The sequence below is a fragment of the Amborella trichopoda genome, chromosome 3 (assembly GCF_054954075.1).
Source record: "Amborella trichopoda isolate Santa Cruz 75 chromosome 3, AtrichopodaSantaCruz75HAP2 v2.0, whole genome shotgun sequence".
NCBI classification, from domain to species: Eukaryota; Viridiplantae; Streptophyta; class Magnoliopsida; order Amborellales; family Amborellaceae; genus Amborella; species Amborella trichopoda.
Window position 1 is genome coordinate 49,764,837 of NC_142338.1, and position 63,081 is coordinate 49,827,917.

At 35.3% G+C, this 63,081-nt stretch overlaps 4 protein-coding genes across 12 annotated transcripts; 2 read left to right on the forward strand and 2 right to left on the reverse strand.

The window, feature by feature from the left end:
- Window positions 1-11,276: 11,276 nt before the first annotated feature.
- Window positions 11,277-16,217, reverse strand: LOC18429108 (uncharacterized). Of its 6 annotated transcripts, none has more exons than XM_088861106.1 (11): window positions 16,032-16,217; window positions 15,876-15,954; window positions 15,699-15,778; window positions 15,548-15,614; window positions 14,056-14,127; window positions 13,612-13,812; window positions 13,120-13,300; window positions 12,878-12,970; window positions 12,689-12,770; window positions 11,880-12,353; window positions 11,277-11,557 (listed from the first exon to the last, which is right to left on the reverse strand). In XM_088861106.1, the coding sequence occupies exons 1-8, from the start codon at window positions 16,105-16,107 to the stop codon at window positions 12,962-12,964; spliced, it is 765 nt and encodes a 254-aa protein (XP_088717232.1). In that variant the 5' UTR covers window positions 16,108-16,217; the 3' UTR covers window positions 11,277-11,557; window positions 11,880-12,353; window positions 12,689-12,770; window positions 12,878-12,961. The 6 variants fall into 6 exon arrangements, with proteins under 6 accessions (XP_088717232.1, XP_020520103.1, XP_020520102.1 ...); XM_020664444.2 differs by having other exon boundaries at window positions 11,880-12,441; XM_020664443.2 differs by having other exon boundaries at window positions 12,860-12,970.
- Window positions 16,218-18,501: 2,284 nt separating this feature from the next.
- On the forward strand, window positions 18,502-35,311 carry NAD-ME1 (NAD-dependent malic enzyme 1). Its single transcript, XM_006838401.4, has 19 exons — window positions 18,502-18,760; window positions 19,632-19,728; window positions 20,782-20,900; window positions 21,318-21,485; window positions 22,168-22,296; window positions 23,182-23,242; window positions 23,425-23,528; window positions 23,744-23,827; window positions 25,969-26,075; window positions 27,583-27,694; window positions 28,730-28,843; window positions 32,263-32,328; window positions 33,251-33,323; window positions 33,413-33,499; window positions 33,791-33,845; window positions 33,927-33,998; window positions 34,095-34,157; window positions 34,615-34,729; window positions 34,863-35,311. Exons 1-19 carry the CDS (start codon window positions 18,602-18,604, stop codon window positions 34,935-34,937), a joined length of 1,860 nt encoding a protein of 619 aa, XP_006838464.1. The 5' UTR covers window positions 18,502-18,601; the 3' UTR covers window positions 34,938-35,311.
- Window positions 35,312-37,888: 2,577 nt separating this feature from the next.
- On the forward strand, window positions 37,889-50,208 carry PDE318 (P-loop containing nucleoside triphosphate hydrolases superfamily protein). Of its 4 annotated transcripts, none has more exons than XR_002280144.2 (16): window positions 37,889-38,105; window positions 38,869-39,002; window positions 39,887-40,007; window positions 40,132-40,196; window positions 40,345-40,458; window positions 42,409-42,483; window positions 43,117-43,155; window positions 43,252-43,323; window positions 43,497-43,610; window positions 43,741-43,812; window positions 44,137-44,173; window positions 45,110-45,222; window positions 45,938-46,135; window positions 46,310-46,379; window positions 48,831-49,049; window positions 49,876-50,208. XR_002280144.2 is itself a non-coding variant. In XM_006838402.3 (15 exons), the coding sequence occupies exons 1-15, from the start codon at window positions 38,024-38,026 to the stop codon at window positions 48,848-48,850; spliced, it is 1,326 nt and encodes a 441-aa protein (XP_006838465.2). In that variant the 5' UTR covers window positions 37,889-38,023; the 3' UTR covers window positions 48,851-49,204. The 4 variants fall into 4 exon arrangements, 2 of the variants coding, with proteins under 2 accessions (XP_006838465.2, XP_088717233.1); XR_002280145.2 differs by having other exon boundaries at window positions 50,006-50,208; XM_006838402.3 differs by lacking the exon at window positions 49,876-50,208 and having other exon boundaries at window positions 48,831-49,204.
- A 1,686-nt stretch (window positions 50,209-51,894) lies between these two features.
- On the reverse strand, window positions 51,895-55,254 carry LOC18429111 (expansin-like B1). The gene is made up of 5 exons (XM_011623182.3): window positions 54,863-55,254; window positions 54,676-54,782; window positions 53,768-53,949; window positions 53,540-53,672; window positions 51,895-52,317 (listed from the first exon to the last, which is right to left on the reverse strand). The coding sequence occupies exons 1-5, from the start codon at window positions 55,167-55,169 to the stop codon at window positions 52,111-52,113; spliced, it is 936 nt and encodes a 311-aa protein (XP_011621484.2). The 5' UTR covers window positions 55,170-55,254; the 3' UTR covers window positions 51,895-52,110.
- Between the last annotated feature and the right edge of the window lie 7,827 nt (window positions 55,255-63,081).

Consider the following 63,081-nt stretch of genomic DNA (forward strand, 5'->3'; position numbering starts at 1 on the left):
CCTAACTAAAATTTCTCATGTTGCAAGGTTGAACCCTAAACATACAGAAAAGAATATAACGAAGTTTTTAATGTTGGATTTGGTGCTATTCAAAATCACCAACATAAAAAAATCCTATATTATTTGGGATTGTGATATTCTCATATTATGTGGGATTAAAATATTTTTTTATCACGTGATATTGATATTGATATTTGATAAGTTTCTTAAAGAAAATAGAAATCTAAAAGGATTAAGAATCTTGGATATATATCTTGGTCTTTTAAGATGTATGTAACATGAATAAGAAGTTTTTTATTTAGCATAGGCTCCTAACCTTATATATATGGGATGAAAGTACAGAAAATTTGTGTGTCATATTTAGATCACCATATACGAATAATGGTTCCTCTAGAGAGAGGAGGGCAGAGCCTCTCTTTTATAAGATGCAAGGTTTCTTCTTAGATAGAAGAGAGAGAAATATTATGATGGTGCCTCTTGTAGACTTCCGAAGATTGAGAGGCATATTTCTTATAGAGAAGTAGTTCCCATAGAGATTTTGGGCTGTTTTCTTTTTTAATAAAAAAAAGTCAACTCTTGCGTCTCTATCTAGTGTTGTCAGTAATGGTTGCCGTAAGTAAAGAGCAAGAATAGAGAGCGGTTTAAAAGGGCTCGCTCGACTTTGTTTTGGTCGAGGTTTGTTCTAAAATCTTTGATTTAACTTTTAGTAGATTTCAGTTTGTCATGCTCGTGGATGAAGCATTTCTGGGGTGAACCACATAAATATTTGTATTCTTGAGATATGTGTTAAATGGTTTATTTTTATATTTTATTTGTCAAAAAATCAACCGGGTTTAAAGATTCCACGCACAGCATTTAAGAGCCATTCAATTGAACCTGTACTTAACAAGGGTCAAGTCTAATTCCTTATGAGCTTAATTGTGCGCGCAATGCAAAAGAAGATTCTCAGCTTTTTATATGAATAAAAAATTCATAAAATTACTCCTTTTCCTAAAAAAACTTGTGCTTTTTAAATGATAAGGACAAGTGAAATAACGTGAGCTGTTGAAATAATTCAAAATAATAATCGAGGTAGTCTTATTGAAGCTCTTTAACGCCTTGATCATTGAATAACAAATTAACACAAATTATTCATTTGTTATAAAATATATTCCTATTGCTCTCTAATACAATGTCCCTTTAAACATAAAATAAATAAATAAATAACAGTAAAAATAACTAAGATGTAGACAAAGTGAAAAGGATGGAATGAAAAAGTGAGATGGAGACGAAGGAAAAAATATGGCAAAAGGTTCAACATTAAGGCGATTACACCAACAATATCACTTTCACAAGAGATATATATTCTATTTTAATAAGATCGTTTAAGGGAATTAGTCATATATAATCCTAATATATAATCCTAATGGCAAAGGAATATATACCATATCACATTCACATGCACTGTACTATTTTTTATCGTAGATTCAAAGGACAGAGTTAGTCATACACAACCCATATGGCAAGAGAATATGTGCCATATCACATTCACATGCGTTACATCTGTTGTATAAGAAAAGAGGCATAATGTTGATTTTGGGGCTTTTGGTCATTACTTTTACAGCTGGATATCTTTTTCATCAACATAAAAAATTTTGTTCTTTTTTTTTTTTTTTCTGATTATTTAGGATCGGCTACACAAATCTTGATTTATCATTCTGCTATATCAAGTGTCGTACCCTCAGTGAGACCATAAATCCCTATATATTTCCTCACTACTTCCAACTATATCCGTCAGGGCCTACTCCTTTATCTTTTTTTAGCCTTCTAGTTAGACTAACTCGCACCTCCTAATAGGCACTATATTGGATCTGTACTGTATATGGTCAGCACATCTAAGTCTACTTTCTCACATCTTATCGCCTATTGCAATCGTACCTATGTTCTCTCAATTGTATTTTTTTTTTTTTTTTGAATAAGTGCGATATTCATTAAGATAACGAAAGGTTACAAAAAATAAACGAGAGAAAAAGAAAGAAAATAACAAAACGAGAGAGAAAGAAAGGAAGAAGAGAGACCCGCTAAGCAAAACTAGGATGCTGAAACATTATGAGCCCTAGCTAGCTTAGCTAGGGACTCCACATCAAAGTTAGAGCCACGATGAACATGAAGAAAGGAAAGTTCACAACTCCTAAGGGCCAAAAGAATTTCATCCATGACAACACTAAGCCTTAAAGAAATGAGATTTGGTTGCGAACACCACGAAATAACATTGGTTGAGTCACCTTTAATGATAACCTTCTGGTGCATCTGGTCTAGTTGGGACACACCCATCTTTCGAGCTCAAAGCTCAGCTTCATTGATCACGTAAGGATGTAGACTACCGGAATACGACCAAATCGTACAGCTAGTACAGTCCAGAAGGAGGCCATCAAACTAGACCGTAGCCCCCTAAAATTGCCATCAAAGTTAAGTTTGAACCAGCCCTCATTGCCTTTGTCCAAACCTAACAAAACATGGAGCGACTCTTCATTAGTGACAAAAGGTCTTTGAAATGATAAAAGAAGAGCAGGCTAGGTACCGTAGTCAGCATGAGAGATGCATAGGCCCAATATATAATGGGTCTCTTAATACGGTGCGAAAGGTGGGGAGGTCTCTAGCTCGTTTTTCAAAGGTTCTCAGATTTCTCTCTTTCCAAAGAATCCAAAGAGAGGCCACAATAGTAATTCTCCAGATACCCAAGGATGCAAAAATATGGCTCCCCATTTGCTTTAATAAAACATGGATATCTTGAGGCCAAGGTCCATGCCAATTGGACAGACTAGATAGCCAATCCCACAAGTTTGCTACAAAAGAACACTTGAAGAAGATATGATCCACCGTCTCTACATCCTCTTTACATAAAAGGCAAACATTAGTGATAATCATGCCCCTCGCCTGAAGTTGGTCCACAATAAGCAGCCTTCTGATAGCGAGGAGCCAAAGGAAAGCCTTAACTCGGAGAGATACCTTACAATTCCAAAATTTGGCCAGATGATGTTTGTCCTCAATGTACTTGTCCCTCCTTACCACATCATATAACAAGTAGGTGGAGAACGAATCATTCGGTTCAAGGCTCCAAATAAGTCTATATATAGTTCTCCCAACTGTATTCAATTTAAATTTTATCCTTTCTTGTCTTGCTATTCACTGCTGGATATAAATGATATTTAAAATACATCGTGTTGTAGCAATTGAATATAAATTATATTTTAAATACATCTTGGAGAATAAGGCTAATTAAAAAAGAATACATATATAGAGACCATTTACTTATGGCTATTGATCATTAAATGTGAAATTGGGCAGTCAGGGATGCATCATTAATTAGACAAATAGTTGAAAATATAGTTTCTCAAAATTTGTCACAAACTCTAAGCTATTGGATAACATATTTGATGGCTAAATATGATTTTGACCTCTTTATATCAAAAGTAAATAGTCTTAAAGTACACAATCCCATTAAAAAAATTGGTACGTTTACGATTTATAATCCCATTAAAAAAAAGGAACATGATCCTATTGCAACAATATAAGCTAAGGCTTATTGCAACGATATAATCTAAGCTCCAAACGGCATAGCTTAGAACTTGTCTCGGCAAGTATGTTTTCAACTCTTTAATTCGAAAACCAAACTACTAGCAATCACTTTATATGAAAAATACCAAAAGATATTATGCTCCCCCGCCACCAAATTGAATATGTGGAACCATAAGCAAACATGAGATTTTATCACCCCCCAAAGCTCTCAAACAATCTCTATTAGCCCTAATATGGCTCCAAATCAATGTTAACTCTAAACCTCTATGCAATGTTCGACCAGAAAAAGGTTCTAAGAGCTAAAAATGCCTTTTTATATTATTATTTACAACATCAGTCAAAGATAATTTGTGAATTTTTTTGATGGAATGCTCTCATATGAATGTTCAAAAGAAAAATTTTCGAACTTTACGTATTCAAACTATCAAATTTCACATCGGATGATTATAAGTAATAGTGACCTCTTTGTACAATAAGCAAATGGTCTCGTTGTATACAATCCCTTAGTTGCAGTTTAAAAGTATTTCATTAAGTTAGCTTCACACCCAGATATGTTACAAACTAGAATATTATTCCACACAGTATTACAATGGCTTAAGCTAGACTTCCTCCATCATGAGTCCACTCATCGCTTCTTCAATGGGGTCTAGACCACAAACTGTACCTCAAAGGCCAGGCTAGGGCTAGAGTTGACCCGAACATCTTTTTTGTTTTTTTTTTCTTTTACTTTTGCTTCATTTGTTTTTGGCCTGACAATAACAGGGCCAGGGCGAGCTTAGACCACCGGCCAGGCCAGGGCCAACACAAGCCTAGCATGTTGTCACCTTTCTCTACAATATTATTTTGTTAATTGATCAGTAGTTACCTTTTTATAAGATTATTTAAATATTTAAATTTTCATTGATTTCCATTCATCTTTAGCTATTTTTTATAAGATTATTTAAATATTTAATTTTTCAATAATTTCCAATCATTTTTAGCTATTTTTTGCTAAGAACATGTAATGCAAAACAAATTACTTTAATAAAATGAAAAAAAAAAAACTTATCTGTAAAATTGCCTATAAGTTTATCTCAAACAACTATGATGGACACAACCAAATAATAGATAACTCACACCCCTCCTAATTCCCTAGCCATCGGATGTGGAAGGTCACAACTAAAGAGTAGAATAAGGGTCGTCCGCTCATGGCGATGATCCCATAAATAGTAGTATGGGTTCTAATACTTTTTTTTTTCTTTTGAAAGAAAGTTCAAATATTTTATTAATCTAGAACGAAATTACAAAATCCGAGTTAATAGCTTAAGAGAGGGAAGTACCTCCTTTGGCAAGAGAATCAGCTAGCTCATTAACCTCTCTATACACATGAACATAAGAGACAGAGTAGGAAGATGAGAGATCCAGAATTTGAAGTAACAAAGATTTGAACTCCCAAGGTAGCTTCTAATCCCCTGTGCACCACTGAACAACATTTAGGGAATCCCCTTCAAAGATGAAAGAAGACCCCAAATTCCTCTCCACAAGGGTACGAAGACCAAAAAGAAGGGCAAAGAGCTCTACATAATTCACAGTCTGAACCCCAAGTGGCCCTGCATAGGAGAAAACCACATTCCCCATCCAATCCCGAAGTACCTCTCTAAAACCAGCTGGTCTCGGGTTACCCAATGAGTTGCCATCAAAGTTGAATTTATAAATCCTCGAAGGTGGGACCATCCATCTGCTTTTAGGCCTACATTTTGGGAAACCTAAATGGCAAAGGTTATCTAAATTTCTTCTTACATTCACTTCAGTAATATCCTGCCCACAACTCGTAACTGAGTGGTACAACCAAATATAATGCAAGATATTGTCCAAAACTTTTCCAACCGGCAAAGAAATACTTTAAAAAATTATCCTATTTCTTTCTCTCCATATTTCCTAAAGAATGATACCTCGAGAGATTTGCCAGACAACATTCCCAGTCCCTGCTAAAGAAGCCCAAAGACTGTGTAGAACCCCAATCACCGACAGTGGCATAACAAGTGCCACCCCAGCTTGTCAAAGAACCACCTCCAAATGCAACTGGCAAAAAGACAATGAAGAAAGAGATGCTCACCAGACTCCCCATCCTCCTTGCACATGAACCACCAGCCATAGAAAACCTTGTACTTTGAGAGGTAGGGGTCATTCCATAAGATGGTTATTTCAGGCATAGACCATCGCACCCTATCATGGAAGAGCAAGTGATACATAGATTTAACAGAATAAGTCTCATTTTTGTCAATTTCCCAAACCACCTCATTAATAGCATTATGAGGGATATAAACATCCTTCAAAAGCCTAAGAAGATCAGAAAACTGAGAGCAAACCGAATCAGAAACCCTATTATAAGGTATGAGTTACGATACTTCTAATCCGCTTGGGCTCAATTTCACTGTTTATTTTCATGGAAATATTTCTCCTCGAAATAAGTATTACCTTTATTTTAATGAAAAGTGTTTTATGGGGTGGGGACTGCATTTCTACATTTGCGGTCCCTGAAGTATAAAGTATCCATCTTAAAAATGGATGCAAATAGGTAGTCCATCTAAAAATAATTGAAACTAATGGTCCAAATATTTTCTTAATAAAATTATTATTTTTTTTTTCAATTTTTTTTTTTTTTTCATATTCATGATCTCCATGTTAAAAATTATATGTTTTTAAAAATTAGGTCTAAAAATCTCAAATATATTTTTAAGAGATGACTCATTTCTACATGGACTCATAGAAACCGTATCATTGTTTTAAAGTACAACCAAATGCACATGCAATGTCTGGAGTTTGAATCGCTAGTTTAATACCAAAAATAAATAAGCACAACCAATATGTAAGTTTCTTTCTTTTAATAAGAGGTCGTATACTGGGAAAGGGGCTGGGTCGTGGTGATAGCACCCCCATACCTAGTTACCACGTTGTGGATCCCAATCTCATTGAACCGCCCACTAACACCTTTCCAACCCCACTAAAACCACCCATTAACACCTTCATAATCCCTTCGAAAAAAAAGGTAGGGCCTGTTTTCCGCACCAAATTATCCAGATAAAAAGTTAAAAAATAAGGTTGTTGTATCAGACCAAATTCATGAAAAAAATGACCAAAATAGCACTGAATTTTGTGAACAATTTTATCTTTCTCTTATTTTTAAGACGAGCTATTTCATTATGTCTGAAAAATTTAGAGGACAATGTATTGTCCACTAATACATTGGCATTTACAACTAGAAATGATTTTGGGGTGTCAGCACATGCATCTATTCACATAAGGCCTCCTTCAAAAATGTATATTAGAGATAGATCTTGGATCTAAAATTTCACAAGCTAGAGTTAAAGATGGTTTTCGTTTAAAGTTTCATAAGTTGATAACCTTAATCACCATGACTATAAATCCAAAAAAGAAAAAAATTGATTTTGAGCTTTAAAAATAGCCTATTTAAAACATTATTTTAGACCATTCCTTGTAACTCTTCTTACATCATTACATGTGCATTGTTTGGTGAGCATCAAAACCATGGATATATTAGAAAAAAAGGGAAAATTTTATATATGGTTGCAGGCTTAAACTTAGAAGTAAGTTGCACCTCAAAAATCATGTAGAAACGAGTGTTCTGAAGATCGAAAAGGTTCCAACTAATAATCTTGACTTCGATATATATGGACATAAACAAGAAAAAATTTCAAGTCTCAAAAGCAATCCATCTTATAACAAGCTGTTTGGACCATCTAATTTCAAGATTTTTTAGGTTGTATAAATAAATCTGCTTGATCAACACAGTTTTTTGTAATTTTAAATTTTTTAACTAGAGTTGAACATGGATTTTCAAGCCATCAAGGCTTTTGACACCATAACTATATCTTGTGGCAAAATTTAGACACGATACTTATACAATATAAAGTAGGCACCTTATACAAACCTCACCCTAAAAAAATTGCATATCAAGTGATTTAATCTATAGAGCTATAAATGAATTCTTAGAAAAAGGAAGGCATTTGAACGGGAATGGACTTAAAACTTTCCCCACTTCGAAAACCCTGCTTCAATTGATAATTTGGTTTTAGTTTAGTCACACACTGCCCTATTTTCTTGCTTTAAAACCCCCTCTAAACCCCCCATGTCTCACCTTCTCCCCCCTGCTAAACTTTTCTTTTCCCTCTCTCTCTCTAGTATCTCATCATGTCAACATTCTCCATGTCTACAATTTCCCCCTTCTTACACAACCTGCATTTCCTCTCGCATGCTCCCTCAGGTGCAAAACCAGTGGTTGAAGAAGTGCAGAGGTGGGAAATGAAGAGATTTTGCTCTGCCTTTTTTCTTGTCCCCATTTGATGAATATTCATTTTGTTTAGTCCTAAGTTTTTTTCATGGAGAGTTTTTTTTTTTTTGTGATTTTCCACCCTTTTGTGCCTGCATTTTCGCTAGGAATGGCATCAATTACTCAACTCAGTAAAGTTTTTTTTTTTTGTGATTTTCCACCCTTTTGTGCCTGCATTTTCACTAGGAATGGCATCAATTACTCAACTCAGTAAACCATATTGTGTTCATTTGCTTTTGCATTTTTGTTGGAATACTTCTCTTAAAATTTCAAAGATCAGATACACTGTTTTCCCTTTGTTATTTCCCTAGCATTAGATATTTCAATCTTCTTCATATTAAGCCGCGTTTTGAAGTGCTTTTTCATTTTATATGCAACCACTATAATGAACATTTTCCATTCATATACAATTCTCTCTCTCTCTCCTAAACTAAGGGTTCGAACACTTTATATGTAACCTTTTCTTTTACTTGCAGACTCTCTTAACAAAGGGTGGGTGGGTTTGAAGAGAGAGAGCAGATTGTTGGCCAGGGTATTTGAGGAGAGAGAGCAGACTGTTGGCCAGCTTTCGCACAAAAAGTGATGCAATTCCTTTGGCCTGGGATGTTTCAGTTAACAAGATGCCCCTCATTCAACAAGATGGCCCACACTCAAGGAATGAACGCCATGTGTTTGCCCTCTGCGGAATACCAGGCCGCCATGGCTACTATTGCCCTCTGCAGACTAAACGCCATGTGTTTGTCGCATACCAAGGCACCATGGCTACTCGGTATGCCTCATATACATGGGTGCTCATCCCTTGGGTGAGAGTAACCAAACCATCCGAGCCCAAAGACTTGCATCACTATTTGTGCCAAAACTGACCAACAATCTACCATCTCTCTCCTAAAATACGGGAGAGGCGAAATAAAATAGAGCTTCCTAAATAATATTGTTATGACATCAATTGAAGAAACTCGGTGAGTCCTCTGTTTTTTCGGGGGATGTTAACTCCTCTTATAAGTCTCATTAGGGAACCACTAGAAGATAGTCGGCGAGTTGTCTCCCTAGATATTTGATGTTCAACATTTCTCCTTTTCCAACAGTGGCGCAGATAACGCTAATAAATCCCAAATGATTAATCCCGATTATGGAGATTTCAGGCATCAAAAAATTTACAACACTAGTCCTAGAATCTCACCATGTGCATAGAACATTAGGGAGAGAGATAGAGAGAGAAAAGAGGGAGAGAGAGAGGCTGCAAAGGAACTCTGGTTATACAAAAGGTCATTCTCTGGTGTTTTCAGATATGCCCCCAACAAAACACTGTTTTTATCAGAACTCCGGAATTGCCCTCGGATTTGTTATAACCCCAAGTCTTTACACTATATTATGCCATTGATCTGCAGATTCTGGGCAATATTCCTAGAGGTGTTTTGGCACACTTTGGTGGTGATTTAGACTCTTTCTAGTTCAATATGTCACATTTTGAATGGGGTGCAGTTTATATAGAGCCTAGGCTCTAAACAATCAAATTGGAGCCTACCTTCAAACAGTATCGAGAAATGTGGTTTCAATATTGTAAATCTTTATGATAGACTTCAAATAAATTTTCATTTTTATTTATAAAGTTTAAAGCTTAAAAAATAGTAGAGATCGATAGATCTATGAAAACTTGAAAATCTTGAAAATTGACAGCCCAAAAATGCATTACAAAATACACTATTTCCAAAACTTGAAATCCATTTTTTTTTGGGTATCAAAACCACCTCTTCTAATGAAATTTTTGTGGTAGGCTCAAATTTGATTGTTTAGAGCCTCAGCTCTATATAAACTTTTCCCTTTTGAATGACCAACATAAGTCGCAGCCAGTTATGCAACAGTCCAAAGTATTAACAGCATTGCAAGTCTATCCATCCGCGAAGCAATTCCACATAGAGGCTTCACATGCTCCAAGAACAATCAAGACATGATAAAACTTTATTATGCTTTTATGGCCATAAGATTCTACATTTTCACCTTGTTTCCTTTGAAATTCATCATGTCTCTCGGACTCGGTGCCTAAAATTATGTAAACATACCAAAGAATTTCCTCACTAGACCATTGCACTCTTCACCCAAAATTATCAATCTTGCACAATATTCAAATACATTCCTTCCCCTTGACATTTCATGCATCCAAAACAGTCTCAAGCTTCCACCTCCTCCCATTAATTACTCTGCATCTACATTTTTTTTGTGCCTCCCACATTCCATAACGACTTGATTACTCAACCTCAACATCTTTAGATCACAAACCAATAGCTCCACCTCAAAAAAAGGAATACATGGGCTTCCCCTTTGGTACGCTTCTGTATGTATACGCGTGCATGGGTGTGTGTATGTATCCTCTAAAGATGCTTAAATAATCATACCTTCAGGGAAGACAGGTTATAAGGTTGTTTCCAATATGGTACGCATGTATCACGCCTAGTCAAGTCCTAAGTCCCAAGTTTTAGAACTTCGATCTAACCTCTCACCTTCCATCATTCTCCCTCTATAACCTCCTCATGTTCTCCCTCCGAGATCTATAACCAAACCAAAGAGCCGCCCCTTGACATATGTATAGTTACTAAAGAGTCGACAGGCCGTTGGCCGTTGATCCATGAGTATTAAGAAAATGTCACTTCACAAAAATGCATAATACAAGCACATAACCATCATGTCTTCCAAAGTTTAAGTCTCCACAAAAGGTCTTCTTTCAGAATCCCTTTTAACCATTTAAACCTCCCCTCCGTCAAACATTCCAATTTACTAAATTTAACTAAATGCAGTCATTCACATAATGAGATATGATTATGATGTATTCCGTGAAATATGATAGATTCTCAATCCTCTATCCTCTACACTCTCGAGAACAGCTTACCAGATTAAAGCCCACCACTCTTTTCACAGTGAAACTCGAAAGCCAAGTGAGGGCTGGTAAGTAATCTCCTATAGGTTATTTGCAAATATAAAGAAACTACAAGTAAACTCGATTGACACAATTAATGAATTCCATAAATCTTGAACATCGAATGGATGTTCTAAAAGAACCTCAAACCAACAACCAAATTTATGTCGTTTGTTTTTTCGGAACACAGTATTCCACAGAACTGTCCGAAGGAACAAAAAAGTAAACAGATTTAGAGAATGGTATTCTCAATAACACACTAAAATTGGCTTAAAATAGAAAAACAAGTTAGGCCACCAAGCATATGTCACCAAACAAAATCGAGGAACTACAAGGACCAGGCAATCTTATTTTTTGACAGCTCATGTGCATGTGATTTGTTGGTATGAGTATTAAGTTCTCCAAATTACTACAAAAGACATGTTACAGCAACAAATAAAAACAACTGAAGAATTAACTTCTAAGAAGCAAACAAGATAAAACAAACTAGCAAGAAGAACCTTACTACAAAACAAAATTTAATACAACATAGCATAGCAAAAAAATTCATATGGAGATGACATTGTATATTTTCATAACATTCTGAAATCTGAAGTCCAGAATCCCAAGATGGTAAGATGGTTCAGCTTATATGGACAAAGTAACTAACAACACAGGACAGCATCAGCCAACAAACCACACTCTGGAGCTCTCAGCTACAGCCGACCATCACGTCCCAGTTTATAAATTGTTATCTAGGAAGATCCTAACAGCTACCCCTGTGGAAAACAATTGTATAGAAGACATTGCTTGCTAATGAAATTCACATCCTACACTGCAAGAAAAGTACACTAAAATCCAATGGACAATGGAATATGTAGCATATTGGGATCTTCAATGTACAATGAAAGAAGATAACAGAGAAAGCGGGACTCAGTAGAACAATACATGACCACAGTGGTGGGTCCCACCCTCTCTTTATCACTGTCCAATTCATTACACAGTGATGAGCCCAATGGACCATGGTTTCCAATAGTCCAGGAGATTTCAGTACACTTCACTACGTAGTAAATCAAAGCAGTTTTTTCACTTTGGGCCAACCTCAGGTTGCTAACGCAATGTCAATTTTCCGGGCAGTCAACGTCAAAGATACCACCAGCAAATTCGGTCCAATGACAGCATCATCTACGGGCCAAACAAATACCTTAACAAGCACACTCGGGCCCAATGACAGCATCATCTATGGGTCAAATACACGATCCCACCATCTCTCCGCCACCCCAACCAAAAACTAAGTCAATGATGAGCTTTGGTGCTGTTGAAGGCCCAAAAAGAGTACTATGCAATATGCAAATGGTTGAGATAATACAAGATCAAATGAAAACATTTACGCTTACCCATCAGAGAAGAACATCAGATTATTTCATAGCATCATCATCAAACCTGTATATGATCTTTGTATCTACATGTCCTTTTTGTATCTACATGGTGCCGAGCTATATATGATCAGCAAGGTCAGAAAATACTTTGGATGCTTATCTGACTCCTCCCGCAAGGAAGTCGACACAGCATCATCTACGACATCACGAGACCCATGAGAATATTGTCATTTGAAATCATCTCGCTCATCACAGCCACAATCATTCTTTTCACGACCATGGAACTAAAAAAGTGCACAACATACATCATGATCCAGATTCCTAATAACTAAATTAAAACAAGTAGCATTTCTTATACCAATCTAGGCAAATTTGAAGCTAACGAAGCAAACATCCCTAAATGGAAAAAGATAACCATCTGTCTCTCTCTCACACATGATCCACTTAAAGAAAAGGAAATAAAAAAAAAAAAAAGGAAAATGTACCAGACTTAATAGGCATAAGTATTTCATAATAGAGATGCAAACTTACTGCTAGACCATGTGTCCCACCCACAACTAATTTCTCACACTTGATCAGCAAAATGTTCACTATCACCACCATCACCAACAGACTGCAATAGCACTACGAGTATGACACTGATACATTTTGACAATAAGATTATGGTCCAGAGAATAAAGAGCCAGGACATTGATACTTGACTTTAAGATTATGCTCTACCAAGCTCAGGTAGATACGGTCCGCCTTGATAATCGCAAAGGCAAAATGATCACAAAGTATCTGGACACAAGATAATGCATCTTCTCAATAACCCTAGAAAACAATGTAACATGGCATCAGTCATAGTAAACCACTTCTTATTAAAAAAAAAAGGCATCAGTCCACAAAATGTCAAATGTAATATTTGCCGTGATAACTCATAAAAAGCCATGCAGAACTAATGGTCACTAATTGTCACTTACGTCAGTTGAATCATTTGGAGAAGGGCTTCGAGAATCTGCAGGCCTTCTCCGAGGGGATAAACTCGCCAACGAAGGAGACCACTCAGGGCTTCGCTTGCGTGGACTCTCATTCCGATCAGAAGGACTCCTGCTAAGAGAGCGACTCTTTCGAGGGCTCAAACTACGACGAGCAGGAGAAGCACTGAATAATAAACAGTATCACGTAAATGTATGTACATATACACATAGAGATGCATGTATGTATGGATGGATGGATACATGCATCTATGTATGTATGTGTGTAAACATACGTCCTTATGCATGCATGTGTATGTATGAACGTATGCATGCAAGTATGTCTGTATTTATGTGTCTGGGTGCGTAGGTGTGCGTGAAGTGAATGTTGATTCATAGACAATGTAATGGAATATTCTCTTAGAGGATATTTGAAATATTGAAACCAAGAACCCCCTAAGAGATAGAGAAAGAAGGAATTGATCGTTGATAGTTTACCTGTCATATGAGCGGCTTCTACTCCTTGGGTTATCATACTCCCTACCTCTACCACGCCCATGATTGTAATCAGGGCTCAAACTGCGGCTTCTGCTGCGGTAGCGATAGTCTCTCTCCTTTCCACGATACCTGTCACGATCATAATACCTTTCACGGCTACGGCTTCTCCTCCTGTAATCTCTATCATAGTCATCACGATACCTGAACATGGACAATTATCAATGCGAAGGCGTCTAGCATAAATAACTGCCCAACAAAGAACCAGCAGCCAAACTTGGGACCCATCAGAATGTCATAAAGAACATATAGAAAAGTTATCACAAAGCATGGAGAACTTATTTTGATTAAAAAATAAATAAGAATTCCATGTGAACATAACTTAGAAACTTAAAAAATGATAGTGGGATGCCAACTTTGATGGTAAAATTCATGGAAACTACTTACCTGCGCCTCGGGCTGTAGCTTCTCGATCGGCCCCTAGACTTTGGAAATACCTCTACAATTCTTCCCTTATGACTGTAAGGCCCAGGGGGTGAATGGGAGAGAGTCAAAGAGATAGATTACACAATGGCCAACAAAACTACATATACAGAGAGATATTAAGGCTTCAAAGAATGCCGATAAAGGATGACTAAACCACTTAACATCTCCAATTTCACTATAACCAGTGACTGTACCATAAGAAAATCCAAAAATCATTTCACAGTACTACTTTACAAGAGAGAAAAATCCAAAACAGTGTTGCACAATAAGTGATATCAGCACACTAACTGCTTGCGTTCAATCATAATCCATTGCACAAGGGATGGAGGATTAAAAACACTTCAATATATTTTCTTGTGAAGAAAACATCCCATAACACTTCCCCAACAGTATGCTTGAGGATAAATAAGGGAAAAAAAATTTATAAGCTCGAATACTATAGTCCACGAGTTAGGTTTTACAACTCTAGATATTAGAATGCCCTAGACAGCCAATAGGTTTGCAAAAAATACTTTGGATCTAAAATGGTGTTGGTTATGGTGTCTAAATTACAATTTTGTGTTCCATAAAGGGCTTATTCAGCAAGACACTTTGTAAAACACAATGATCTTTTTTTCCTCAGTTGTAGAGTGCATGAATTATGTCTAAACAATCAATTTAGAAGTACATGCTTGCAAAATCGATTTTCTACTAACGACAACATTTTGCAAATGAAAACCATCATAACTGAAACTTCAAGCCAAAAAAAAAAAGTATATCATGTTAGGATACTTGTGTTTTTTCTAAGTACACCATTACCTCATTGCCATTCATGATTAATGCATTAACATGTTGTGGAATTACAATCCAATTAAACGTCCTGCCCTCATGCAAAGTTTGATACCCTCCCTGAATTCATGATTAATGCATTAACATGTCGTGGATTTACAATCCAATTAGCACAAGGCCCCTTTTCACTACAAACCTCATGCAAAGTTCAGTCCCCTACCCATATCCTACTCTACCCCTACGCTATTCTACCCTACCCAACCGCTCCCTCATCTAGCTTCAAATTGAAAGCATCCCTCACTCCTGTAGCTTCAAATTGAAAGCAAAGCATGAAACTAACTGTGTCACTATATTTAACCACTACCTCAGAATCCCCAAACACACATAAAAAGCATGAAAAGGAGATGTATCATACTAGGAACATAAAAAGCGAGTATCATATCTTCACAAATTACTGTACACATTACCCACGCCTCTAACCATACCCCACTTCTAGTGGATTTCATGAAAACTGTAGTCTGGAATAAGGTACTAAATGTGCAAGTCCACCTATTTTGAACCCTATTATCAATCAGAAATGGAGTCTCTTGAACCCTAATATCAATCAGAAACGGAGGTTTTATCTCGTAGAATTAAATCCCGTCCTGCTAATGGAAAATAGAGAGGGAAACAAAAGAAGACTTACATGCGTTCAGCATTGGGTCCATACTTTGCAAATTGCACCATGATATCCCTTCCATCCACATTTCTCCCTATAAAACCAGAGAAGACGGATAAGATGAAAGCAAGTAATTAAATATATGAAGAAAGAGATTGAGGACAGAGAATAAATGTACCATCGAGCCTCTCAACTGCCATTTGAGCCTCGTCCGCATACTTGTAACGAACAAACGCAAACCCTCGAGACTCTCCAGTCCTGCAAAAGCAAACCCAACACAACTATATTGCAAAAGATGGAAAGAGAGAGAAAGAAGGGTAGAGAGAGAGCAAGAGAAATAGAGAGAGAGGCTTGCCTCTTGTCCCTAGGAATGAAAATATCTACAACCTTCCCACAACGATCAAAGAGAGGGAAAAGATCATCAGCAGCGGTACCTGAAAGAGAAAGAGGTAAGAGAAACAGCGATAAAAGATGGAGAGGGAAAGAGAGAGATGAGTTAAAGAGAGATTACGGAATGTGATGTTGAGGACGAGGAGAGAGAAAGTGTCTCTGATATCAGGAGGACCCGATCTTCCAAAGTGCGACATGGCGATGAGATTGAAACGAGAACCCTGAAAATCCCAAACCCTACAACGCCCAAACTTTACTTTTCTCTCTCTACAAATCTCCCTCTTCCCACTTTTCTCACTTAGGTCTCGTGGAGTTCAGAAGAGAAAAGTACTTATATCCAAGCGGCGCGCAGAAATATTGTGCAAACAAAAAAAATTTATAATAATAACGTAAATAACTTTGGGTAAAGGTCACGTTTTTACCATGGAAAACAATCGAAGTTCACTTCAATAATTCATCATAGAATATTATTTTGATGTTGAAAAATCTTCTAATTTTTCAGTATTGAAATGTATAAAAATAAAAATAAAAAGAGATTTTGACGCTCAAAAATAATGTATCTTGCAATACATTATTTGAATAGTCTATTTTCAAGACTTCCTTATATTTATAGATCTATTTGAATTGAATAGTTTTTGGAGTTTAAAATTTTATGGCTGGAGATTAAAATACATTTCCAAACCATCATAAAAAAAAATTATACTAAAGTTGCATTTATGATAAATATTGGAGGTGACCTAATTTGATTGTTTAAAACTGCAACCTTATGTAAACCACATCTTTTTAATGAGTAAGCTAGATCTTGAAAAACCCTCAAGTTCCATGTGTGGGTTATAATAACCCAAAGCTAGGAAAGCCTAATCCAAATAACCTCCTTGATAATAAAAGATAGGTAAAGATGGGATTAGCTCATTAGCTCATATGAACATATGAGTCAAACGGTTCAGATTAAATCTGAGCCGATCTGACGATCACAGATATCCAATAGTGTTTAAATTTTAAATTTTTTTTTCTACAAATCCAAATCAATTGAAATTTTAGACATGCGTTTATAAAAAACAAGTGAATCTTCGAAAAATATCAAAAAAGTATTTTACATAAAACAAATTGACCAAAATACCTTGAAAAGTTTTGGGGAGTATTTTGGTCATTTTATTTTTTACGAATAATTTTTTTTTATATTTTTTATTAGGTGCGTCTTGATGAGAAGAACACACACGTAAAATTTCAAGTGGTTTGGATTTATAAAAAAATAAATAAAATTCAAATATTATCGGACATCTGTGATCGTCAAATCGACTCAGATTCAATCTGGATCACTGGGTTCATATGTTTATATGAGCTAGTGGGCTAATCCCATATTTTCTCATAAAAGAAAGGGTGCAGTTTGTATAAAGCCAAGGATCTAGAGAATCAAATCAGAACATACCTTCAAATAGTATCGAGGAATGCTGAAAATATTTGTGATAGCCTTAAAATATATTTATATTTTTAATTATAACATTTGAAGCTTAAAAAATAATGTAGATCGAACAGATCTAAAAAAACTTGAAAATCGTGAAAATTGACAGTAAAAAAATGTAATACAAGATGCACTATTTAAAAAACTTGTAATCCATTTTTTCTCATGTCGATACTTTTTGATGTTGGATGATCAATTTGAGGACATTTGGGCATCAAAGTAACCTCTTATGGTGAAATTTTTGATGTCGGCTCTAATTTGATTATATAGAGCATAGGCTCAATATAACAAAAAGGTCTTGAATCCCACTCACAAAATCAATAAAATTACTGCCCTAATTGGATGGTGCATCAGTGATTATAAATCAGAGTTTGAAATGGCCTTATCTGAGATCGAGGGCCCAAATTCAAGATCGGTTAAGTTTGGATTAGTAAATATTTTTTTATTTACTGAGCTTGTAGTCACATGAAAAAAGCTTATATAAGCTGTCAACCTTACTGAAGTAAGCTGCAACTCTAAAATACTTTAGAAGAATGTTATGATGTTAGGAAATCTTCGAGTTGATTATGTTGATCTCGTGATGAATATAAGAATATGGGGAAAATTAGAATTTGTAGTCTTAAAAATAATGTACCTTGTAGTAAGCTATATGTACTGTCCATTTCTTTGATTTTTAAGTGTTCAAAGAAGGGACGAGCTATACCATTTTAAAATATTAATAACTAGGGAGAAAAATAGTACGGATGTTACTAACATTTATTTTTAAAATAAAATAGAGATAATTTGTTACAATAAAGATATTATTTTTACTTTTTTTAAGAGTTTAAAATCCTAATTTTTTTGGCAACCATAAAGTTCACTCACGCAGGGATAATCGATGTAAAGGTCTTTGAATGCTTGAAGTGTAATTTTCGATGAGTCATGAGATATGAGGTGAGGTTATACTTCAAACCATTTTCCTTTTTAAATATGGGGAAAATTAAGCCACGTTTATTTTAAGCGTAAATTTTCTTTAGTTTAAACTTTGATATTTTTAAACTTTGATATTTTTTCTTACGATCGTTTTGCCATGGTTTATTTTCAATGGTGAGTCAACAGTACATTATGCAGAACGACGACCTAGAAGATATTTGAAGCTTTTCATGGAATGCAGAAACATGGAATCAAACTCCATCAATTAAAAAACCAGTCTCTCTCTCTCTCTCTTCTCCGCCACTTTTTTCTCAGCGATGTTCTCTCAGATGAGACTTTCATCTTCCCTCTGCAAACATGTCAAGAAATGGACTTCGTTTATGGGGATGAGCAGAGCTTACACCACAGAGGGCTCTCGTCCCACCTTAGTCCACAAGCGCAGTCTCGATATCCTTCACGATCCATGGTTCAACAAGGTGTTAATGCTACTCTCTCTCTCTAAAACTAACTGCTAATCACTCCATCCCTTTCCACTTTTTGTTGAATCTCTTGTTAATTGTCCGCCTTGATCACTAGTTCAACGAGATATTAGCGCTTCTGCTGTTTTTCTCTCTTTATACAGTATTACTCTCTCTCTCTCTTCCACTTTTTTTTTGTTTAAAATTTCTGATAATGATAGCCATTTTGACTAGGGCCTAGAATTATGCATCTCATGATGATGTAAGCACTTGTTGTGATTTAGGGTATCTTCTTTTGAATTATAGCATATTCTTCATGGTCTCTCTGTATACTTCTGGTTATGTGACCGTTATTCTAGTAGTACTTTGCTTAGTGTATTCTTTTACTTAATTTTAATAATGTAGTTTTTCTTGTAGATGCATTGGAACGTTGGCGGTAAGTTTTGGCTCTGTGTTTAAATTTTGCACTTGATTTTTATTACTAATGAGGCTTTTGTTGATGGGATCTTATCCAATTTCTGAGAGTCAGGAAATGGAGTTTGGTTCACTATGTGTTTTTAGTAATGAGAAAGTTCCTTGTGAAAATGTTTGGAGAACTCCTCATCCTAGATTCATTTTTTCATATTCAACATGATCAATTATTTGATTGTTTCATAAGTGCTGTTTTCTGTAAAACACAATTACAAATTTTCTTTTTCTGAATCATTGTTTCTGGTATTTGTGTATTTAGAAAATGAATTTATATCTTAATTAGCGTGTTGTTCATACTGGTCACATTCACACAGTAGAAAGTTGGATGTGTAATAATTGGCATCTGTGGATAATGCAAACTATACCCTAAATGAGAGATGTAATGGTAATTGTCATCATAATATATTTTTTGACACAGGGAACAGCATTCTCCATGACTGAGCGTGATCGCCTTGATCTTCGTGGCCTTCTCCCACCAAATGTTATGAGCAGCCAACAACAAATTGAACGATTCAGTATGTTTGGAATTCTTGTCATTGAACTCCACATTTCAGTCATTTTGTAAATTATAAGATGCTTGTGAATGATGTTTATGTCAATCTTTGTTTTTGCTTAGGCTTGTTTGGGTTGATTCGAGTATGCAAAGGCTCGAGAGAGTCTGATTTGGTTTATTCATTTTTATTCTTTGACAATGTCCAAGTTTGCTTCATGACTGGAAGTATCATCCTCTGTCCCCCCCCCCCCCCCCCCCCCCCCCCTCCCTTCATTTGTGTTACTACTTCTATGGTACGCTATGGTTTCTACTTTCTACCATTGTGATTTCAACACCATCCCCTGTGTGTTTTATACCCAACCTCACACATCATGAGTGAACTGGAATCTCTCTCTCTCTCTCTAAACAATGACTATTGTGATTTCTGAATTATTCCTAGGTTAAGCTCTTCTGCCCATTGAATCCACTCTCTTTCTTTACTAAGGGCCTTGCATAACATCCTTTTAACTGTTCTCCTCTAAGCCTTCCAAGGTATGAAATGCTTTTGTAATCACTCTTCCCAATTCATCTTTCAGCCATTGCGAATGATCGATCTTATCGAGATGCTTTTGATTTATATCCTGAATCACCATCCTCCCTAGTTGCATTGGACAAATATGATTAAACACAAATAAGAAGGAAGCCAGTCAACATATGGAGCTGTCAAGAATGGGATAAGCGTTCAAGAATGGATGACCAATGATGATGATGGCTTAAAATATAATTGATCAGACTTCGAATTTCAAGAAAAGGAGTACTTAATGCTTGAGGAAAGGGGGCCCTAAGGATTACAAAATCTGCTTACTACATTAAATTCAACTGAGGCAGAACTTATCCAAAAGAATGACAAAGGAAAACATAATGCCGATATCAAAGGACTGCTAGTCAAGGGGAACTATACTGAGTTATAGTCTGACTCAAAAAGTTTATATTTGCTCCGAAATGTGATTGCCATCAAATCATTTGGTTGAGTTTTCTAATATATACTTCTTCGAAGGGTCTCAACTGATTAACATTCCAACATCTATCTTGGCAGTGGTTGACTTGAAAAGGCTGGAAGTGAATGCACGAGATGGACCTTCTGACACAATTTCTCTGGCTAAGTGGCGTATTCTCAATAGGTTGCATGACAGGAATGAAACAATGTATTACAAGGTGAGCTCTTGCGTTAGGAGCCTTGGATATCTATTATTTTTATTATTGCATGTTAGTATAGTTTTTCAAGTACCCTTCTCTCTCTCTCTCTCTCATTCCCTCTCTCTGTGGTTGTCTTTCCAAGTTTGTGTACTGAATTTTATTGAATGAATAGACTAGAAGAACATCAAAATGGCTGGCATAGGTGTAAATATTTTGGAGTGAGCTCCCACAGATGTAATATCGTCAATATGCAGTCCACAATGGTTGTGTTGAGGATTTCTACAGTAGTGTTGGGGATTTCCATGGGGTAAATTATATTGGGTCTGTCTTTATCTTGCAGGGATATGTATTTTATCTTTTATATTCTGATTGATGCATAAGAATCTCTTAAATTATTGGCTAATTCTAAGGCAAATCTTAATTGACCTTCTACAGGTTTTGATTGAAAATATTGAGGAGTATGCCCCAATAGTATACACTCCAACTGTTGGGCTTGTATGTCAAAATTATAGTGGCTTATTTAGAAGACCAAGGGGGATGTATTTTAGTGCTGCTGATCGTGGGGAAATGATGTCAATGGTTTATAACTGGCCAGCTGAGCAGGTTTTTGAAACTTCTATTCAATATTATGTTATTGGTGGCTTGGTGTTGCTATAATTATGTGTCAAATACGCCATGATCTTCTCTATTTCTCAAAATGTGGCATATTTCCAGGAAATCTTGTTAGATATTCTCTTTGTATGTGAATTCCTTGCCTGCTTCTCAGCACTGTTCTTCTCTGGTTTTTCCAATATAGACTCCTAGCATTATTTTGTATTAAAGTATTCCAAGGTACTCTTTGTTTCTTTATTCTTGTTTTTTTTCTTCCTGTTCAGTATCTTAATTCGCAAACTGAGTAATTTCGTATCAAGAATTAAAATTCCATAATTAAGTATAGAAAGTTTCCTATGAACATATTAGTGAAGGGGTTAATGCTTAATGAATGTGCTTACATTTATAGTTAGTAATGGATTTTTCATTGCATATTATCTGTACTAGTTATCTTCATGGTTTTTATGCCATTTGTTTTCTCTAAATCGTTCTGCTCTTAAGAGAGACTGCTTTTTTAATTATGAAAAAGAAGAACTGTTTTAATTTGAAATTGATTTGCAGAAAAGTTCCCTGACACAGAATAAACTTTTTTTTCTTTGTTTTTTTATTCTAATGTTGTTTTGTTGAGTTGACCAGGAAGGAAATGCTTTGATAGTAATGCAAGTGTTACTCACTTTTGTTAAGCCTATTGTAGGTTGATATGATCGTGGTAACAGATGGGAGTAGAATTTTGGGTCTTGGAGATCTTGGGGTGCAAGGAATTGGTATCGCAATTGGGAAGTTGGATTTATATGTTGCTGCTGCTGGCATAAATCCCCAAAGGGTATACCATTTTGTGGAAGCTCTTGTGAAGTGGAACAATACCATTCAGTTTTTCTCATTTGCTTCATTACTTGTTATCTTAGGGGAGTTTATTTGTTGCTTAGGAAATGTCTTTTTCAACTTGCATTTCGCATAGGCGTTTAATGTCTTTGAATAAGGGATCCTTTTAAGGGAAATTTATCAAATTACTCATGAGAGATAAACAATTTAACACCTTACCCATATCTTTTGATTTAATTTCAAAATACCCATAAAGAAAACACGTGATCTTGAGTTGGAATAGTTGCACATAGGTAGAATGTTATATAGTTTATATTTTATGGTATTTTGATAAATTTCCCTCTTTTTAATGTGATGTCCCACTTGGTGTCTTGCCTAGTTTTCTCCATTTCATGTATTAGGTGCTACATGGTGTCAGAAGGAAGTGCAAATTTTACACAATCTGATTCAGGAGTGAATTTTTTGATAATGCAAATTTCTCTTTATGCATGAATGCCTCATCAATTGTCAAACTGAAGAAATTTTTCAAATCTATATTTCAAAATGCAGTAGTTGTTTGAAATTACTAGTATACAAAACTAGGGCTTCATTAACATTTACTTCTAGCGGCTCCAAACAACCAAATACAAAAATTTGTTGCAATTGTGTAGTTCATTGAAACTAACCTATCGTTTACATCATTCATTGTATATGATTGAATTTTTATGGTAGGGTTACGTCGTCAATTGAAACATTTAGTGATCGTGTGAAGAATAATAAGTCGTACCAAATGCAATGTATGTAGTGTTCACTATTGAGCCCCTAACTACTGGTGTGCTGTCTACCGTATTGAAATTTCAGTGTTGTCTTCTTTGTATTGAACTCTATTACATCTAATATGTGGTAGGTTCTTCCCGTGATGATTGATGTTGGAACAAACAATGAGAAACTTCTCCACGATCCACTCTGTAAGAAATTGACATCTTCTTTTTCCTGTTTCATGTAATGTGGTTAAATTTCCATGTGAGTGGTATGTTAATGCTTTGCTTAGTTTCTATGTGCACGAAATTTTTAGTTTTAAATTAAATATTCAATTGTTTCATGTCTTGAAATATGAAATTTAATCAAGTTAGTTGTTGCTTGTCTATAGACCTAGGACTGCAAGAACACCGTCTTGATGGTGACGAGTACTTATCTGTTATTGATGAATTTATGGAAGCTGTTTTTACACGGTGGCCACATGCCATTGTACAGGTAAAAATATAACTTTCATACATACACACATATGGATGCATGTGTATAGGTCCACATATACATACATGCTTATCCATGTGTGTCCATCTGCAGATTATGTATGTAAAAATTGTTAAAGGGTATGTGCATACTATATAATTTGCAGTGGCTAGTATAATATTGCACTGCCCATTTTTCAAACTTGAGGTACTAACAAAATTTTGGATTTTTCTCAGTTTGAAGATTTTCAAAGCAAATGGGCATTCAAATTATTGCAACGCTACAGGAATTCTTATCGGATGTTCAATGATGATGTTCAGGTGAGCTGGTATCTTTCAGGAGCATCACCCAAATGCATTTTGACGATGTTATGATACAATGTGTACTTTCATTTCAACCGGATCAAATGTTGTATGTGATTTAATATGCTTCCAATATCTCTAAGGGATAATTCTTCTCAAGAATCTAAAAATTTCTGAAATGTATATAAGAGTAACCAAGTGTCCTAATGATGGAGTAACCAGCTAATTTCTGTTGAAGAAGGAAAAAAACATCACTCTTGGAGGTCAAAATGACTAGCATATGTTCTAAACAATTGGGATAATGGCCATGTCCTGTTACATCTATAAGCCCACTATATGGACATGCTTCTTTGAACAACTCCTCCCATGCTGGAGCATCAATACTTTTAAGCGACAGTTTTTCTCCCACTGATATTCTCTTTTGTCACCACTTAGTTTGTTTAAGGTCTTGTACCCTAGGGAGTTTGTTTTTGGTTTGTTCAATTATGTCCTTTATTGAATTTATAAATATTCAATTAACACTGCATCATTTGCTTTGGTGTAAGTTCGCTGCCTGATTGAAAATTGCGCTTAAATGGGGCAAAATATATATACACAGCAGCCTAAGTGTTGGCTATTATTTTGCCTTGTTTAGGTGATACGTAGATTGGGGCAGGGAGGATTTGTGTTTTTGGTATTTTATTCTTTCTTTTAAGGATTTCTATGTTCCATTGTATACTTGTTATCGTATGTGCATTAAAAATAGGGAAAATATCTTCATATCTCCTATTTTTAGGTTTTATTTCTTGATAGACCCAAGCTTTCAAAAGTTATCTTCTAACCCCCTGGCCACTTTAAACCTATTTTAACCTAAACATATGTGAGAAAGACATGCTCTTTCTAAACCCAAATCCTTTATCTCTCTTCACTTATATACCCCAAACTTCTCTCTTTCTCTCTCTTCTTGCTTCTCTCACTCTCTCTCTCCAAGATTTCTCCAAACACCTCTCTCTCCTCCCGATAACCTCTCACCTCTGTGAAATCCAACCCAATCATTTCTCTCTCTTAACTTATATAACCTAAACTTATCTCTTTCTCTCTCTTCCTATGTCTCTCACACTCTTTAGAAACGTGAAGAGAGAGTGGGAGGACAGAGTGAGTGGAGAGAGATGGGAAAGATGGAGAGAGAGAAGGGGTGTGGGAAGAGAGAGAGAGAAATTTGGGAGGATGGTTTTTAAAAAAGGCATGTCTTTTGATTTGTTTGGCCTAAAAAAAATAGGTTTAAATTAGCTTGGGGTTAGAAGAAATAAAATCTACAATATTTATGCCCCAAGATATCTTTTAAAATCTTGGGTCTATTGCGATATGAAACCTAAAAATAGGTGGTATGGAGATATTTTCCCTTAAAATTAACTTGAAATTGGAATTGTCAGAAACATCTGTTCAATCAAATCCTGTTTTAAAAGTTGTGCCTTCGCCTTGGTGTAAGTTTGTCTCAAGTTTTAAAGTTGGTAAGAAGAGTACAGCATCGCCACCTAAATCTCTTAATGTACCCTGCTTCTACTACAGATGTCAGAATTTGTTTTTTTACATCTTCTCCAAAGGGGGTGCCACATACCCAGCTTTTGACAAAAGGGTATTTACCATCCAGTCTCCAGACTTAATCATAGCAAAGGGAACATGGTACACAATCCTCTCACGAGTTACCTGCCCATAAACTTCTTCATATTGCCTTCTTGGTAATTATTTATACAAGAACCTTCTTAATGCCTTCTGCTGGCCCCCAGCAAATGCTAGCATTTTTTTTGTGAATAGTTTACTTAGACCTTCCTAGTCCAGCCCTCATTTAGTAGTCTGATTTGCTAAAGTACTGATGATTTTGTGTAATTTTTGTTTCTCATGTTCAACTATAACATCAGTGCTATTTTACTTGAAAATTGCTTACTTCAATTTTTCTTGGAGTTTCTTTGTGCCATCAAATTTCAATATTGTATTTATTCAAATTTATTTTGTTTGATGATGTAGTTATCTAGTTTGTGTTCTTGCTTGTAGTTGTTGGGATGATTCCACCTGAAAAGCATATTGACCTCCCTATTTCACAGAGAAAGCATTGTTTGTTTCAAATATACTGGACTGTTCCATACAGCTTTAGTTTTTATATCTTATTAGTGATGTTTCAGGGGACAGCCGGAGTTGCAATTGCAGGTCTTTTAGGAGCTGTAAGAGCACAAGGAAGACCAATGATTGACTTCCCAAAGCAAAAAATTGTTGTTGCTGGTGCTGGGAGGTATTTTAATATCGTTCCTTATTTTGAACTTGGATTTTGAAAGAATTTTGTTGTCAAACACATTAATCTGTTGTTAATTTGGTAATGGAATATTTGCTAATCACAGTCTATCTGATTAAATGCTTTTTGCAAACTTTATACGGAGAAAGACTTTAAGAATGAATTATTCCTGTTCGGGAATTATTACTGCCTCATTAATTCTTTTGGGATCATTTCTAAGAACTGCTATTATCTTAAGTTCAGAATGTCTTTCACTTGCCTCTTGAATTCATGACCGTGTTACTCCTCCTCTGGGAGAGATAAAAAGCTATGTAAATGCACTCCATATGGGGAACAAGACATTTTGTACATTTTCTATATGTGGATGAATGGTCTACCTTCATTTTACAAAGATCAAGTCACATATTGGTAATCACAACCTCAATATAGTGTCGACTACGTAACCCCACTCATAATATTTGTATTCGGTCAAATGGGAACCATGACATGAAGCATGTATTGCATGGCCATACATTTTCGGGCGAATGGGAATAAATTGCAGCAGAAAGTATGAAGAAATAGAATGCTTTCAAAATGTTTGGCCAGTTCTCTATGCATTTGAAACTGGAAAAATGTGATGGTCAGTTGGGTTGTAAATAAGAAGACTGTAGGGTTTGACAGAAAATGTTATTGCACAATTTTTTGGGCTAATGGGAATAAACTGCAGCAACTGGGAGTTAAGAACATACTACAAATAAATAATAAATTTTAGGTTTTCTACAGAAAGTATGAAGAAATATATTGCTTTCAAAATGTTTGGCCAGTTCTCTATGCGTTTGAAACTGGAAAAATGTGATGGTCAGTTGGGTTGTAAATAAGAAGACTGTAGGGTTTGACAGAAAATGTTATTGCACAATTTTTTGGACATCATTCATGAAACCCACATGCATGTGATACATGTGAAAAGATATGAAAATAAATGGTGGCTAGGTTTTTGGAAAATGCCAATATATATGTACAAATAACGATAGATTTTTACTCTAGGAGTGTCTTGAAGGTGATAAAACCTGTTGATGTATCTGTATCCACACATGTGAAACTAGGAATTAACATCTAATGACTATCTATATAGATTTTTTGAGTGGATGGAAGGCCTAAAAAGTATAAAATATAAGCATACAAAAACTATCCTTAACTATTGAGATAAGAATCATATGTACAATTGATGACATCCATGTTGTGCATGATGCCGTGAATATTTCTTGGCCCTTTAATGGGGCTGATTACGGGCTGCTTCCTTGATCATATATAAAGGTCTGAAGAAAGTTGACGAAAATGCATGAGGGGCATAAGTATAAGATCTAGATATTTTTCAACACATTGAAGGAATTTTAAGACTATTCTATCTCAACCATTGATGAATAATGGTTCTGAATGAGTAGCTTGAGGTTGCAAGTAGTTTCTTCTTTACATGCAATAATTTATTCTATCATGGGCTAACAGTATTGTTTTTCACATGTTTTAACAGTGCAGGAATAGGCGTCCTCAATGCTGCTAGGAAGACGATGGCTAGGATGTTAGATGATACAGATATTGCCTTTGAAAGTGCTAGGAGTCAGTTCTGGGTGGTTGATGCAAAGGTGGGTAGAATATGAATCTGTGGCTTTACTTGTGTGGTTGACACAATCTGAATGAATAGATTTGATACTTTGTACTGCTTTGAACATTCTCAGGTTATATAGGAATAAGAGAAAGCAAAATTACTGAAGTTAATCATATTCGATTTTATTGACCTCTAGTTGCTGACTGTTACGCAAAAGAGACAATCCATGACTGATTATCTGACCTCAGAACTATTGCAACAAGTTCTTGCTATTGCAGAACATTTCAATAAGACTGACTTCCACAGTTCTTGCTATTGCAGAACATGTCCACCTTTAAATGTTGCTTCAAAATTTCATGAATAATCACCTAGCCCCATTAGTGATTCATATGATGACACATAAAAGTTTTATGTTGTTGCAGTCCTTGGCTGAATACATTTGCATACTTCGTATGCTGTTTCAATGCATTTTTGATATTGTAGTATTACCTGCTTATTTCACAATTGTTTAGAAGACTGTTATACATAACTCCTGAACATCTCAGTCAGAATACTCCACACCTGTTATAAGGAGATGGACACACATGTCTCTCTGATACAAATGCCAACTCCATAATTGGTCTTTTAGATATTACACGTTATATGTCATTGAGAGGGCAAGGAGGCACATCTTTACTAGCATTGAGTACTTTTCCATGACATTCAAAGGGAAAACAAATTATGCAAAAGTGACTGAGTTTCAGACAAGTGCCGTGTCCTTGGTGTACTTGGTGCGTTGATATACACCAAGAACCACAGATATGCATGTCCAAGTTACCTGGGTCCACACTCATATGACCAATCTCTTTTACTTTTTTGTATTATTGCGTATACCTGGAGTAAATACTTTGTGACTTTGTGCTTAAGTATTATTTCAAAACTTTTTTAAACACTTTGTGATTTGGTATTAATTCAACACTGTTTTGGGTTTCATACTCACCATGACTGTTCTTTCACTTTGAGCATATCAACTGTGGTGTTTCTTTTTACAAGTGGATTCATGCTCGATGTGATTTGTGTGACAACTAATCAGGGACTCATTACTGAGGAGAGAGAAAATATAGATCCTGATGCACTGCCATTTGCTAGAAAGCTCAAGGAAGTGAGCCACCAAGGTTTGAGAGAGGGTGCAAGTATCGCAGAAGTGGTATGTGTTCTCTTTTCCTTCAAATTATCCTTTCTTATATTACATGGTGCAACAATGGCAAATAATGAGAATTCTTGAAGCATCGATGGAAGCATTGGGATCATTGGTAGATATGGTAGAAGTGGAAGAAGTGACATCCCTACCTTTATTCAGTAGGAGAATTTTTTGGAAAAAGAAACCGGAGGAGGGGAGTTCTCTAGCTTTAGGAACCTACTATTGTATTATCATTATGAATTTTGAAAATTTTGTGTCCATTTTGTAGAATAATTACAAAAATATGCCAATTTATTCAAAATTGCTAATATACTTCCAGGATCAGCCAAAGCTTCTGTGTGTTTTATTGTATGAATGTGTGACTTATGAGATTCATTGTTGTGTTTAGGTGCAAAAATGTCACTTGGAAATAATGATGCACTTTGGGAAACATCCTATACTCTAAAAATATGCTTTAGTGAGGGTATCTATACATTTGTTACAAAAATTGTTGATTCCACATGTATTAGGTTTATTTTTCACCTATTAGCTAGATTATAGGACACTTATAAGAGGAGAGCAAGTCAAATTCATCGACCATACATGTTTTCCATGTGGTGTAGCTTCTTCAGTCTGTTTGTTGCAAAGTTATGGCTTTTTTGCTGCATGGAAAATGGCAAAGGTCTAGCTTTTATCGTCCATATGGTTGTTGATTGATCTTTTCTCTTTTGTTGGTGGAATAATACAGAGAGGATTAATTTGTATGATCCAGTTTACAACCTTAAGTCTTGAAACTCAACTTCCAGTTTTCTGTAGCACTTCCTTTTTTGGTTACAAGAAATGCTAGTAAATTAGGGGTCTCAGAAGTTTGGGGTCCTCAATCACCATCCCTCCCATGGAGATGCGAACTTCATTGAGTTTGCATCTCTCATTTTGCTACAGTAAAGCATGATATTCCCTCCCTCTCATCTTTTGCTTCTCATCCAAACCTGCTGCTCTCTCACCTCAACTCACCGAGCCTCCCCCTCTCTAGAGAGCTTAACACCTCAGAGAGAGGGGGAGAGAGGTCCATGTCAGGTTGAAGAGAGAGAAAGGGCTCCATAGATGCTTGAAATTGAGAGAGAGCATAAACGTTTAGAAAGTGAAGGTGAGCTTTCACAACACTTACTGAGACAGAAAGGGCTCCATCACTTCTTGAAGTCGAAGAGTGAGAGAGAGCATAAATTCTTCTCTTTCACACTTGCAAGCACTCACTCAGAGAGTGAGAGAGAGAAAGAGGCGAAAATGGTGTCCACTGTACCAGACACGGTGCTCAAGCTCTTCACAACAGAGACCCTAAAATTAGCAGCAGAGCAATCTCAGTCTGTAGCGTTAATGCTCTGCAACTCTTGAAAACTCTCTCTTTCTTATCTTCTTCAACCACTCCACTATATCAGCCTTAAGGTAAGTGTCTATATCATGGCGTATTTTTATATCTTATTTTTTAAAAAAATTCATTTCAGATAGGGCTTCTGCTTGCTGCTGGCCCATCGATTGTCATCAGACAGCCTTCTCTCTCATAAAAAAACCCAGATTTTTTGTTGTGTTTGGCAATATGAAGAGGAACTTTATTGTTTGGGTGATTATTGGGCCTCTTTGAGCATAAGAGGCTTTCAAAGATATGTTTTGGTTGTGTTTTGAATTGGGCTTTTCTGACGAGAGTGAACAATGGCTGAGAACTATGATGGGATCACATTGGGTTTCTGGGGAAGAATTTTGGTAGAAAAGTTTAATGGTGCGAGGGGGCTTAGACTGTTTTTATCTAATATCAATGTTTGGTTTGGTGTTATTTTTATTTGTCTGGACCTGTGATGGCCCTGAGATCCCCTAGGGAGAAGGATAGTTCATGGAGCAGCAATCAAGCATGTTCTGTCCTTTTCTTATCTCTTTTCTCTGTCTTCTCTTTTTTATCTCTGTTATTTTCATTGGTCTTAAGTGGATTGCTTGCTACTGTGTATTTGCTCTAATAATGTGTTTCCAAAATTGGAATTCTTTCTTCAATGTTTTGTGATAGAAAGAAACAATTCAATTCCATGAATCTTATTTGCTGTTCTTAATCAAAAGTAGGATTCTATGCCGATGGGCAAATGATCATCTAAATTTACCGTGGTAATTTGCAGTAGAGCTATTTATTAATTTTGGAAACCATGAAGTACACTTTGAGAGGCAATGAGGAAGAAAATCTCATCATGCCTCATTCATACACTATATGTGTGCTTCTTGTTTTTTGTGGATTCACACATTACTTCATGTGACATATTTGTTCTGTGCCTCCTAAGAAATCTTTCTATTACTGGTCTATGTAATGTTTTCACTTTTTTAGTTCTTAGTCTTCAACTTCATTGGAGAACTTAACTACTTCCCTTGGGAAATATTACCCATTTTAATACTGGTCCATGGTAAGGTTCCTACATTTTAAAGTACCCTAATGCCCTTTAAGTTGCTGGATGCAATTTATCATGGAGTAGTTGATGGTTCCAGGTTGAAATTGAGCTGTTTTGTGCTGCTAAATATAAGCCTTACTTTCTGGAATGTGTAGGAGAAATGAAATTTCTATTATATGTAGGTACAGTTTGTGTTAACCATGTCTTGATGTTCAGAAAGAGAGTTCACAAATTAAATATAGCAAAACTAGAAGTAATTCTACTCCAAATAACTACTACAAATTTCTTGTTCAGAAGAGAGGTCACTGTTATGGATGGGCTATAAAAAAATTAAATATAGCAAAACTAGAAGTAATTCTACTCCAAATAACTACTACAAATTTATTGTTATCAAAACTGTCCATTTTATTTGACATACCATGGATAACCTATGACTCAAAAATTACATCGAACAAATACTACCCCCTCATCAATGAAAACTTCAATGACTGATTAAAACTGGCCACTTTCCAGATCTCCTCATTTCCAAAGACTCACGAGTTCATCAAACAAAGGCTTCCAAGCTTCCTAGAAATTTCAGATAGGTTATCAAACAAGGGGACCAGTACTTCCAGATATCAACAGATCCTCCTTCCAGGGAACTAGAGCTTTGAGGTTCCAGGGAACCTCCAGTTTCTAGTTACCAAATGTACCCCAAGAGATTTAGGAAGTTCAGATCTCCAGATTTCTAACTATTGCAAGTTATATGCAGTACAACTTATGAAACTCATATTAAATAGATGCATGTGACATAGCAGGAAAAAAAGATGCATCCAGATGGATAACCTTTTATCCATATTTGTTTCATCAGTATCTACTGTGGATGATATAAAAAGGCAGCTTTCTATTATTTAATATGATTAGAATTAATCTGTTGAAATGACTATGAAATATTTTTTCTTTTCTGCAACAAATTCTAATGTGCGACAACATGTTGTTGTTCTTAAGTTTTCTAATTAAATAATTTTCCCCTTTATGGATCAGGTTAGAATAGTTAAACCAGATGTCCTTCTCGGATTATCAGCAGTGGGAGGTCTTTTCTCTGAAGAGGTAAAGGGTGTACTTTGCAAACTTTATTTTCCATGTGAACATTTCTTAGCCTTGTAAGTGTTGTACATCTATCATCTTATTTCTGTACAACTTAGGATACTTGATTTTTTATGCATGGCATGAGATCCAATCCATAAGGGTTATGACCTTTATTCACATAATATCGGTACTCTGCTTTTGATATTGCAATTAAAAATAACAGTGAAAGTGGTCCTCAATTTAAGTAAAACTTGACTCTAGAAAGAAGAATACCATCACACAAAATTTTGAAAACTTCACTATGTAAGCTACATCAAGGTAAAGTATTCAAACTCCTTAAAAAGCATAATGCAGAGCTCATACTTGAATTATCCTCTCTGAAGAGGTAAAGAGTGTACTTTGTAAACCTTAGTTTCTATGTGAACATTTCTTAGCCTTGTATGTCTTGTACATCTATCATCTTATTTCTGTACAACTTAGGACACTTGATGGCATGAGGGCCAATTCTTAAGGGTTCTGACCTTTATTCGCATAATATTGGTATTCTGCTTTTGATATTACAGTTAAAAATAACAGTGAAAGTCGTCCTCAATTTCAGTAAAACTTGACTCTAGAAAGAAGACTACCATCACACAATATTTTGACACGTTCACTATGTAAGCCACATCAAAGTAAAGTATTCAAACTCCTTAAAAGCATAATGCAGAGCTCGTACTTGAATTATCCTCTTCAAAACTCCCACATGAATTCTGCATTCCTTATGACACCTATGGGATATCATTTTTAGTTAATCATTTTAATCAGCTGTATGCTCAACATGTTGTTCTACACAATCTTACTAATACAGTATGTCTTCCTTTAATCATCTAATTGTTTGAATGGTCTAGGCATGTATCGTCTTTCTTTTCATTTTTCAATGAGTAAATTATGTCATATTTTGTAGGTGTTGGAATCCCTTAAGGGTTCAACTTCCACCAGACCGGCTATTTTTGCGATGTCAAATCCCACAAAAAATGGTGAGCAAGTTTAAACTTTTGTTAGTTGAAATTCTAGACACAATCTTTGACTTAATCATTCTTGTTTCCTTGTCATATTTGTGTAATAGCTGAATGCACCCCGGAACAAGCTTTCTCTATCGTGGGTGACCATATTATATTTGCAAGTGGAAGCCCATTCCATGACGTGAATCTTGGTATGTATTGTTTGCAAGGAATTTATGGGATTATTGATGTTGATTGGATGCACATCATGTTATATGCTTGACTTGTAACTTATGTGTCTCTGATGGAAATTTTCTTGGTCTTAGCCTAACTCAAGGACATAGAGAAAATTTATGGTTGACATGATGACATATTTTCTTTACTTACCAATTTGTTGCCACAGTAGGATACATATCTATTACTCAGGCAGATTAAGGAGGCTATTATTTCTTTGTTTTCTTGCTTGAGGCATAAAATTTGAAACTATTAAATATGTGACGCAGGAAACGGTGAGATTGGACACTGTAACCAAGGCAATAACATGTATCTCTTTCCGGGGTGGGTCTGTTTGCTTCTTGTTGTTGCAGAATCATGGCCAGCCTCTCTCTCTTTACTGATTATTTCCTTTGTTTAATACAGGATTGGCCTTGGAACTCTTCTCTCTGGTGCTCGGGTGATTTCAGATGGCATGCTACAAGCTGCAGCAGAATGGTAGTTATTCTCTTTCTGTCTTTGTCTGGTTCAGCTCTAAATTTTCCTGCGCTGACCTTTAAAGGTGGTTTTTACTCTCCCTTAAATCTTTTTCAGCCTAGCTGCATATATGAAGGATGAGGAAGTGCTGAAAGGGATCATATATCCTTCTATATCCAGGTATAAAAACCTCAGCTAGAGAGAGAAATGCTCCACACACACAAACACACATTGAAAAATAATTCATACATCTAGGCGATCAAAATTAAAAAAATAATATGAATTTGCACAAAATTTGGGGGGAAAATTAGGCTGCCATTTTCAGTGAACACAAACCGTCCATTTGATAGATGATGGATCTAGACCATCAAGAACTCAAAATCTTTTTTTTTTTTTTTTCTGAACCTTTTTTTTTTTTTTATTCGTTTTTTGAAGAGAAGACATGCAAAATTCAAGCCTAATAAAATTCCTCTAGGTACGTGTTTTTGGTCAATGGCCTTGTACTGTAGCCTAAACCCATTGGCTTATAGAATCTGATTCTGAATAGGAAAAAGATCCTATAAGCCAACGGGCTTGTGTGTGTTGTGTGTGTGTGTTTGATTTTCAAATGTTTTTATTTGTTCTTTTATGAAAACAGCATACGTGACATAACCAAGGAAGTAGCTGCAGCTGTGTTGAGAGAAGCTGTAGAAGAGGATCTTGCTGAGGGTTACCGTGACACGGATGCTCGGGAGTTGCAACGAATGTCAAAGGTACGTCTCTCTCTCTCTCTCAGGTGCTGTGATGGTTTTATGCTCTCTCACTCATTGAGGTGACATGAAAGTTTTATGCCCTCTCTCACTTTCCCTTGGGGCGACATGAAAGTTCCTTGCTATTAAATTTCAGGATGAAACTGTAAGATATGTGCAAAGCATGATGTGGAATCCGGTCTACCCTACCATGGTATTCAAGAAATCATGAAAAGAAGAGGAATGGCATGCCATTATTCAAATTCTGCTCGTTGTTGGTGGCATCATCCTGCAGATTTTTACGTGTAATCGTGTGTAATCTTGTAATGGTTGACTTTTACATTATTGTAAGGAATGAAATTCTTGATTTTTGTATTATTATCATAAGTGATATAATCATTTCATTAGAATTAGTGCTCTGTTGCTTACCTTTTGTTTGGTATCCTATGGGCCTTAGGATTAATAGAGACATAAATGGTGGTGGTGCCTTAATACGCTTGACATATGCAAAAAGGGCAGTTTGCAAAAATGTAAGTTACATGATGTAACCCATCTTTTGAATCTGAACCTATTATGTTTATTTTATGTTTATTGTGTTTGCGTTGAGTATTTGTTCAACCAGATTGTGTGTGTGTATGAGGTAGTTAGAAAGTTTGTTTGGAGTAAAATCCACTTTCAAAAATCTTTATTTTGATTAGGGCTGGCCATGGGATAGGTGTGGCACAAATTGGCGATAAGATAAGAGAAAGTAGACCTAGGTGGGCTGTCTATATTTATATTATACAAATTATTAGGAGGTGCGAGTTAGTTCAATTGGAAGGTTAAAAAATAGCAAGAGGTAGGCTTAAAACAACATGATTGGAAGTAAAAAAAAAAGATATGGAGACTTATAGCTTCACTAAAGGTATGATTCTTGATAGAGCAGAAAGGTGGACTAAGATATGTGTACCTAACTCTAATTAATTGGAAAAAAACTCTGATGATGATGGTGATGAGGGCTAGAATGGATCAGGTGGTCCAAGTATTAAAAAACTAGGGCTTGGGCAACAAAATGTAGCCCAAGGATGGAGCCAAGGCCGGGCCACCATAACTTGACGGCCGGGTTGGCCGGGGCATGGGCCAGGGCCACAAGAGGACCAAATTTCACACGGTGTTCGTTAGGGGAAACCATGATCACCACAATAAAATGAAAGGATGCAGGTTATCAAACCGATTTGCAAAGAGAGAATCATAGGAGGGAGAAATAAAAAGAGGAATCCAGGGGTTCCTTTAACTTTGTCCAAATGAATAACGAACTAATCTAACTAATTGTTTCGTTGTTTTTCCCATTGTTAGAGAAGCCAATAAGAGTTAAAAATTATAAGGAAGTTTACTTAAAAGCGATGAGGACATTTACCATATCATCACATTCAATTTTTTGGAATTTAAAAGCCTAGTATTTAAGGACATCAAGTCTAAGTTTCTTTTTTATTTATTTTTTTATACATCATGTTTGGACATTCGATGCGGGGTTTTTCATTTTTTAAGTAAAAGGCAGTCCCGACATTAGACATTCTTTTTGTGTCCAAGGTTCCAATCACTCTAAACTAAAAAAAGAGAGTATTTTGGGTTTGTACAGTAGATATCTGAATGAAAAAATGAGTTGGAATATCAAATGTCTAAACCTTTTTTAAACCCAAAGTCGAAGGAAAATTGTTGTATGGGGCAGTGATTTGAACATAATCTTTAAGATGGAAGTACAACAAAAAAAGCTGTGAACATTTTCTAAAATAGAGGGTGTAGAAAAATTCAAAAAAATCATATTGAAATCGATAATTTATTACTTTTTAAAAATGCTTATGATTATTATAACCTTGATTATGAATCTATAATTTTTTTTATCCAAAATCTATATTTTAAATAAGATTTGGATCCAATACAAAAACTTGAAGGATAATTTATTAAAAAACATATATTTTGTAAAAAAGTTGTCTGAACATTTTCGAGTTTCACATTTAAGTCCCACCGGCATAAAGTGTATTGTAATTGATCTCTTGTATATATGTACTCAATATGCTATATATATATACTTCTTACTATTATATACATAATATATATATTTTAAAAATAATTTGAAAATAATAAATAAGGTATTTTGGTCTATGTATTTTTTGTGAATTATTTTTTAAATATTTTTATTAGGTACATCTTGATGAGAAGAACACATGTCTAAATTTCAAGTTATTTGGATTCGTATAAAAAAAAATTAAAATTAAAATACAAAATGAGGTCATGACTGTCAAATTCGCCTCGATTTAATCTGGGCTATTGGGATCATATGTTCTTATGAGCTAGTGGGCTAATTTCAACATTTTCCTATATATATATATATATATCGAGATTGTAATCATTTGTTTTTTATATATGGAGGTCACAATCATTCCTACACATTAAATGTCAAATTAGATGGCTTAGAGTGAGTCAAGAAGTCCGAATTTTTTTTTAAAATTTTATATATAGTTAATGACACTCTTATCATCATCCATTTTAAAATTTACGGGTCAATAATGATGGTGACCTACATATACAAAAGATAAAAAGTTTGGTTTCTATTAGGTTGCAACCTTAAACAATCCAATCAAGGCGCGTCTCTAAATTGTATCATAATATGTAATTTTGGTATAAGGAATTCTTAGGATTATTTGAAAATCTATTTTCATATCTAATTATAAAATTTTAAACTAAAAAAATAGTTAAAATCAATTAGATCAATAAACTTATAAAAAACTTGAAAATTGACTGTCTAGATAATATGTTGTAAGATGCACTATTTTTGGGACTCAATTGTTTTTTTTTTTTTCAAATTCATCCATCTTGTTGTCACGATGATCAATTAAAGGATTTTTCAACATTAAAACAACAATTTTTTTTTATAAATTTTAGAGGTGCATCTTTACTAACAACCTTTTTCCAAAGTCTCTTATACTCCATTTTAAAGGTTGCAAACTTATATAAACTTTTTCCAAAGTCTCTTGTAGACAATCCATGCATACCACCCCAGAATAAATGGTTGAGAATTTGAGATGATCAGAAGTTCAGAATTTCACTTAATCCAATAGAGTTTTTGGTTTGGAGTACCATGGTTTGGGTCCCGCCATCTCTCTCTCAGTGGAAAGTGGGTGCTTTCTGATTTTTTTAAAAGTTGAAACTTGATGGTAGGGAAGCTCTTTCTCCGACTCACTTCAAAGAGCTTCTTAAATGGGGTGTTAGGGATCTCTCTCTGATATTTTTGAGTAAAACTAGGGTTTTAGAGCTCTCTCAAGGCGGTTGGTGCTAATCATGAATGGGGCCTCAAGCCTTGCGCACCTATGCAATACTCCTTCTTCCAAACCCTATTTTTGGACTTCAATGCTTTCAAAAGGTATGTCACTAACTTTCTCAGACTCCATACAAACTCATAACCTTCTTCATTCTTACATGTGTTTTGTAAACATATGCATGTTTTCTTTCATGACTCTAGATTTTCTTGTAATGATGTTCTACTTGATTTCCTTTCCCAAAAATGCAAAAAGAAAGAATGAAAAAATATCCCTCTCTATCGCTGAATTGCTCCGTCCCTTGAAAGAAAGTTTTTACTAGATGCTTAGTATCCTTACTTCCCGGGACTTGGGTAAGTTTAATGTCAATTATGCATTTGTTTTTATGCGCAGAGTCCCATTTTCTCAAAAGGTTTGCACTTCATTTTAATTTTGAATCTGGTTCTTCCAAGCTAAATGGAAATTTCATCAGAGGCAACAAAGAATTTAGAATTTATGGTCTTTGGTTAATTTCAAGAAATAAGAAAAATACAAATAGTTAACATTCTCAAAAAAAAAAAAAAGAAAAAGAAAGAAGAAGGCTGAACTGATTGTCTCGCTATAGCTTTGCAAATTTATGCAATAATTCTCTGAAAATTGATGATAAATCTTTTTTGTAGAAGAACCAATAATTCTCGCCTAGAAATGAACTATTTAAATTGACTGCACTCATGTTCTTGTGGCACCCATTGAAAGCTCTTCTTAATTATAGTTGCTTGAGAATGATTAAACAAACTTTTAGGATGTTAGTTTCCCAAAGAACTTATTGAGATTTTGCTTGCGAAAAGGTTAATTGTTTCGATATATTTTGTGTGAATGGTATTGCAGGTTCATTTTCCTTTTTGGAAACGCAAATTTGGTCTAGATTGAGTTTTCGTAGGGAAGTCCAAATAGCTACATGTATGGTTGTTGGTGGGAGCTATATTTCCACACCTGTGCAACAACCCAAAATTGCTTTCAAGGTAAATTCGCATTGTTTTTTCTTGTCGACTCGAAGTTTAATCTGGCCAACGAAATTGATCTCAAGTGGATTTTTTATTCTTTACCGAGTAGTTTGTTGTTTTTTTAACTGTTTCTTTTGTCTTTTCCTTTTTTAACAGCAGAGCTTTTGAGTTCTTCTATTTATTTTATTCACAGAAAATGATTATCGTAGTTATTTTCTCTTCAATTTTTTGTTCATGCTTGAAACCACATCTTGGGTATACGTATGCTTCTTAATCCAGTCAAGTCACATAGTTTATTTTCCATTATGCAATAAGTCCATAAGTGCTACTGGATATTTACATTCAGGTTTGTTCAAGCTAATCAAATAAGCATTGTAAATTTGTAACTTGAAGTTGATGAATTTTTACATCTGTACACATTGCAAGTACCATGGGAAATAAGGCTTACATTTAATCTACATCAGCCTTTTCGTTATGGAAATATCATTCTTCTTGAGAGTGGCATTTTGGTTTTTCTTTGTTGACATACTGATCATCTCGTGATTAGGCTATAGCACCATTTTGACATCCACTTGTAGGTTGGGAATAAGCGTAAGTGGATAAGATTCCTATTTCAGCCATTATACCTCAAACTTTGCCTGAATTTTGGATTTTTATTTTGAAAATTATTAAAAATCTGAAATCAAAATGAAATTCTGGTTCATTAATCATAGTTGACCAAAATTGGAAATTGAAATACAAAATCTGATTTTAACACCCGAGGAACCAAATAAGAAATCCGAATCACTAAATTTTAATTTAATACATTAGAAAGTCTAGGGAAAGAATCTATCTTCAGACTTTATTTTTGAATATGTGAAGAGTCTCTTAGGAGCATTAATTTTTTGCCCTCATATTTCTAGGACAAACCTCCGCAAAAATTGGAGAAAACTGGAGCATTCCAAAAGTTACCCATGGTGTTGCCTTCAAATGACTTACTTCTTTCGGCGTTGAAAAAAGCAAAGAGGGTTTCTCCTACAAAGGGTAGTTGGCTGCTGTGACATTAATACTCCATAACGACATTGGTTTCCTTTTTGTATTTTATTTTTAGTTGGAGTGTTATTTACATGGATGTTCAATAACAGATGCTTGTTCATTTCCTTATTAGGCATTGCAAATATAGCAAAACGAGAGAGAAACAGAGGTGCCAGACAACTTGATCAATTGATGAAAGTAAGCTTGCAACTTCTACTGCTATATAGTTTAGGTTGAAATTTTCTCCATTTTCTTGAATGGCATTGGAGATATTTCTTGAGATGACTTTTTATTATCTTTTTTGATAATTTATTCTTTATTGGGTTTATTATGACTTCACTTTCAGGAATTAGCTGTTCCCTTGAGAGGTTATGTGAAGATGTTCCCCTACAAACGTTCTCTGCATCCTTATGAGCAGTCTCTTATTGAACTGACACTTGGAGAAGGAACTTATGAAGAGGTGGAGTGCATTTATTTGCATACAGATGTTGAGAGCTTACCAACAAATTTTTTTGAGATTCTTGTGTCTGGCTTCCTTGCATCTATCTGATGTGACCAATGGAAATTAATGTCTTATTGCGCTTATTTCTTGATCATCTATTTAACTCATCACCGATTCATGTTTGGAGGAATGGCTGAATAGAGTTCTTGATGACTTTTGGCAATTCTTCATGTTTTGCAAGTTGTAATCTAGCATGAGTATATGTCCCGTGTTATGGAGGTTAATGATAGACCTAATAGCATATCTTTCCTCGTAGCTAGGTTAAGTAGTAAAAGAAATGCATTTTTTCTCTTTCTTTTCCTATGTTCTAAGATGGTTGTATATTATGATGTCCTCTGCCACATTGTTTCCTCTTACAAATACCGAATTATATATAGCTAATTGTAAAAGAAATTGCAAGGTGTATGACTAGATCTTCACCTTGTTCTCTCTTCTCCTTTCATATGTTTAACATGTTTGCATATTGTGACGCTTTCTACCACAATGAGAATTCCTCTTACAAATACTGGATGATATATTGTGAATCGTCAACGAGTTAATGATGTTTTAATCAATGTTTTAAAAAATACCGATCTGGATTGGGAATTGGTGGCAACTGACCCGGTTTCCAATCGGAACCAGGAATCAGGTAGGTTCAATCACAATTGTCCGGTTCCTCGAGGGAACCAACCTTTTTTGTCAGGTTGGTTCCCATGATTTATATTTTTTTGTTATTTTCTCATTTATTTTTTTCTTTTTTTCTTTTTTTAACCGGTTCTTACCTGAGATAATCACTTGGATCACCGATCTGGACCTATTTCCTGCATGGCCTATTCATCCGGTCGATCTAGGTTTTAAAACACTAGTTTTAATAGATGTTTTCTCTGGCTGAGACTCTTAATATCCAAATATTTGAAAAAGGGGGACTTAATATAATATCATTATAAAGTAGGGTGTGAAGGAGGAGAGTCGATCTTGGGCACGTTGCAGCCTGCCTTGCATGGGTAGAGGACCAGCTTGAGCTTGACTTGAAGTACCTAGCTTGAGCTTGGATTGGCTTGGCTTGGCTTGAATTGTTTACTTAAACAAGCCTATAGATGAGTCGATTAAGCCATAAACAAGCTGAGCACAAGCTCAAAAATAATAAGTTTCCTATTTGACGTCAATATAATATAATGTATCATGTATATTTTTGTAATAGTACATATTAGAAATAATATATTAAACACACTCAGGCCAAGATCAAGCCGAGCTTGTCTCAGTTTAACTTTTATAAATGAGCTAATTGTCTAGGTTTGGCTTGTTGAGCCAAAAATGCTGTCAAGCTTGGCTCATCATGAGCCATGTTGAGCCAGCTTGTGAGCTGGTTGGTCTTGTTGACATCCCTATTAAAGAGTTTGTTTTTAAACAAAAATTTCCTTGGATTCTTTACTAAAATAGGAGATGTTCGTATTTTTCCTGCAGAAGATTTGTGCTACAATTTTCTTGGTTTTGTTGGTTATTTATTTTTTGATTGCTGCAAGAACTACTTCGTGAATGATCGAAGAGGGGTTCGTAAAAGTAGCTTACTAAAATTTGTGAGCATGCTTTCTTAACTTGAAATCAAACCAATGGGGGAAATTTAATATATGAAAAATCAAACTAGCATGACCCTTCAAGTCTTTAAAGTTCTCATGGAAGATTTCTCACCACCTGGTTGATGTCGTGCTTAGTGAGTGTTGATATGTATCATTTATCTATCACGTATAATTGTTGTTTGACCAATAAAAAAAATGTAACGGAAGTTTTCATTGCGATGAATTGTGTCTTGTTGAGTGAGTAGTAACAATTTGTTCTACCTCTGTTCTGTATGGAAGTGAGAACCTTTGGATATTCAATTATTGATCGCTTCTAATTAAGTGATAGATTTGGTTCATTCCAATATTGCAGGTCTTGGGGAGGGTAGATACCATAAGGAAGAAGGTTGTATCTGTTGGAAAAGAACAAGCTTCTTTGTGTGCAAAGGTATCAATTGCCGCGCATACCATACTTGTGCACATGACTTAAAAAATTTTGATGTCTGCAGTCAGTTTTTAGTTCTTGGAAATATCCATCATTACTTTCAGAGCCCTAAAGAGACCCATCTTTTTCTGAGTATAAACCCAAATCACTTTATGGGTTTCATGAAAGAAAGCCATTTTCTTCTAATTTTTTTATTTTTCTTCTCTTTTAAATCAAATTAAAGACTAGGGTATGGGAACTGGTGCATAATGGAAAAATATAGCACTCTCATGAAGTTTATGCCATACAAGACATAGGCCAGGAATCCACTGTCCATTCTCAAGATGGATAGTAGAGATGAACCATTGTACTTTCTAAATGTCCATCATATCCATTAAGCAGTTGATCTCCACTATCTGTCTCGAGAATGGATGTTGGATGTCCTGTATTATGTGTGTCCAATACTTTCTCATCCAAAATGGGGAGGGCCATGTGTCTTTTTTTATTTTCATTCATCTAGTGATGATTCCCAATGAAAAGAGGAAAAAAGGTGTGGTGGATGGTGAAACCCCTTAACAAAAGTCTCTCTTTCATAAAAGTGAATTTGTTTTCGACAGCAAAGGTTATGATCATATAACCACATATTTGTTTTGACAGTCATCATCGAAACGTGAAGCAGAAGATCGCTTGGGTGAGGTCAGGGCTTCTATTTTCATATAGTTTACTTTTATTCTTAGGTGCATTTGATGTTAATATCTATGACATGCGAACTTGTGTGGCTTTCACTCTCAGGGACTAAGAAGGATTGAAGAAATCTTTCAACGGGAAGGAAATGCTGTGGATGATCTAGTAAACGTTGCTAAGGTAATACACGAAGATAGTAAGTTCACTTGATTCCGACATGTGTAAAAATGTTCCCCTTGATTCTCTCTTGTTGTTTATGAGAAAAATATATGATAATCTAATTTCTCTTGTTTTATTGGATTTTGAGTTTTCCTCAAGGACTAAGTATGTACTGGTTAAATTTTATCTCATAGGCACTGCGTGTTATGCCAGTAGTAAACCCTGAAATCCCCACACTGTGTCTTGTTGGGTCGCCAAATGTGGGAAAATCGTCTTTGGTCCGTGTTCTTTCAACTGGAAGGCCAGAGGTACATGTGATCCCGGAAGATTGTCATGCTAAGAATGCTTCTCTTTTATTACCTTTTATTACTCTATGGTTTATTCTGAGAAAATGAAAAACTTTGTGGTTTGTGTGTCATTGGGTCCTCTTTTCCTCAGGTTTGCAACTATCCATTCACAACCAGAGGCATTCTGATGGGTCACATCGTTCTCAATTATGAGCAATTTCAGGTTCTCTCTTTCTGGTGTACTTTCGTTCTAAACCATTACATTTGGAAAATTTACTACAATCCGAGAGACAATGTAATACCATGTTCCATTGGTTGGTCATCACTCCCCAATGGAACGATAGCCTGCAATGGGGAGGGTGGGGACCCACCAAAACAGGACATGATGAGAAATAGTGGGTTCCGTCATCTCCCTCCGCACCATCACTGTTCATTTTCATTGGGATATGATGGATCCACTGCATTGTCGTTCTACCTAATCCATTGGATTTGTGTTCTTTCCTTGGTCTTTTGCGTCGTGCTTAGAGGGTAATTTTTTCCATTCCAGGTGACTGACACACCCGGCCTTTTGAAGAGACCTGAAGGTATATTAAGTACTGAGCTTATTCATGACATTAAATGTTCATGGCAAATTCTTTCAGCATCGGTTTGAAGTGTCTGAAAGTTCTCTGGTCCGTTGTGGTAAATGTTGTACCCAATTGCTTACTGATTTACTTTCCTACAAAAAGCAGACAGACTTGTTCATAAGTTATCTACCAATGATATTAGATTCACTTTGGAGGCCTTTTTGGTTTGGCTTAAAATGCTGAGAGCTTTGGTACTCCGGAGGAAGTTTTGGAGTATATTTAAGAAACTGCGAAAAATAAGAATTTTAAATAATATAAACACAATATTAAAAGATATGATAAAATTTAAAGCAAATTACCACGTCTATAAATTTTTTTAATGAAATTAATTTCTAATAATTTTTAACACCTTTTTACCCTTAAAAGTTTTACATCTTGATTTTAATAAAAGTGTGTGGTTTTATCCTACATGATATGGTCTTCTATCTTTAAAAATGGCTGTAGTAGAGAGGTATTTTCCTCTCCAAGAAAGAGGAAACCACATCTAGTGGTTGTTACATTCGACGCAAATCCTTTTCTGAGGATTAATGCAAAACCCATATGTACACATAACAGTTGCATTTAATGTGAAACTTTCTCCTATGCAGCTTTTCTTTAGATATATTTTAATGCGGTCAATGAAATTTTAAAAATGTCGTTTGCTTATCCATATTAATGTATTCCTGCAATCACACAAACTCTTTTGTCATGCAACTTAGAAAGGTAAAATGAAAAGTTCAAATATAAGTTGCTCTTTGCTTCACTTTGGTGAAGTTCCCTAACCTGAAGCTTCGGGCACTTTGCCCCAAGTGAAGCAAATTGGCAACATTGTAATTTGCATTGTCTCTGTTAGAACTTATGAGATGTAGCAGCATCTGATTATTACTGGTTGGTCTGCTCTTTGTGGGACGTAAGATGAAAGGAACAACCTGGAGAAGTTGACACTTGCTGTCCTCATGCATTTGCCAACAGCCGTTCTGTTTGTCCATGACCTATCTGGTGAATGTGGTAGCTCGCCCTCTGATCAGGTATACTCCATTTCCTACCGTCATATTTTATTTCTTTCCTTTTCTTGAAAGTTGTATTAAGTTTGCTCGTTGCCTGAAACTAGCAGCATTTAAATTGATATATTTGATAAGATGGTTTGGACTTCATTCCCTCTGGCTGATGCAATGAATTCAATATTCTTAATTGAATATCTGCCCCCTCTCAGTATAGTTGATAAGTTGGGTTGAATTCAACCACTGTAGTGAGATGAAGTGTTCCATATTGCTATCTCAATATTTATTCTCTCGCAATTGTTGCCTTTTGTTCGTTGCTATCTATACCATCTCAACATTTCACTGATCTGAGCTTCCTGATCTTTATATACATCGAAATTGAATTTGCCAGTACATGAAAACTCTGCTGTCTAACTCCGACTTGCCTGACTTAATCTGGTTTGGCAGGCTGCTGGGTCCAGAACCCGCATTTGGACTCTCTCGATTTACTTGGGCTCGGCAGGCTGCTGAGTCTGGAACCAAACCAACAATGGGAACTGGCCCAGTCTGGCTGGTTCGGGATATTTCTTTATTAATTTTTTAGGACTCTGCTGAGTCTCTGACAGACGGCTGTGTCTGTCATATCGGACTTGGGCTCAGGACACTAGTGTGTCCCCAGCTGAGTCCTTATTTTAAAACACCGTTAGTTCAAACCATGTAATAGACATTTCAGCAATCTAATTTTTGGCATTTTACTTTGCAGTTTGAAACATACAAAGAGATACGAGAAAGGTTCCCTGATCAGCTTTGGCTTGATGTTGTTTCTAAATGTGATCTTTTGCCTTATGACATCACATCAGAGAAAGGGAATATTGAGGATGATGAACTGGAGAGGTATAAGAGAGCTGGACCTGAAGGAGCCATCCATGTTTCAGTGATGAGTGGGATAGGGATTGACAAGGTTGGCATTCATCTGTGATTAAGACCTTTTCCATCTTTCTATTTAAATTTTGGTCCATTAAATTGCTCCAGGAAGAGAGAGAGAGGATGTTTGGATTATGTAGAAAGGGTTGATACTGATTGGTCTCTTACCAGATTCACCCATACCAATATTTCCTTTTTATTTGTGTTGCAGCTTAAGAGCAAAGTTCATGACCTCCTGTTATGTCAGTTGGCTCGAATCACTACTCAGAGAAACCAAGAAGGTTCGAATTCACTTCAGTGAATAATTTTTTGGAGGGACTCTCTCTCTCTCTCTATATATATATATATATATATAGTTAACAACCCCTAAAAATACAGAGTTTAATATCAGAAGGGTTTGTGATGGGTGTATTTATCAAAAATATCATTACTTTTTGTTTAAAACATTATTTTAACGGAAAAGTTTACCTAGAGCCGAGGCTCTAAACCATCAAATTTGAGCCTACCTCAAAAATTTTACTAGAACAGGTTGTTTTAATGTCCAAACATCTTCAAATTGAGCATCTCGACATCAAGATGCATAGACATGAGAAAAAAATGGATTTCAAATTTTGAAAATAGTGTACTTTGTAACGCGTTTTTGGATTGTCAATTTTCAAGATTTTCAAGTTTTCATAGATCTGTCGATCTATACTATTTTTTAGGCTTTAAACTTTATAAATAGATATGAAAATAGATTTTAAGGTTATTACAAAGATTTCCAATATTAAAACCATATTTTTCGACACTATTTAAAGATAGTAGGCTCTAATTTGGTTGTTTAGAGCCTGGGCTCTATACAAACCACACCTTTATTTTAATAAGTAACTTAACCATTAAACAAAGACAAATTTGAAATTTTAATAAAAATACAATGGCATTTTAAAAGTTAATGTCATGTACTTTTTTTATTTGTAGAATGCTATTATCTTTTTGTAAAAATTTCGATTTTACCTCTTATGGAAATAACAAAACTGCCATTTGTCTTATAGTGCTATTTACAAAAATGCATTTACTTAATGAGCAAGATATCACAAAAAGTAACGTTTTTTTAAAAGATAAATCACAAACTTAGTAAATTCATCATTCACAACTCATTCTATAATTAACTTTTGAAGAGTTCACAACTTTAGATTATCCCACATATATATATATATATATATATATATATATGGGTACTGATTATATATATATATATATATATATATATATATATATGGGTACTGATTTTATACAACGGTTGTATCATAGTATAATGCAACCACACTTTTAGAAAACCATGTTTGTAGTATTTGTATGCTCCAAAATTTTGTACACACTCTTTTAAGATCTTAGCCTTTACGAACTCAAAATCATTTTTTTCCTTTTAAACGTTATTCATCTAGTGATGATAGAGCCATCTAAAAAAATTGGAAAATAAAAAATTCTTTTAAGGCTTAGATCTAAGCATCTTATTAAAATGGACGACCTATGTTAATTGGGCTAAAAAAATGCTTTCTAGGTTGCATTTTCAAATTTATATTTTTTTGTGATTGTTCATTTGAAAAGAGGGTATATTTGAAAATTTGGATCAAACAAATGGCTCTAACATTTGTGAGTTTCAAGATCTTAGCCTTTACAAACTCAAAATCATTTTTTTCCTTTTAAACGTTATTCATCTAGGGATGATAAAGCCATCTAAAAAAATTGGAAAATAAAAAATTCTTTTAAGGCTTAGATCTAAGCATCTTATCAAGATGGACGACCAATGTTAATTGGGCTAAAAAAATGCTTTCTAGGTTGCATTTTCAAATTTATATTTTTTGTGATTGTTCATTTGAATGAAAAGAGTGTATATTTGAAAATTTGGATCAAACAAATGGCTCTAACATAGTTTTTGAAGGTTGTTACAGCATTACTGTACAAAATGAATGAAATCATTGCTATATATATATATATATGTATATATGAAAATGATCCTGTCAGCCAATGGGCTCACAAGAAAAAATGAGTCCAACGGCCTAGATTGATCTAACGATCACAGATGTCTTGTAATGTTTGAATTTTAAAAATTTTTCTACAAATCCAAATCACTTGAAATTTTAGGCGTGTGTTCTTCTCATCAAGCCGTACCTAATAAAAATATAAAAAAAAAAATCCGCTAAAACAAAATTGATCAAACTACTCCCGAAACTTTATGGGGTATTTTGGTCAATTTTTTTAATATTTTTCGAATATTCACCTATTTTTTATGAACATACATCTAAAATTTGAAGTGATTTGGATTTGTAAAAAAAAAATTAAAATGGCATCCGCTATCGTTGGATCCCTCTAGATTCAATCTGGACCGTTGGACTCATTTTTACTAGTGAGTCCACTAGCCCATATATATGGAAAATGATCATATAGGACCCTTCCCCACCCATGTATGTAGGATCTCAAAGGATCATTATTAAATTTGGCATGGATCTATAGAAAAGTTAAGTTTCACATTCAGGTGATAACTTTTCTAGAGATCCGTATTAACTTGGTGATCTTTTGGAGCCCTACACAAATAGATGGAAGAGAATTCTTGACAATACTATATATATATATATATAGAGAGAGAGAGAGAGAGAGAGAGAGAGAGAGAGAGAGAGAGATTTTATGCATAAACGAGGTGGGCCTAATTCATCTTTCTAGTGGTGACTTTTCATTTTTCAACTTGTATGCAGCTGAAGTGGAGAATCCCTGACATTGCTGTCCTGTCAGTTGTCTTGACTGACTAGAGAGCGAATGCACTTGAGTTGAGCAAAATATGTAGAGGCGATGATGAGGAGAGTTACATGAGGGGGTGGGAGAAAAGTGCGTTATCAGTGAGAAACCGATGGGCAGTGGAGAAGCTCAAGGGCGAGAAAACAGGAACAACAAACTTAAAATCACCGGGAAAGGAGGTAGAGTTTCCTAAATTTTGGTTAGGGATTATGCAAATGTTATCATTTATGATTATTAATTTTCGTCTCGTTTTGTATCCTAGGGTATTAAAAACCATGCATGTTTGGTAACTTTTTTTGACACATAATCATAACTCCCAAATCGCCCATAGAAACCGTATTTAGGTCTTCCTTCAAGAGTTGAGTTTTTAGGATGGCTTGGGTGGTGGTGAATACACCCTTCCAAAGCCCATCCCATCTTGCAGATGGATTGAGGATCCAAAGCTCTGGGTCTATCATCTCAATCATGAATCTTTTCATAAACCATTTTTTATCGCTTAAATTCATTTTATTCTGTGGCCATACCGCCATAGTAAATTGAAATCCTCCTTAAACAAGGTCAAATGCAAAGGGCCTTGTTTGGATTTCGGACACAGCATTTTTGAAGGAACATAAGCTTTTCCTCTGTCCATTTAGAGATGAAGAATGTGATAGCTCGTTCTGCTCCATTCTCTGGTGAGACCCCATTCTCCGGTGGATGTTCTGTCCAGGTCTAAAGAACCTGATTTTTTGTTTCTTTTTTTATTTTTCAATTCCAAAATCTCATGAGTGTAGGGGTGGCAATGGACCGGGACTCTAGGGGTAGACCCAATCTGGGTCCAGGTATGGGTCCAAAAATTGGACATGGCGGGTCGGGTTTGGGTCCAAATCTTGGACCCAAAAACCAATCAGGTGCTGGTCCGGTAATATTTTTTGGGTCCCAATTTATGAAATATACTTAAATATCGTTAAATACATAGATATTTTAATTTTGGGGTTGGGTCCAAGTCTCATATCATTTTTTCAGGGTCTAGGTCCGGCTGGTCCCAGACCCGACCCAACCCGACCTGTTGTCACCCTTACCTGAGCGGGGGATTGGAACCAGTTGAGCCGGCTCGTTTGACCCAATGCTTAGGTTTTTAAAACATGATCAACAGGCATTGCATTGTAGTAGTCTCCCCAATATGCTTTATCTGCAAACTAATATTCTTGGTGAAAAAGACAGCTTGGGGGTGTGTCAAGAACTTTGAGAATGCTTTGAACTTAGTCAATTATATACTCACAACTGCCTGATCTGAAATCCGATTGGCAAGAGTGATTGTGATCTCTTTATATCAATAATAAATGATTTGTTAGAATATTTTGCTTTTTTTATTATTTACACCAGATGTATTATTCCATGTTCTTCCTATGTGTGTGCGCGCTCCCAAGTGGATGTGAATCATCTTTCAAATGTGTATGCATTATTCCATGTTCTTCCTATGTGTGTGTGCGCTCCCAAATGGATGTGAATCATCGTTCAAATTGACTAGCCAGTGGTCGAATCCACTTGGAGCCGGGTCGAAACCTATTAAGGGAAATAGCAAGTTGGGTCAGGTCCATCCTAGACCTTGGGTTGGGACCCAAGTTGAGATGCGTGTGGGTGTGTGTTAGAGGGGTGATTTCATGCAATGGTTCTATAATAATATAAAAAAATATTATTAAAAAATCATGCTACTGCCATTTGTTTGACACCAATTTTTAAGTATATAGTTTTTTCATTTTGAACAATTACAAAAAAGCAAATTTGAAATCAATTTTTTAAGCCCAATTAATATAGGTTGACTAGTTTAGTGAAATGCTTAGATTTAGGTTGTATGAGGATTTTTATTTTTTTCTTTTCAAAATTTTTAAATAACATTATTGTCTTTTGGTTAACAATGTTAAAATAAAATGGTTTTGAATTAGTAAAGGCTTAGATCTAAAATTCACCAAATGGATGGTTGAAATTCTTTGTTGAGGACATTCATTTTGACCATATTTAGAGTAAAAATTGAATTCCATTTTTTTTAGGATTGAGTATTGGGATGAAGAGAGTGTGTACAAAATTTAAGGTCTTATAATTGCCACAAACATAATTTTCCAAAAGTGTGGTTTTATTATATTATAATAACACAGAGACATGAAATCAATTATATATATATATTACATGTATTTACCAATTTGACATGAACCAATATTCAACCCCATCCAACTTTGGTAGGGGCCTGGCTAGGGCTCTATTCTCTAATAATCTTTCCTCTTGGATTTCTCCTACAGCATAGAAGACCTATGCTTCTCCTACCATCCAGCTACCCAATTTTGATCATACTCAACCCCATCCAACTCTAGTATGGCCCTAGCCATGGCCCTATTCACTAAGAATCTTTGCTCTTGGATTTCCCCCACAACATAGAAGATCTATGCTTCCCCTGTCATCAGCCGTCCAATTTTGATCAAGAGAGCCACTCACCTTTTGATCTTAGATCCAACGTTTCAAAGTATTTTATTTTTAGTTTTTTTTATACAAATTGTATGAATATGAAATTTGGTACGTGCCATCTTCTCATTGGGGTGCACCTATAAAAAAGGTTAAAAATAAATTTTTGATAAAATATAATGCGCAAAATACCCCTTGAAACTTTCAGGGGTATTTTGGTTATTTTAGTTTCTTGAAAATATATTTGTAATATTTTTCGCTAGTGCAAGTTTAATAGAGGATTGGACGTCCAAAATTTAGTGTCAAAATAGTTTATAGAAAAAAAAATTAAAAATACAATAGTGTAAAGACGTGACATTGTGATTGAGACAATCTCAGCCCTCCATTCAGAATGGACGATTGGATAAAGGGAAGGATATATAAGTTTTATGTTGTAGGGGGAGGATAGAAAGCTTGCCCTTCACTTTAAGGCCATAGATCTTACCGTTAAAAGGTATTGAAGATGAATAGTGATTACTCCACAACGAACAAAAGAGATAATCCTCCAACAATGTTCACACGTGCAAGTGTCCAAACGAGCGAGAGGAATTGAAAAATCGAAATTCATTTCTAAAAATGAAGAATATGAATACACTAATCAAACAAACAAGATCACTACAACAACCTCCTTTGAATGTAAATCGCTACAACCTCATGACACACACTAGCATACAACCCAATTTTGGTTTCCATATTGAATTATTCAATTGCATAAATATGTTAATTAGAGGGGTAAATCACCACTCTGAAGTTTCAAGAAAATTTTCACAAATCCATCTGCAAACCAGAGTCGTACACCTCTCCAGCCTTCCAATCTTGAGGCAAAGTATTTGTAGGAACAACCCATGTCTCATCTCCATCTTCCCCACCGCTCACTAAAAGCCTTATAGAGAGAGGTCCACTTGGTGGTTCGTTCACGGCCCAAACTGCTCCATGGCTTCTATCAACCAGCTTACACTCAAGATTTTTAGTCTGCACGTACCCATAAACATAAAAGGGTGAGGTTTGTATAGAGCTGATCCTCTAAATAATCAAAGTAAAGCGCACCTTCAAATAGTGTCGAGAAATATGATTTCAATGCTGGAAATCTTTGTGATAGCCTTCAAATGCATTTTCATCTTTAATTTATAAGTTTTAAAGCTTAAAAAATAGTGTAGATCGAGCAGATGTATGAAAATCTTGAAAATTGATGATCCAAGAATACGTTACAAGATGCATTATTTTTAGAATTTGAAATCCATTTATTTCTCATATCCATGCATCTTGGCTTTATATCAACTTTTTCCAAAAATTTATGTAAGGTGCCAACTGCAGAAATAATGAAATAAGGTGCATCTCAAAAGCCCACAAGAAAAGGTTTGCTTTGACGCTAGAAAACCTCTAAATTTTGAGGTGGCAATGGACTGGGTTCTCTAGCTTGGCCCTAACAAACTAGGGCCTACGCCACAAAATGGGGCATGATGGACATGCTGGCCTGACCTTTGTTTTTTGTTTTTTTGGCCCGGTCTGACTTTGATAGAGCTAGGGCCGGCCCTATGGGCATTAGGGCTAAGATTAGGCAGGCCCAGACTTGCCAACCCTACTTGTACCTGTAATTGATCATATTGATCTCAAGATATATGGATATGGGAAAAGGAAAACATTTTAAGTTCTAAAAATAGTTCATTTTGTCAAACTTTATTTGGACCGTCTTTTTTAAAGGTTTTCTAAGTGTTTATATATCTTCTTGAGGATACCAGTTTTTAGAACTTTAAGTTTCCCAGTTACGTGTGGAAACAGGTTTTCAAATCATCTTAAGCTTCTGACATTAAAACTGCATTTTCCAAAGGAATTTGAAGATGGTGGTTACTTGAGTGTTTAAGGTTGACATCTTATATAAAACTCACTCTTATTTGTCTGTGTATTTATTCTAAGATGACTTGCCTTTGAAACTAGGCAAAGTTGTATTAGACGTTGATGATTCGATGTTTTGAAAATTGTTGGTGTGACTGGATCCAGAGGCTGGCGAATCCCCATCGAAAAACCCCGGAATCATTATTCTCCTAATTTTCTAGTTTTTCTACTTCTTACTTAAACATAGCCTGGAGCGCTTGACTAAAACCGGGGCACTCAGAATTCGACTCGTTAGTTGAAGCCAATTCTGATTTGTGAAACACTGATGAAGATGATGATGGTGTGGATGATGAGAGGGTACCTCGCATAGTTGCACTGCGATTATGTCCTTCTTGCCTTGCTGGTACCAAATGAGGAAGGCCAGGTAGTGAGGATAGTTACTGGCCTCGTCCACCTTAAACGTGATGTTCTTGTTGGGATAGTTGCAGGACACACTGAAATCAGAACAAATAGAGAAAGTGGTTGATAAATGGCTTCAAAACAAAAGAGAGAGAGAGAGAGAGAGAGAGAGAGGGAGGGGCTCACAAACCGTTTATATTCTATGTCAAGAACACCAAGGGCCAAAAGGGAAGAGGACGCGTCTTGGGTCCGAGCCATCTTTCCAAAGGCTCGCCTGCTGAGTATGAAATCTGTTCTATCGCCCTCACCGTGATCTGTTATGACGATGGTTACCCCTTGCTCCGAGCAGTTCTTGTTATTGGTGCATCTCACCTTTATACACAAACACAAAAACCAAAATATGATAATAAGAAGCCCCCGACTGTTTCACAAATATTTAATTTTTGAATGTTTAGTGAGAATGGAGGCCTAGATCGTTAATGAGGCTCGAGGAGCATTCCACCACGCCATTCCCAAATGAAGGGCACTTTATTATAGTGACAAGCACCAACTTTTACTTGAGCAATTTCAAGGACGGTAGAGAAGTACAAGGTTATGTTGGTAATTTTTAGGTGAGCCCGAATCCTCGATAATGAAAATGGCCCTCTTTAGAGAAATACGGCAAAAAAAAAAAGAAAACATAGCGGTGAAGTTTGCATAATGTTGCAACCTTAAACAATGAAACTATGGTACGCCTCCTAACTTTATAATAAGATCTACATTTGGTGTCCAAAAATTTTAGGATGGCCTAGAATCTATTTCCATATCTAATTATAAACTCTAAAAATAGTTCAAACCGAGTAGATTTATAAACACATGAAAATCTTTAAAATAGACTGTCCATATAATTTTTTGCATGACATACTATTTTTAGGACTTAAAATATCTTGTTTTCCGTATTGATACATATCTTTTTCCAAAAAAAAGAAAAGCCAACTATTGCATAGTAATAAGAATTTGTTTGTTTATGGTCGCTAATGCATATATCATGCAACTTTAAGAGGTAGTGTTTTGTCAAAAGGTGTATTCATTAACTACGAGATTAGTTGATGGTGTTACCTGGTAGCACGATCCACAGCCAACACCATTCCTGTATAACTGCGATGCAGCCGACACATCCCCACCGTTCAGGCTCACTCCAAACGATCCAAACCCACAAGCACCAACTGCACACAAATTCTAAAACTTTAGAGAGAGAGAGAGAGAGAGAGAGAGAGAGAATGAATGTTTGCCATTCATTAAGGACCTTCAGTTCCCAAATCATCTTGACTCGAGTAGTATGCAGCTCTAGACTGTGTATAACAATCGTCACAGGTTGCCGCTTCGGCCATGAAAGAGTGTTCCAGTAGAGAGAGAAAGAGAAGGTGGGTTGATAGGATGAAATAGTTTCTCAGAGCTTTAGAATCCATTGGAGGAGAAAGTGAAGTATTAATACGCTGGAAGCAGAGTAGCAAATGAAATAGTAATGACAGTGATAAGAAGCACAAGGAACAGGCAATGAAGGAGAGGTTGGTTTTCCTCTCATATATATAGGCCAGGCATGCACTACGCATGGCGGCAGAGGTTGAGGACAAAATGTCTCCTTTTCTTTTGTGAGAATGACGACAAATTCCAGTCTTTCAGAGGGTTTGTTTATCACCCTTTTGTCTCTTAGAGAGAAAGGCCAAAAAGTAAATGGAGTTTGAAAAAATTGAACCGGTCTCGGAAATGGGCCAACGGCAGGTTCCGAGTGGCTGGTAAACCGCCCGGTTCAATCGGCCTAACCGGGCAGGTCCTGGTCTGTCCAAAAAGTGTTAAAAATATATATTTAAAAAATAATAAAACAAAAAACATCCAAATGAAGTTAGTGAAAAAAATGAATTTTAAAAATTGATTTGTGTCCAAGGATATTTTTTAAATTTTCTAACAAAGATAGGAAAATATAAAAAATAAGTAATAATGGCTACAACACTTTGCAATTTTTATCAAAATATTAAAAAATACATTAAAAATAAATCCTTTATTTTTTGGGATTGTATATTAAAATTTTTAATTTTTTTTTAAAATAGCCAGCCAGACCATTAAAACCCCGATTCCAATTTGACCAGCCGGTTCTGAGTTGGACCGGCCGAGTTTGTGAACTTGATGTTCAATTACCAAGGATTTCTGGGTTAATGAGGGAGGCAAGAGAATGAATAAGGGTGGGTCAACCCTTTTCTGGTAGGATGTCAGCATATCGCATTCAATTGAAGAATTAGGCAGTCAAAACCAAAGATAGATGTAGGCAACATGGTGGGCTCACAATTTCCAGGATTTGAAAAGTTTCAAGGTCAGGGCCGCCCACAACTGAGAGTAGGAACGGACCGGGCCAGCCTGGCCCTTGTCCCTATAGAGGTAGTCTGGCCCCAGCCCAAAACAAATGAAAAAAAATAAAGAGACAAAAGGGCCAGACCAGACCAGGCCCTACTGAGCTGACAAAGGCCCTAGCCCTGCCTCGGGCAACAAACTGCGAGTGTCACCTTTTGTTTTTAGGGCCGGGTCGGGCCACGTAGCTCATTGCCAGACGTACCCACAAGTAAGACTCTCTCTCTCCATATGGGGGGAGTGTGAAAGAGAGAGATTCCTTTGTAGCACACCAATTAGAGGCAAAGTTGAATTATCCATTCATAATACTTTTGCCTAATCATATTTAATGTCGCTTTAGTTGCTTCTTCCAAACTTCCCAAAAGAGGAATTAGTTTTTGTATTGTCTTTTTACTACCAAAACCCCCCCAAGTATCATTCCTTCTACCAACCAAAACGCCAAAGCAATGGGGGCTTTTTCTAAATGACCAGAGTGTCCTTTATCAAGTCAAATTGAAGGTTCCTTGCAAAGTAAGTTTACGCTTACTTTTTACTTCCTTTTTTTTTAATTTTTAATCAATTTTTAAAGCGAATAATAATTGAAATTTTTTTGCCATTAAGAATTGAGAAGTGGAAGGCAATTGTTTATCCACCGTACATAAGTGATATTGTGTTGGGCGAAGGGGCGGAGGTTGTGTGTTAGCACCCTCACGCACCCTGGTCACTATGTTGTGGTTTTCATTCTCATTTATATTATTTCACCAATATTTTAAAAAAACTAATTTCTAAACTATTTGAAAAAAAAAAAGGGTAAAAATCTATCTTCCCCACTTAATTATAAAAAAAAAGAAGAAGTGATATTGTTCTAGTTATAGACCTTCTAAATTTAGAATTTATGCTCTCGCAGGTCCATGCTCTAAGCACTCTACAAGATATAATGCAATAATAATGGGTGAAGTTTATATAAGGTGCCCACCTTATACTATACAAGGTTTGGGGTAAAAAATTCTATGATAGCTTGAAAATCTATGTTGAATCCTAAATATGAAATTTCATATTCCAAAAATAATGGAGATTGAGTATATTTATAAGGAAAAGTATACGATGAAACCATATACCTTTGGTATAAGGTGGTCACAACTATAGCTTGAGTGTGTTACAAACTTTGAAAAAAGTTGTTTTGAAGTTTGAGCATAGTCAATAGAATAAATGCATCTATTTAATTTCACATTCAATGGTCAAGATTTATTGTGACCTCTTTGAATCAAAAGTAAATGCTCTTATCGTATACAATCCCTACTTATAGACAACTGAAAAACTTGAAAATAGACGGTCCTGATAAACTATTACAAGATGCAGTATTTTTTAAACTTAAAACTCTTTTATCTATATATCTATATATCTCGAGGTCAAGATGTTCAATTGGAAGGTCTTCTAACATCATAACACTCTTTTTTACATGATTTTTTTCTAACATCATAACACTCTTATGTAATATAAGATCATAACTTTATATAGATTTTTTTTTTATTAATAATTACCATTTTTGAAGTCAATAGAATGGGTTGGCTGCGGATCCTGCAGGGCGACACTTAAGAAAGAGAGAGGATGGTTTGAAAAAAAAAACAAAAAAAAGAAAAAGAAAAAGAAAAAGAAGAGAATAGTGTGTATCGAATAAGAGAAAAACAAAAACAAAATATTTAGAGAGAAAGAGAGAGAGAGCACTGAAAACATAAAAGAGAATCTTTGAACAATCCGTTTCATTTTGTATTTTTCACAAGATATTTCAAAAAGCAAAATTAAGGGAATTATTCATCAATGAAAAGAGAACAATCCATGGTTTTAAGAGGGCATGGCATTTGTCAAAGTTGATGTGAGAACAGTAGCAAACCACAAATACAAACACGTGATTAGCCAGCCAATTTGACATTGCTAGTTTTCCTGGCTTTAAAATAATTTTGGCAGAAAGGTGTGAAAATGAATTGAATTGAAGTTGGTAAGCAAGAGAGAGAAGGAAGACCGCAGGTAACGAACTCTTGTGGTCCAAAATAATCATTTCTCTCCCCACTATCCATTTTCTTTTTAGACTATATAATCTTTCATCATCATCATGCACGTCACTCTGAATAATCACATCCAAATAGATATATACCAAGTTTATAAAAGTAGAGAGAAAGAGAGGGGGTTCAAGGAAGGAATGATGAAGTTAGGTTAAGGGGAGGCTTATCTATTGCAACAAATAGTTAGTTCACAGTCACAGGCCCTGTCTTTTCGTCTTCTCCATTATTTCTAGACTCATATATGCATATCTTATTTCTAGACTCATATGCATGTCGACCCTCAATTTTTTTTAAAAAAATACAAAATGTTCTGTTTATAATCAGAAATTACAAAAGGTTGGTCATTTATTTTTTTCAAAATTGCTCTTCATTTTGAAGATGGAGTCCTCAGTCCGAATTTTAAATTTTTTTTTTTGTTTTTTCGTTGGTAGGTCAGTGCCTTAAGCTTTGGGATTGTGCCCTACTAACGAAAAAACTAAAGAAGAAAATAGCTAAAAGTCCATTCGAGTATTTGGGATTGTGCCCTACTAACGAAAAAACTAAAGAAGAAAATAGCTAAAAGTCCATTCGAGTATGTCGGATTGAGATGTAATTTTGAAAAAAATAAAAAAAAAAGTGGGTTGACAGATCTTTTTATTAATTTCCTCTTATAAATAGAGTATTTCACATTTTAGAAAAAAAAATTAGGGTCCGTACATAAATCACTCTTAATTCTATTTTATCTCACACTATGCTTACGTATTGACTCTCTCTCTCTCTCCACATAACTTCTAGGGTACCCTTTTTTTGTGAGTTATTCTTGAGAGTGAATTACAGACACCAATAATAGTAATAAAATATGAAATGAGACAATTTTGGGTTAAAATTACACGAAAGATCGTTTAACCTAAGGTTTTTTTATATTTTTTTCAAAATTGTCTCTTGGTCGGAGGATACCATCATTAGACCGCCTTTTTTTTTATATATATAAAGTTTTGTGCAACAGTGGGGCTGGGCCCTTGTTTGGGGTAGTGCCTAATAAGTATGATGTTTGCATCAGACCTCCTTCTGTGGTGCTTTTCAAAGCTGTCTGACATTGGCATCTTCGGACTGGAAAGACCGACTTTGTTAAGCTCTCAGAGGCGGTCCAAGTTGCCTATTCTAGGTAGGACCGCTGTCTCTGGTGCTTTTAGGGCGGTCCAAAGTTGTCATCCTTGGACCACATTAGCTCATTTGTTTGCTAAGAAATAAGGCCGTCCGTGGATGCCCAACCTTAGATTGTCCCTCACACGCACTGTGCTACTAGTGAAAAACTAAATAATAATAATAATTAAAAACCAGTCCAAAGAAGAGGAGAAATTTAAAAGAAAATAAAAAAATACGGGTTGAACCTTCCGCATGCCAAAAATTGGCCCATTTTGAATATTTCCTAGTTTTTCTTGTGTCCGTACGTAAATTACTCTATTCTTTAAAAAAGAAGTCATAGAATTGCTCCATGGAAAATGAACATTTTCTATACCTCAATCTTTCAAATCATCTCTATAACGGAAACTAAATGAGGAGGTTGAATTTGAGACCCAAAAAACTCTAAATGAAGGGAAAATTATTATTTGGGTCCATTTTTTGCTGGATGGGTCAATATTGAGTATTTTAATTGTCCATTTGATCTAAGCCTTTTAATGCAGCAAATTATTCAAATGGTGAATCAAAGATCATGTGAAAGCGTCCATTTTTCTTTGAAATTAAGCCTTTTCAATGCAGCAAATTATTCAATTGGTGAATTAAAGATCATGTGAAAGCGTTCATTTTTCTTTTGACATTATTTAAAAGATGAATCGAAGATGACTTGAAAGCTTTCATTTTATTTTCTTTGAAATTATTTAGAAGATGAATCAAAGATGATTTGAAAGCGTGTCTGTCACGAAATATTTCTATGTTGCCATCATATCTTATAGGAATGCTTAGGCTCCTAAGGCTGCTATTTTCTTCTTTGTTATAAAAAAAAGACTCATGCACATGCACCGCATGTTACCAAATGATTTCAATACATTTTTGTCCTCCCACAGGTACACTAAAACAGTGTCTTCCTATCTCACCAACATCAATTCATTTGGTCGGTGGAGATAGATAGAAAATAAAGGGTGCGATGTGTATAGAGCCGAGGCTCTAAACAATCAAAGTGAAACACACATTCATATATTGTCGATAAATGTGGTTTTAATAATGGAAATCTTTTTGATACACTTAAAATACATTTTTATTTTAAATTATAGAATTTAAAGCTTAAAAAATAGGGTAGATTGAGCATATCTATGAAAATTTTGAAAATTGACAGTCCGAAAATACGTTACGCGATGCTCTATTTCAAAAACTTGAAATCTATTTTTTTCTTATGTCCATACATCTTGACGTTGAGATGATCAATTTGAAGATATTTGGGCATCAAAACAACCTCTTCTAGTGAAATTTTTGAGGTGGGCTCTAATTTGATTGTTCAGAGCCTCGGCTCAATTTAATTTTTTTCCCAAACATAAATATAGGGAAATTTATCAAAAAAAACAAAGATATGGTTTGCACATGGTTGCAATCTTAAGCAATCAAATAAGTACACCTCCAAATTTTATCATAAGATGTAATTTTAACGTAAAAATTTCTTAGGATGACCTTAGAATCCATTTTCATCTCTAATTATAAAATTCTAAACTCCCAAAATGGTTTAAATCATGTAGATGTATAAAATGGACAGTCTAAATAATGTGTTACAAGATGCACTATTTTTGGGAATCGGAATCTTTTTTTTTTTTTTTTTTTTCATATTCATACATCTTGATGTCGGGATGGTCAATTAGAGGCTTTTCCAACATCAAAACAACAGACTTCTCATTTGGATTTTTGAGATGCACCTTTATTCTACATTTTAAAGCTGCAGCTTTTTATAAAAAAATTTCCTAAAACAATCTTATCAACTTTTAATATTGGAAAAAATTTATATAAGGTTGCATCTTTATACTATTGACATAAGTTGCACTTAAAAAGTCCTCTAGAAGAGAGTATTCCGGCATTGAAGAACCCTCAAATTGATTGTCTCGACCGTAACATGTGTGGATATGAATAAACAAAAGAATTTCAAGTCCTAAAAATAATATATTTGTAATAAGTTATCATTACCATATATTTTTAAAATTTTAAGTGTTCATAAATCGCTTGATCTGTACTATTTTTGAAAATTTAGATTTCACAACAAGGTATAGAAATAGATTTTGAACTCATGGAAAAGTCTTCGACACCATAACTACATTTCCAAGCAAATTTTAGAGGTGTTCTTTAAATGAGGGTGCCTCATACAAATCTCCTTTGGTGCTATTCTATCTCTTTGCAACTTTTCTAAGTCATGATTATATGTATTTTAAAATTAAATAAGAAAAATGAGTTAAATGGTAAATAATTCGCCTCTTAGATGTATTTCAATAAATTTCACATAAAGTTAAAAAGACCCCATGGGTATGTATAGTTCTTTATCATTTAATGACCCCATAAAGTTAAAAGGGGCCTCCGATCAAAAGGTCATCAATTGCCGGAGTAGATCGAAAATCCTACAAATTCCGTCGAAAATGGCCAAATCCTCCTAGGATGAACCAACATTCGAAAATTCCGCCAAGTGGTTTCTACTAGGCCCATTTACTTGGGATCGGGAACTCACCGGGCCCGACTTGTCTTGAGTTGGTAGTCCAACTTGGGATCTTAAAAAAAAAGAAGGGCCAATTAACTTGGGATTGGGAACTCATCGAGCCCGAGTTGTCTTGAGTTGGTAGTCCAACTTGAGATCTTAAAAAAGAAAAAACCTTTAATATATATATATATATATATATTGTCAATTTGACAAAGATTGGAAAATATTTTGGCTATAAATACTTATCTTTACATTTTGCCATATTTTTTAAAAATGTATAAAAATACACCTCGACACAAACTCATTTTTAACCGTTGTGTTTTGTTAAATTTTATTTTGAAATTTATTTTTATTTTTTAGGAATTTTTATATTTTTTATTCATTTAATATCTTTTTAAAAAAATTTGAGGTGCTATAGTACTGGCCCTGCTTGGGCCAAATTACTCCGATTCAGGTGAGTACTCAACTGTGGCAGGGATCGAATTGTCAGCCGGAATCGACTTTTGCGACACTGGGGATGAACAGTTTCTCCTTAAGATGATGAACTAAAATGTGCAACATATCTCTCCGACTAAACCCTAATTGCCCTCCACTCCTCTCTCTCTCTATCTCTCCCACTTTATCTTGTTGATAAAAGTGACATGAGGATGAGCTTCTCCAATAACTTTTGAGGCATACCATTCCCAATCCATCTCCCAACCCTAATTCACAAAGGGCCCGTTTTGGTTCATTGGATTTAGATTTTCAGGAGTCATTTTTCCTGGAAAAGTAGTGTCGTTCGTGTTTGTGTTATTTGTATGACTTCAAATTTTGTGAACACACTCTCTTCATCTCAATAATCAATCCCCCCAAAAAAAAAAGTTCAATTTGAACCCTTATATATGGTCAAAATGAGTCATTCCAAAAACAAATCTAGACCATTCATTTTGTGAATTTCAAAATCTTAGCCTTTATAAACCCAAAATCAATTTTTTTTTCTTTTTTAACATTGTATATCTAATGATAATAAAGCCATTCAAAAAAAATGGAAATGAAAAAATTTATTCTAAGGCCTAGATCTGAGCATCTTACCAAAACAAACAGTCTATGTTAAATTGGGCTAAAAAATTACTTTTTAGGTTATGTTTTCAATTTTTTCTTTTTTTGTGATTGTTCGTTAGAATGGAAAGAATGTAAATTTTACAATTTGGATCAAACAAATAGCTATAAGATGGTTTTTAAGGTTATTGCATCATATTACTATACAACGGTGGCATGAAATCATGGCTCGACATTTCATGACTCGTTTTAAGCTCTAACTCATGATTTGGTACAGGTGTCATGTTCTAGAGTTTTACAGCAAAGAGCTGTAAACTTTATATTTTTTACTTATTAATGACAACGGGTAAGGGGTCTTCTTCCACACTGAGTTACCTCAAAAAAAAAATAAGAACA

Excerpts from the sequence above, each read along its gene's own strand:
- LOC18429108 (XM_088861106.1), bottom strand. The coding sequence starts at position 16,107 with ATGTCGCACTTTGGAAGATCGGGTCCTCCTGATATCAGAGACACTTTC. Across the intron at positions 15,955-16,031 it reads CGTCCTCAACATCACATTCC|GTACCGCTGCTGATGATCTT; the intron begins GTAATCTCTCTT and ends TTTCTCTTTCAG. Across the intron at positions 15,615-15,698 it reads GGCAGTTGAGAGGCTCGATG|GGAGAAATGTGGATGGAAGG; the intron begins GTACATTTATTC and ends CTGGTTTTATAG.
- NAD-ME1 (XM_006838401.4), top strand. The coding sequence starts at position 18,602 with ATGTTCTCTCAGATGAGACTTTCATCTTCCCTCTGCAAACATGTCAAG. Across the intron at positions 33,500-33,790 it reads ATTCCATGACGTGAATCTTG|GAAACGGTGAGATTGGACAC; the intron begins GTATGTATTGTT and ends TATGTGACGCAG. Across the intron at positions 33,999-34,094 it reads CTACAAGCTGCAGCAGAATG|CCTAGCTGCATATATGAAGG; the intron begins GTAGTTATTCTC and ends AATCTTTTTCAG.
- LOC18429111 (XM_011623182.3), bottom strand. The coding sequence starts at position 55,169 with ATGCGTAGTGCATGCCTGGCCTATATATATGAGAGGAAAACCAACCTC. Across the intron at positions 53,950-54,675 it reads GCTGTGGATCGTGCTACCAG|GTGAGATGCACCAATAACAA; the intron begins GTAACACCATCA and ends TTGTGTATAAAG. Across the intron at positions 53,673-53,767 it reads CTTGACATAGAATATAAACG|TGTGTCCTGCAACTATCCCA; the intron begins GTTTGTGAGCCC and ends TTCTGATTTCAG.
- PDE318 (XM_006838402.3), top strand. The coding sequence starts at position 38,024 with ATGAATGGGGCCTCAAGCCTTGCGCACCTATGCAATACTCCTTCTTCC. Across the intron at positions 40,197-40,344 it reads AACTTGATCAATTGATGAAA|GAATTAGCTGTTCCCTTGAG; the intron begins GTAAGCTTGCAA and ends CTTCACTTTCAG. Across the intron at positions 43,324-43,496 it reads ATCTAGTAAACGTTGCTAAG|GCACTGCGTGTTATGCCAGT; the intron begins GTAATACACGAA and ends TTTATCTCATAG.